The 67,247-nt window shown below is 56.6% G+C and overlaps 3 protein-coding genes across 9 annotated transcripts; 1 reads left to right on the top strand and 2 right to left on the bottom strand.

Annotated features, from left to right (window-relative positions):
* Window positions 1-7,584: 7,584 nt before the first annotated feature.
* On the bottom strand, window positions 7,585-22,261 carry SHC2 (SHC adaptor protein 2). 5 transcript variants are annotated; one of them, XM_090027436.1, is made up of 14 exons: window positions 22,189-22,261; window positions 16,341-16,517; window positions 13,920-13,990; window positions 12,808-12,868; window positions 12,271-12,390; window positions 11,959-12,012; window positions 11,396-11,447; window positions 11,111-11,237; window positions 10,777-10,918; window positions 10,150-10,216; window positions 9,599-9,763; window positions 9,120-9,424; window positions 8,893-9,028; window positions 7,585-8,702 (listed from the first exon to the last, which is right to left on the bottom strand). In XM_090027436.1, the coding sequence occupies exons 2-13, from the start codon at window positions 16,512-16,514 to the stop codon at window positions 8,900-8,902; spliced, it is 1,467 nt and encodes a 488-aa protein (XP_089883562.1). In that variant the 5' UTR covers window positions 16,515-16,517; window positions 22,189-22,261; the 3' UTR covers window positions 7,585-8,702; window positions 8,893-8,899. The 5 variants fall into 5 exon arrangements, with proteins under 5 accessions (XP_089883562.1, XP_089883561.1, XP_089883560.1 ...); XM_090027435.1 differs by lacking the exon at window positions 22,189-22,261 and adding an exon at window positions 21,991-22,177; XM_090027434.1 differs by lacking the exon at window positions 22,189-22,261 and having other exon boundaries at window positions 8,893-8,968; window positions 16,341-21,956.
* Window positions 22,262-24,047: 1,786 nt separating this feature from the next.
* Window positions 24,048-27,049, bottom strand: CIMAP1D (CIMAP1 family member D). Its single transcript, XM_090027911.1, has 4 exons — window positions 27,001-27,049; window positions 26,098-26,208; window positions 24,797-24,910; window positions 24,048-24,529 (listed from the first exon to the last, which is right to left on the bottom strand). Exons 1-4 carry the CDS (start codon window positions 27,047-27,049, stop codon window positions 24,048-24,050), a joined length of 756 nt encoding a protein of 251 aa, XP_089884037.1.
* A 6,521-nt stretch (window positions 27,050-33,570) lies between these two features.
* Window positions 33,571-50,535, top strand: LOC149853183 (solute carrier family 71 member 1-like). Of its 3 annotated transcripts, XM_090027352.1 has the most exons (13): window positions 33,724-33,862; window positions 36,269-36,429; window positions 37,936-38,031; window positions 39,264-39,326; window positions 40,498-40,625; window positions 40,985-41,099; window positions 41,633-41,851; window positions 42,996-43,109; window positions 43,660-43,731; window positions 44,586-44,698; window positions 44,918-45,015; window positions 45,742-45,908; window positions 45,992-50,535. In XM_090027352.1, exons 2-13 carry the CDS (start codon window positions 36,406-36,408, stop codon window positions 46,199-46,201), a joined length of 1,419 nt encoding a protein of 472 aa, XP_089883478.1. In that variant the 5' UTR covers window positions 33,724-33,862; window positions 36,269-36,405; the 3' UTR covers window positions 46,202-50,535. The 3 variants fall into 3 exon arrangements, with proteins under 3 accessions (XP_089883480.1, XP_089883478.1, XP_089883479.1); XM_090027354.1 differs by lacking the exon at window positions 36,269-36,429 and having other exon boundaries at window positions 33,571-33,862; XM_090027353.1 differs by lacking the exons at window positions 33,724-33,862; window positions 36,269-36,429 and adding an exon at window positions 40,374-40,415 and having other exon boundaries at window positions 37,974-38,031.
* The last annotated feature ends 16,712 nt before the right edge of the window (window positions 50,536-67,247 follow it).

The raw sequence follows: 67,247 nt of genomic DNA, 5'->3' as shown, positions 1-67,247 counted from the left end.
TCCCAAGAGCTGCTCGTGCCGGACGTGATCTTGCCCTGACGTCCCCTGGACGGCACAAAGTGACCAGCCCGTCTGCACCGAGATGACTTGGCCTCGAGCAGGGGCTGGGGAAGGCTTGACCCTCCCTGGCCCTTCTCCGTACAGAGAGCCGGGTAAGCCCAGCGGCTGCCAAGAGAGCGGTGCGCAGGACCCAGGCCGAGGCACCACAGATGCCACGGGGCTATTCCGGGTCCCAGCCCCATCCCTTCCCCTGCACGGCGCGGGGACGGCGAGTCTCGCGTTCGCAGCCGGCCTGTGCATAGATGCGTGGCTCGTCTTCCCGGCAGTGAGATGGGCTCTCCCAGGCCTAACCCCTCCCGCTGCAGCCCCGAGCCCGGTGCGAAGGTGCGCCGGCACGGCCGCCACGTGCGCGATCCAGGCACTCCAGCTCATCAAAGCACCTAATGAAGCCGACGGCTCTCAGCTGCCTGGCAGCCAAGCTCAAGGACCCGCCGAGTGGATTAAGTGCTTTAATACTGTCCAGGGGCGAGCGGGGAGAGAGAAAAGGCAGCGAGACACGCGGGGGTGGAGGCTGGGAGCGACTCTGCCGCTTTGCTGCCACGGCAGGACCCGGGCGGGGGGTCTTAGGTCAAGTGAGCGGGGGTCCCGGCCTCCAGCCCTGTCCGCCTGGGGTAGGCGCAGCCCCCGGGGCCCATCCCGAGGGGGGCTGAGGCCTCGCAAACTTGCTTCGCGCCAGCCACCCCCGTTGAACCCACGGGAGGTCTTTAAGCGAGAGGAAGGGCTCCGTGAGCGGCCGCGGGACCCGCTGGGGTTCAGGCGGGCTCCAGCTGGGGTGGCCCAGGCCGGGCTGCACAGCCAGACGGGGCCGAGACCGTGCCTCCCTTTAAAAGATCCTCCCGCACCCGGCAGGGCACCTTCTCAGGGCGTCTGGCCCCGGGGCCTTTACGAGCGAGAAGAGCCATGGCTCGATCCCCTCCCTGGGAGGAGCAGTGGAGACCTGGGCTCGGCCTCCTCCAGTCCATGAGTCCTTCAAATCCCCGACACAGGGATCGCTTCGGTCCTTGGAGCAGCCACGCTGGGGCCACGGGAGGGCTGCTCGGTCCCCGGCAGAGATGGCCGACCCACGCCATCGTGTCAGCGACCAGGGGCCGGGCCCCCCGCGCCCCCGCGCGGTGTGAGCACCGCCCGCCCTCCCTCCCAGGACTCATGAGCCCTGAATTAACCGCTGCCCTTTTATGCCTCGCTTGGTTATTCAAATCCGCGGACACCCCGCTCCTTCCAGCGTGAGCTGTTTGCTCTGTGCAGAACAATCGCGTGATTTATGAGGTGTCTCGGCACATGGCGCAGCCTGACGGGAACGGGCCGCGGCCGCGCTCTCCCTCCCGCGAGCTCTGACGCTCTGGCCGGCCTGCGACAGAGGCGCCCGCGGGGACGGCGGGCTGCGGCGGGTGCCCGGGCAGCGTCATGGAGCAAAACCGGGACCTTCCACGCCGGCGCTTTGCCGGCTCCCGCCTTCGCCAGAGCCCTGCCTGGAGTCCCTCCGGCCCCGGCGTTTCAAACCGGGGAGCAAAGTCCTGTTCCTGGGAGGCTTTAGGGGGTCAAATCAAGGCAGCGTCTTGAAGGCAGTAAGGAAGGGTCTCCCAAACTACGGCCGGCTTGCAGCAAAGGCAGTGAATGGCCCCAAGGCCTGGAAAGACGAAGCGGTTAAGGGTGAAGGAAGACTTGCGCCGTCTAGCCAGCCTCTCGGCCATCAGGGCATCTCTTCCTGGGCGGTGATCGAGGAACCTGAGCACAGATCCGACAGAGAACGGGACAAAAGGCAGGAGACGGATGCAGGCAGGGGTTACACCGGGGGCTGTTCGAGATGTGGTGCCTCTCCAAAGGGGTCTGTTTTCTGTGGATGTCTGGATTCGGGGCCCCGGGCGCTTACCCCTCCTGGCAGCCTATGCATAGGGGGCTGGGGGTTACGCAGCGGGGGGTGGAAGAAGCGCCCCTCGACATTACCATCACGGGGCCTCCGTCTCCTTGCTCAGCTGGTTTCTACCCGTTTGAGACAGTCCTTGCTCCAACCCCAGCCGATCCTGCCTCGGGTCCTCCCTTCCCACCGGCAGGGAGGAGGGCAAACTCAGCCAGGGGGTCAAGGGGCAGAGCTTGTGTCCAGAGTGCCGGGGCTTTTCCATCCAGCCGCTGAGGCTTCGGTGATTCAGGAACAAAGCTGGGCTTGGGTTTGATGCCAAAGTAAAAGCAGATTCAGGCCTTTCCTGGCTTCCCAGGCTGCAACTTCAGCTCAGATTGGAGGGGTTGGGCTAGCACAGCGGGGATGCTGGCACGGGCTTATTCCCCGGTACCCTACTCGTGGAAGCAGCCAGGGGGCTGGGCCCATCTCCCATGCGCATCCCGACAAGCAACCCCGGGCTGGTTGCTCACATGCCGGGTGCTGATTGAAGGTCCTTCCCCCTGCCCCGTGCCCCCTACCAGGCATCGCGCCTGGTGGGGGACCAGGCGCAGCCAGGGGCAGGATGGCGAGGTGGGTGGGGTGGGGAGATGCTTCGTGTGTCCAAGCAGCTGCAGAGCAAGAGGCCTGGGACTGCCTATTGCAGGCAGTACGGTAGCGCAGGGCCGGAGGGGAGGGAGGCAGAGGGTGGATCCCATCGGGGAGGCCAGGAGAGCACTTAACAAAGGGCTGGTGTTTGCCTGCTCCTGCCTGGTGGGAGGAAGGTAAATAGAGCAGAGCAGTGGTTGAGTTCCCAGGAGAGCAACAAAGAGCCTGGCTGGGAGCCAGCCCCACCTGCCTCCCCACGGTCCAGGGGACGAGCCCCGGGCAGGCGGGCTAGGGGCAGGAGCCACGTGCACCGCAACGTGCCCGTCCTCAGCCCGGTGCGGGGTGCTGGGGAGGGGGGGTGAGGCGGTGCTCCAGGCACCCAGCGCGCCAGGTCTGTCCCTCCAAAGGCCTGCCCCGTGTCCTGGTCCCCGGCTCTGCTGCATCTGCTTGCTCCCCCGCGGAGAGCGCGGGAGCTATTTCCATGCCCGGGAACTCGCACCTTCAACAGGGTGAGAGAACAAAATCGCAGGGTAAGCAGAAGCTGGCAGATGGATTAGGAGAGCTCACCCTTCCCAGCTGGGGACTGGGCACATTGGCCCGATCGACCCCGGGGGATGTTCCCACCTCGACAACAGGCCTGGGCGTCCCAGGGCCCAGCTGATGCGGCCCCAGTACAGACCAGTCCAGCAGCCTCCCCCATCCCAGCTGGGCGAGCAGCTCTCCATGGATGATCGGGCCGGGCCGTTCAGGGTGCTCCATCAGCACCCACGCGGGGGAGCACGGGTCCCCTGCTCCCTGCATTTCCCGGTGAGACACCCCCTCCCCCCCCTCCTGTTGACTGCCGTGGACAGAGCTCAGGGTGCCCTGACTCCAACAAGCAGCGCGCAGTTTGCGGGCTCTGCTGTAGAGGCCCCCGCTGAACCTTTGCACGGACCCCAGAAGACAAACCTGTCGCTGGGTGGAGGAGTCCCGCTGAGGTCTCTGCAACTCAGGGCCCAGGGCTGGGGCATCAGGGACACTATCCAGCTCTTCCAGCCCCCATTTCAGGGCACCGAGCATGGCCTAATGCACACGGCAGAGGCTCCGATGGAGGAGCCTGCCGCCGGAGCGGGGTCTCGGAGAGGCTCCCAAAAACAGCCATTGTGTGGTGCAGGCAACCCCGAGATCCAGCTAGGAACGGCCTGGAAATAGGATGCCAGCAGTGGCCCTGAGCACAGATGCCTGGGGTGGGGTGTGAGGTTAGGGGAGGCAGAGAGCTGGGAGTTATCCAGCAAAATACTGGGGGAACTGGAAGGTGCCAGGGCTCAGCGCTGCTGGGTCGGGCTGGGCCACGTGCAGCATTAGGGCACCACCTGCTGGAAGCAGAGACAAAGAGATCTGTGTCCCTGACCTGGCTTCCCGAAGACCCCCGGCCTCCCCAAGACCCCCAGCTACAGAAGCCCCCTCCACCATCCCATTTCCCTCCATGCAGGCCTGCGGGAAACCTGCTGATGCAAAAGGGAGAAGGGCAGGGAGAGGCCGGGGCTGGTCTGACATCCTGTTGACCCCAGCCCTATACCCCCCCCCTTTATTTGTGGGCAGACAGCCCTGGGGGCAGCGTGGCCTGAGTGCCCAGCACCAGAGGAGGATGCCTTGATAAGCGGTGAGCACCTTTGGTGAGGACATAGCTGCTGCATCGCCAGCCCCCAGGGTTTCTCCAGGAGCCTTGCAAGGCGTGGTGCTTTCTGTAAAGTCTCAGGTCCCAGAGTCATGGGATGAATGAAGAGAGGAAGTCAGCTTTGAGGTCAGAGGCAAGTCCAAGTCCAGCCCCTGGCAGGGGGAGCTGACCCCTGGGCTACCCCCCTGGAGAGCTGGGGTGGGGACACGGGCCTTGTTGCTTTTTTAAGCCAACCTCATGATGTTTGGAGGCTTGGGGAGGGAGACGCCGCTCAGCTCAGACCCCTGAGCATTTTTGGTTCGTGTGCGATATCAGCCCGGGTCACGCGTGGATTGTCCCCATGCTCCATCCACCCAGGGCTGGGTGTGCGCCGCGTGCCCGAGGTCATGGCATTGGCCACGGGGCATGGTCCCTACTCCACAGTGGCTCCACGGTCTTCAGGCAGTCAAGCAGGCGAAAAGTTTGCCACTGTGCACGGGCCCAGCTGAGCCTGCCACCAGCCGGGAGGTTTAGCCCCACTGCCGTTAACTCTGAAGCCTACAGAGCCAGTCCTCCCACAATCAGCCACTTCCCTGCTAAGAAGTGCAGCAGTAGCACGCGAGTAAAGTACTTAGCTCACCAGCGCCCTAAGGGCTTCCCTGGGGGCCCGAGTCTGCAGGTCCTCGGCGGCCCAGCCTCCAGACTCCCCCTTCTCCTCCACGTGCCGCTGCTTCTGCCCACGCTAGGGACCGTCAGGCTCTGCAAACCGAACCAGCGCAATTCCCAGGCCCGGTCCCTGGCCTGCTCCTGGGGCTGTTGTGCTAATTGCATTATTCATGTTCACACCTAACTCAATAAAAGCCTCATACATTTTTCATTTGAAGAAAGCGGCTGCGGCCTTTCCCACCTGCCTGGTGCTGCAGGAAAGCGGCTGACAGACTGAGACGGCTCTGAGCCTCCCTCTGCCCTCTGATCTCTATAACCCAGGGGCCAAGCCTGGGTTTCCTTCTGGGAAGGCTGCTATGGACTCATGAGGCCCTACAGAAGAAACCCCCGTTCGATGCCCGCCGCGGCATGCATACAAGATCATACAGCCCTGCCTCGTATCCGATCCCCTCAACCGTCTTTCTTCGTGCGCCGGGAGGTCGGATTCTCCTCCCTGCCCTTCTCAGGACCTGACGGTCCTTTCGGGGTGGGGGCACCAGATCTGCAGGTGCGTGCCATCCTCCCTCGTGCCCCGGGTGTCTGTGGACTCCCAGCCCACGGCCACACGGGACTGGAGGGGGGAAGAGAGCCCCGGAGCCTGCGCGTCCGTACAGTACAGAGCCCAGCCTGGAAAGGGCCCTTCTCCGGGCGAAGAAGGACACGCGCTGGGCTTTCCCTGCTCCGCGCTTCCCAAGGACGGGGCGTGAGCGGGGGGTGTCACCGGATCACGATTCTGGGCCGTCAGTCACGTCATCCCAAATAGGCCGTGGGGACCAGCGCGTGCATCAGACAGTCGGAGCTAACGGAGACGAGACCTGGGCTGCGGCACGCGAGAGGCCCCCCTCCCGGGACTCGGAGCCGGGCTTTTCAGAGCCGAAAAGCTGAGCCGAGTCCTCCTCGAACCCATCTCGCTGCCTTTCCCGGCTCCTCCTTCCCCAGCAGATTTGGTGGCGGGGCCGGCATGAGCCCAGCCGACGCCAGCGTGTTCGGAAGCAATTAAAACCCTCAACTCAAGCATCAGCTCTCAGCGGCCCCCGAAGCCGACAGGCCTGAGCTGCGCCGGTAATTGGTAGAAGGTGCCGGCTCCGTCTCAGGTGGTGACAGAAGAAGAAAGCACGGCTCCAGCAGCCTCGCCGTGCCTCTGCTCGAGAGGGACGACGCAATTATCTTGCAAGCCCGTTACGAGACGAGACGGCAAAAAATAGCAGCGCTGCGTCCCTGGAGGTGTCTCCGGGAAAGCGATGCATTCGTTACCGGGCCGTACGTCACTCGGGGTTGGAGTCATCCGCATTGAGAGCCAGGCACCTCCCACCCAAAGGGGCAGCCGGGGCTGGCCCACCCCGGGGCGGGCCAGGCCTTGCCTTCACTGGGGACAAGCAACCCAGCCCGACGTTTGGAGAAGCAGCCTGGCACGGGACCAGCATCGCTTGTACAACAGGGCACCGAGCAGGCTCGGCTGGGATCAGGGCCCTAGTGTGCCAGGTGCTGCACATTTATGTAGGGGGAACCAGTCCTCACATCAGGGCCCGGCTGCATAGAGAGAGAGCAGAGAGATGAGGAGACAGGTAATTATCCGTGGGGAGATGTGACCCTGCTGCAGTCCCTGGGAGCTGGCGATGGAGCTCCTGGTTCTCCCCTCATTAGCCAGGCCTTAAGGCTGCCGGAGATTTGCAAGCAACTGCCCCACCCCCGCCCAGAAAACTGGGGGCTGAGATGCTGCCTTTGAAAATCCAGGGGTCGAAACCGCAAGGAAGAAGCCGCAATAGCTGGGGCGGAGTCCATGGGGGTTTGCTGCCCCCCCCCGCCGCCCGCAGCTAAGCAGACGAGGCAGCATCTGCGGTGCCAAGATGCCCCCGTCTCTGTGCAGGTCGCTGTTCTTGGCACGGCCCAGCCGGCTCCTTGCTCCCCTTTGAACCGAGCTGTTCATTAACCAGTGATGAATGGCAGCTGGGAGTGGGAGCTACATGCCTGGCTGCGCCAGCGCCAGGCACAGCCCAGCAAGAGACGGGCACTGCTCAGGGGCACCCCAGCCCCGGGCACCCCAGGTCCCTGTCGACCCCCACATCCAAGGGGCAGCTGGAAGGATGGCAAAGGAGACCCCGCCTGCAGAGAGCTCGGCTACTGGAGGATGGTCCCTAAGGCAGGAGCCATGTACTGCAGGGAGTCTGTGGCAGGAGAGGCGCTGGCCTGACTGGGGCTGGCGGGAGCTGGGAGCACGGGCCCAGGAGCACTGATGTGTGTCAGAGTCAACGCACCTGCTGGGCACGGCTCTGCTTCTCCAGGGCTGGCACCAGCCCTTCCTGCTGGCATCGCTGCCCGTCGCTGGGGCACAGCGGGCACGGCGCACAGGCAGGGCAGGGCGGGGCGGTGCTGTCCCCGGTCCACATCAGCTCCATCTCTCCGCAGCACAGCCGGGCTCTGAGGTCTGCACCCCACCTGCACTGATGCACACGCTCCAGGGAGGGTCCCGAACCGAAGCCCTGGGGGTATGTGGTCCCTGCCCAAGCTTGGCCCCAGTTCAGGACCAGCCCCCCCGTGCTCCCCTAACACCGCCTTAGCAGGGTCTCTGGGGCACAAAGGGCCTTCCCAACCCCCCCAGGGCATCACCTCCACCCGCTGGAGGGACACAACCCTGCCCCCAAATGGGGGCAGATCCCACTGCAGAGGGTCTGTCAAGGCAGAGGCAAGAAGAGGCCGGGGGGTCATTTCTGGGTTTAATTAGAAACATATTCCAAACGAGGAGGCTCTCAGGACAGCGGGTGTCCACACAGGTCTGTCCTGCCCCGTGCCGCGGCGTGGGGGTCCGTGCCCACGGGCGGGCGCTCAGCCCTGCGGGCACCGCGTGAGCCCCGTGCGAAGCGGCGCAGAGCGCGAGCCTGGTGCTGCCGGGTGGGACGTGTGCGTGGGCCCCTGCGGGATGCCGGCGGCGGGGCGAGCGGGGACAACGATCCGGACCCACAGGGGCCAGCCCTTGTGAGACGGGGAGCCCGTTACCCCCCAGCCCACCGTGCACGGTGCCAGGAGGCAGGGACCAGAGATGCTCCAAGCAGTGCCAACCTGAGCCGAGCTGCAGGGCAGCAAATTGCCGCCTCCCCTCCCCGCCCCAGCCCCCTGCCCGGAGGGTGACTGGGAAAGCAGGAGGGTGGGGAAGAGACGGAGCCCTCTCCTAGGCAGGACTGCAAGGTGATGGCACGGCCTCGGGCTGGCGGGGGGCATGCGGGGGGGTGCAGATCCATCCACCGCGCCCCCAGCAGCTCTGCTCTTCCCTCTTCCAAGGCCTTTGAACCCCCTGGTGCAATGAGCCTCGTGCTGGAAGCAGGTCTGCATGGCAGGCACATCCTCCCCCCCCGCTGAGGCCTCCCCTCCGCTCCGGGGGTCCTTAGCAGCTGACCTTGGAGCCCAGCAGCCCCCCCTATAATGACCCTACCTCCACCGCTCTGCCTGCGAGGTAGCTCAGGCGATTTCCTCCTCCCCCATTTTACAGAGGGGGGAAACTGAGGCACAGAGCGGCGACACCACTTGCCCACACCTTCTCCCTCCCTGCACTTCTCCCCACTGCCCCCAACGAAGTCAGCAGTAGAGCAAGGAGGAAGGAGCCCAGGCGTCCTGGCTGCTGCGCTCTGCTCTCGGGCGTCTCGAGGGACCAAGGACGGTTGGGGGGGCCGGGGGGGCCCGTTCCTGGTCCGTCAGTGCTGGGCTCCTTGGCAGGGCGGGGAGGGGGAAGGGGAGCATTGCTCTCACGCAGGTGGGGTAAATAGCTTTGCCCCGTCCCAGGCGGGGGCTGCTGGTCGCAGGGGTGGGATGGAGCGCGGCGACCACCTGCGGGAGACAGAGAGGGGGGTGGGACGTGGCCGCAGTCCACAGCAATCCCCATCGGACCCCCCTGCCTGACCTCCCCAGAGGAGGGGCAGCACTCGAGGGCCCCTGTGGCTGGGCTGATCGAGGCACCCCCTAAGCCCGGGCAGGGGAGAATCGGGGTCCCCGCCCGGGGCGGGCGCCAGCTACGCACCCAGCGGTCACTGCTTCCTGGTCACCACCTGCCGCAGGTGCAGCTCGCTCTCGGCCGCCACGATGGGCTGCTGGTTCTGCAGGTGGAAGTTGATGAGGTGGCTGATGCTCTCGAACAGCACGTCCTTGGTCCTCACCTGGGGACAGGGAGCGCAGGGGCTGGGGGGCAGGACCCACGGGGCACCGCCCGGGGGACGGGGCAGGGGGAAGGGAGCACGCCAGCCTTACCACGCCTTCCGGATCCACCAGCAAGAGGTGCTTGGGCTGCCCGCCGTGCATGCCCGTGAGGACATACTGCCCCGGGTTGGTGATGCTGTCCCGCACCAAGAAGTCCCCGTCCACCTGCAGCAGCTTCTCGGCATCCCGCCGGCTCATCTTCCCGTGGTACCAGGGCTCCCGCTTCAGCTGCTCTTCCGTGGGGGCGATGGGGGCCTTGCGGGTGGGGGGGCTGGGCCACCGGTCCTCCAGCGGCGGGCTGGCGCTGCCCGCTGCCACCGTGCACTCGTGCAGCTTCAGGGCGTCTTCGAAAGGCCCTGGGAGAGGGGCGCAGAGGGGACGGGGGCAGCTCGCAAGGCTCTGGCATGGGCAGCCACTCAAGCCAGGATCTGCGGCCCAGACCACCCCTCTGAGTCCCCAGGGCGAGGCAGGGAACCCCCCTCCCCACCCCCAGCTCCCTGGCCGCGATCACCCCCCAGTGCTGCTCTTACTCATATCAAAGAGGTCCTTTTTGGGGCTCTCTTCCGGCGCCCCGTGGCCCCCGGGCTCTGGCTCCCAGCCATCCAGGCTCTGCGTGTTCACGTACATGTGGTCCTCGTAGTCGCGGGGTCCCAGGGGCTGCCCATCAGCCTGCAGGTAGCCGTCGCAGGGCTGGCCTGGACGATACAGCCGTGCCCGCCGGTCAGCTCCAGCAGAGCCCCGGAGAGAGAGGCCACAGCCCCCCCGTCACGGTGGGCTCCCCATCCACCCGCCAGGACCCACCCGCCTCCCCCTGGTGCCCATCACTCCAGCCTTTAGGCTGCTTCTTATGCCCGGGGCAGAGGCCTTTGTTTCCAGACCTCTGCGTCACCTCCCATGGGTCCAACCCTGCCCCAAGTAAAGGAGCAGCAGCTCCCCCAGAGCGGGTGAGACCAGGATGGGACCCGGTGACACCCACCCCACTCCCCTGCCACTGCCCGCCGGGCTTCCTTGGAGCCGAGTCCTTGGCCCCCCACCCTGCACCTATGAATTAGTGCCTGTTAAAGGATCTCTCTGCACTGACCGTGGGCATCAACATCCCAGGGGGGGCCTGGGTGGCTGCTCGGGTCCCTCCGCAGCGGGAATCCAGCCTGCGAAGCACAATGAGCCCCTGGTCAGCACTTAGGAGCCGCAGGGATGTGGCAGGGGCTGGGCACTGGCATGGGATGCTGGTGAGGGACCACTGGGATACTGTGGCCTGGCACACGCGTGCTAACTACCCCATGGCCTGCCCTGCTATGGGAGCCAGCCTGAGCCTGGCTCACAGCCTGCAGTGCCCTGGCACCTGGAAGGCTGCTGCCCTCGCCCCGCTACCCCCACCCCAGCGCTGGTGCAAAGCGTCCAAGAGCCCCCAGAGATTTGAATCCAGGACCTATCCGGGATTTGCCCCCAGCCCAGACCAGGCCCTTCCTCTGGACAAGGGGAAGCTGCAGCATCAGCCTGGGGTGGGGGTCACGTGGGTCAGGAAATCTGGGCATCTCCTAAAGTCCTGCAGAGCTTCCTAGGCTGGAATGGGGAGAACCCCCCACCTCCCCTATGACGTAGAGGCAAGCCCTGCACTGCCAGCAACCAGCCCCCACCTCTCCCTGGGGACGAGGTCGGGGTCAGGGCAGGGTGCTGAGGCCCCAGGGGCAGGGGGCCGGGTGCTCACGTGGCCCAGCGGTGGCCCGTGCCGGAGCCGGGAGTCAACGAGCCCCCCCAGGGGTGGCTCCTTGCCGGGGATGCTGTTGTAGTAGTCGTGCTCGCCCGCGTCCTCCTCGTCGCCCCACGCCGGCTCCTCGGGGCCCAGCGCTCTGCAGGGACAGCAATTAGAGGCCACGGCTGGAACAGCCCAGGACCCAGAGTCGGGGCATCTAGAGCCGTTGCAGCATCCCTGGACACAGCCGCGGCAGCCCGAGCATCCTAGCCCCCAGGGACCCAGCGCCCCAGGGCAGGGTGCCCCCCCCAGCCCCCCAGCAGTGCTACCCCAGCGCCTGCGCCCCTACCTATCGGGCGGCACCACCGCCTTCGGGGGGCTGTGCAGGTACTGCTTGAAGCGCAGCTCGAAGGCTTGCCCCACCGTGCTGATGACGCTCTGGGCCAGCCCGTCGCAGCACTCCAGGATGTGGCAGGCTGCAGACAGGCCGGCCGACAGACGGACAGACAGGCGGGTCAGGAAGGGGCGGGTGCCTTGCACCCTCCTTGTCGTTCCACCTACCAGCCCCCTCCCCAGGGCCCCCCGTTTAGCCTCCCCATCACCCGTCCTCCCGTGTCTGCCCCCTCCTCCTCACCTCTTTGGTTGATGGGGTCCTTGGCCACGTATGCCACATAGTCCATCGTGTCCTGGAGGCAGAGGCAGGGTCTGTTACAAGGGCCCAGGGGGCGGCCTGGCAGGAGCCCTGCGTGTTAATATACCCAGCCCCGCACTGGGAGACCCCCGCTCCTTCCAGGAAGAGCCTGTCCCTCTGGAGGGCTGCCTCTGCTGATCCCATCCCTTCAGGACCGTCATGGGGCCGGTAAACCCCCTGGACCCCGGTCCCATCCGGAGGACGCTGGTCCCCCTAGTACCCACGTGGGAGGTAATGGACACACTACTCCTGGCAGCTCATGCAGGAGGGAGCGCCGTGCAGCCCCCCAGGGATGGAGATGCAGGGTCCTCAGCCCCTTTGACAGTGAGGAGGGGAGGCCAGGTAGGGGTGTCTCCCACCTGCCCACCCTCGGGGGTCCCGTGGCAGAGACAGGAGCCAGCAGCCAGAGCTGAACCTGCCCCCGAGCCTGCAAGGCACCCGGGACTGCATATTGCCCACATGCAGGGGCAGCACAGGGGGTGGCAAGGGGGGAAAGGGGCTCTTACCGTGTCCCCCCCGGAGGCGAAGGAGATGGACTGCATGTGGTGGTTGGCGATGATCTGCAGGCACAGAGGGGCAGAGGCAGGGACGGTCAAGCACCTGCCCCCCTCCTACCCAGGACCCCAGCCCCCCCACCAGGACCCGCAGTCCCCCACCCCTGTGCCTCTGGTTTCCTGGAAGGGGGTAGTTCCTCCAAGGCTTGCAGGAGAAAGCCTGGCTTAGCAGGCAGAGCACCGGGCTGTGGGGCTGGCCGAAGCTGGGACCCTTGAGAGCGGGCACAGCCAGGGCAGCTGTACCCCCGCCGTGCCCCCGCTCACCTGCCGCGTGGTGGGGACCATGAGGTTCAGCCCGTCGATGGAGATGTTGATGGCGATGCTCATCCCGGCAAAGCGGAGGTTGCTCTTGCCCAGGATGGAGAAGAGAGCTTTGTTGGGGGCCTGCCCGGAGAGACGCGGCCGTGGGGGGTTACCGGGGGGGTTTCAGGTGCTGATTTGGGGGAGCAGGCAGAACAGGCTGCAGGCTGGCTTTCAGAGGGGCTGCAGCCCCCACCAATGCCCATTAGCGCAGAGGGTGCCTGGGCAAACTACCCAGCTGGGTGGGGTGTGCAGGAGAGCAGAGCAGGAGACCCTGGGGAGCGAGTGTGGGCAGGATCTGGCCCTCCAGCCACCCCACTCCCCTCTCCAAAGCCTGTCTGGCTCCCAGACGGAGCCACGCGCCCACATCCCCACGCCCTGGCCAGCCTGCCCTTGTCCCTCCACCAGCCAGCGACATGTGGCTCCGGGCACCAGCCCTCCTGCCTGTTCTAACCACTGCTCCCTGCTGCCCAGACCCAGAGCGCCCGGGGCGCAACCCACCTTCTTCTTCCAGGCCCCCTTGATGCCAGGCACAGCCTCGTACAGACGGTTGATTGCCTCCCTGCAAGCAAAGAGTTGCCTGGGCATGGAGTCAGCCCCATGGCCCCTGCACCCAGACTCCTGGGTCCACCAGTCCCCACCATCCCACCCCGCTGCGCTCCCTGGAGCTAAGGCGCTGCCTCCAGCCTGGGGGGAGCACGGCCCTCTGGTCTGCACCGCACCCCCGGGGGCAGGGACGGGAAATGGTCCCAGGGGCCCTGCCATGACGTCCAGCTGTTCTTGCCAGGCAGAGAGCTTTAATAATTCAGCACCAGGCACTTTGTGCTCCTGCCTCTAAGTGGCAATCAGGGCCTTGGGGCTCCCCAGGGACCGCGCTCCTGGCTGGAGCCTGCCACCAGCTCCAGCAGCCTGGGGAGAGGGGGTGGAGAAAGGGGGGGAAACCGTCCCGGCAATGGATCCGCAGGGACCGCTGCTTGGAGGGGCCGAGGGCAGGCCGGAGGGTCCCATGCAGGTGCTGAGGTGCCCCAGCGGGAGAGGGAAGCCGGCACAGGGCGAAGATCGCTCCGTCGGCATCCAGCTCCACGTGCCCTGGGCAGCCTGGCACAGCCGCTGCTAGGGGAGGGGGCACCCAGGCCAGCCCCCCCCAAAAAGCCTGTGTGGCTTGCACCCGCCTGGCGGAGGGGTGGCCAGCACTGCCAAGTCGGTCCCTGGTACCCAGCCATCCCCTGCGAGCCTGGCCCCAGACCTGAGTCCTGGGCAGGGGGCCTTGTTCAGGGTCTCTGCCCTCGATGGAGGCTGAGCCCCCAGGCACCCTCTCCCCACACTTGTACCAGGGGGAGGGGCAGCAAGCCATCGATACTCCCTGGCTCCGATCCACGGCCCCACTCCCGCCCCGCCATCGATCGGCTGCGTCAGCAGGCAGCAGAGCCCGCGATCCTGCCCCCCTCCCCGAGCCCCAGCTCCCTCTCTCCGTCCGCCTGGGCTCCCCCCACCCCGTGGCGGGGGATCCAAGACAGCTCCCAACCAGCGATCAGAGCTGGTCCTTCTGCCCCACGCAGGGCCTGGACTTGCCCAGCCGGCGGGGGCGTTCGCAAGGACGCGACGGGTCTTACCGGGTCACCTGGGTCCGTGTGTTAAAGTCCAGAGACCGCATGGAGCGCAGCACTTCGATGCAGCCCATGTACTGCAGGAGAGGGGGCAGGGGGGCATCAACCAGGCTGAGCTGCCCCGGGCCTGGCCCCGCTCCCACACACAGTGCCCAGGGCAGGCGGGGAGGGGGTAGTTGCAGGGCACCCAGCGGGCGGCGGGGATGGGCAGTCTGCGCCCCACAGCCACAGCTATGAGCCAGGGATCCCACGCCAGCTCTGCCCAGGGCACCCATGCTGCTACCCCCCTGTGCCATCCAGTCCCCTTCCCAGCTCTAGTGACTTCCTCGCTGGGTGCTGAGGCCTTTGTAGAGGTGGGGCTCGCCCCTGGGTGACACCTCCCAGCCCCCAAGCCTCATGCCGCCCAGACAAGGAAACCTCCCGGTGTCCCCACACCTATCCCCAAGGAGCAGAGGAGGGAAACTGAGGCACAGCAGTGGTGGCAGCGAGTGTGGTGCTAGGTGAAGGTCTCCAGCCTGGGGAGTGTCAGCCTGGATTAGCACAATGTGTCCCCCCACGAACGGAGCTGCTGAGCCCCTGCCCGGTGCTGACCCCAGGGCCCCAAAGGCATTCTCCCACCCCAGCAGTGGCTGCATTTCTGCAGTGGGTAGTGAGTTCGTCCAGCTGCCAGCACCCATGGATAACAAAGTTGTGGTGGGCACGAGGCCTTGGTGCCCCGTGCTACAAACTGTGGCTGGCTGTGGCTGGCCTGGAAGGAGTCCAGTGGGTGCCAGAGGAGCAGACAGGCCCCGGGCGTCCTGGCTGCCAGTCCCTTGACACTGCTCTCATCCCCAGCTGGGCCTGGACCTCAGGAGTCCTCACTCCATGAACTAGGCTTAACCCACTAGACAACACTCCCCTCTTCCAGCTTGTGCGGCGCCTTCCCCGTGCCCCTGCCTCTGCCATCTCTGGCATTGCCTGTGCAGTGCTCCTGGTGGGCAGCGCCATCCCCCAGGGCTCAGCACCTCCAGCCATGTCTCCACGGCCCCTTCGTCCCCAGCAGCTCCGTCACTGCAGCCACACAGGCTAGTTAGCACTGCCAAGTGCCAGGGCCAAAGAGCCAGGTCCCGAGCTGATCAGCCTGCCCGCCGTGCCCCAGCCGGGCACAGGGCGTTTGCTGGGGAGACGTGGCTGGATGAAGGTGCTGGGGGTGTGAATCATGCTGGCTGCAGGGTGATGCGTGGGGGCGCTTGTCTCTGCCAGCGAGGACTCCAGGCAGGGACCCCTCACAGCACCCCGGGCTGCCCCGGCTCCCAGCCGGCTGGCTCAGACACCTCCCCAAGCCAAAGCCCCCATCCTGGCCCGTGTGGGGAGGTAGCTCTGGTGCCTCCCGCCCCAACAGCCAGGCTCTCCCTGCCCCCGGGCTGGGGTCGCTGACCGCACCTGGGACTTTGCACAGATGTCCCTGCAGGGCCTCATGGCCTGATGGCACTTGGCAGCTGCCTCTGGAGGCAGGGAAGGGACTGGGGATGGGGGAGGTGGACTCGGAGCTGCGGGCCCAGCCAGGCTCTCTGGGGCAGGGCTGCTGTGGGAAGGGCAATGGCCCCGCTCCCCCCAAGCGAAGCTGTGCAGAGCGGGGCTCTCTGCGGCGTCCACACCGCGGCTCCGTCCCCAGGCGAGCAGGGGCGCTAATCCCCCATAAACCAGCCCTTCCTCTTGGCCCCTTCCCCACAGTGTCTGGGCTGTGCCCCACATCCAGAACCAGCCTGAGGGACCAAGGCAAACGCCCCCCATTTTACAGATGGGCAAGTGAGGCACAGAGGCAAAGTGATGTGGCCAAGCGATGTGGGGGGGAGGGGGCAGTGAAAGAGCAGGGATGGAGCCTGCTGCCGGTGTCGGTCAGGAGGGCCCCACCTCCCTCCAAGCCAGTTACCCCAGGGCCAAACAAGAACGGAAGGGGCAGCGTGTCTCTTGGGTGGCGAGGAGGGGCTGGGAGCCAGGAAAGTGGGTCCTGCCCCCCGGGTATGCTCTGCCATGCTCTGTGCATCGGTGATGCCCTTGGGGAGGTTGCGGCGGGTGCGGGGGAGGAGAGGCAGACGTGCTCCCCCCCACCCTAAGTGGGATGCTGGGCTCCATGCACCTGCCCAGGATGGGACCCCTTGGGCAGCGGCCTCATCTGAGACTGAGCATCTCAGCCACGGCCTGGCCTCCCCAAGGGCCTGGTTCCACCTCCCCAGACATCCCCCGGTGCAAGCGCTCCCACCCTCTGCGATGCAGCCCAGCGGGGTGGGAAGACCTTGGAGAATCCCAGCCCCAAATCCAGGGCCCCGTCCCCTTTCCCCCGCCAGCTCCTAGCCCAGGAGAGCAGAGAGCTGGGGCCAGGGCGGGGGGATGCTTGCCTGCCTGCCTGGGTGGTGGAGGGAGGAAGGAGCAGAGAAAAGCGCTTACCCGGACGATGTAGGAGACGCCTGGACCCAGGACCCTCTCGTCGGGGTGCAGCCAGCCCTGCGCCGGCTTGTTGATGAAGCTGCCCTTGCGGTTCCACTCCTCGCCGGCCGGCTGTGCCCCCTCGCCCCGGGGGGCCTTGCGGGAGCCCCCCGCCCCGCCGCGCAGCCGGCTCATGACCTGCAGGGAACACGGCGTGGAGCAGACGGGCTCGCAGGCGCCCAGCACGGCCGCCAGGCCCGAGGGGGCCCCCCCAGCCTCCCCCGGCCCCCCGGCCTTGGCCGGGGACGACAGGTCCTTGCTGGCGCTGGAGGGGCTGCGGCTGAGGAAGCCCGAGGGGGCCGAAAACTTCCACTGGGGCATCTTGGGGATGAGCGTGCAGAAGGTGGTCACGGCCTCCTGCTCCTCGCCCAGCGCGGGGCAGGGGGGCGCCGGGGCGGACGCCGGGGGGGCCGCGGCCACCTTGCCACTCATGGCTGGGGCTGGCAGTGGGTCCTCAGCCGGTGTCACGGAGGCGTTGTGGAAGCGCCCATACTTGGGCTCGGCCAGCATGCCCTACGAGCTCGGCGTCCTCGCCCGGCTCTGCGCTGCACGCCCGCCTGCCCGCCTGCCCGCCTGCCCCGCGCTCCCCCGGGGAGGCTCAGCTCACACGATGATGTCATGGTGCGATTGCTCATCGCCGGCAGACCGGCGGCTGCAGGCCAGGCCGCCGCGCCGCGCCGCCCCCCCCGCTGTCAGCGCTGGAGGGAGCAGAGGGAGGAGGCTGCGGCGGCTGGAGGGGGGTCAGGCACCCTGCAGCCAGGGTGCAGAGGGGCAGTGTCCTAAGGGCTGGGCTCTGCCAGCTGGTGGGAAGAGCGTGCAGGTTTCCCTGCCTGGCATCTTCCAGCAGGCCTCTGAAGGGTCCAGCTTGCTTTCCTATGTCTCGCCCCTCCACGCTGCCTGATGGTGCTGGGTGACGGCCCCCCAAGATCTGGGGGAGTGGGGCGGAGGGGCCCACGACCGAGCTTCGTGGAGGATTGTGCTTAGCCTGGGAGCGGGGGCATCCTGCCCGTGCTGGTACCGCCAGGGCGGTGGAGATGCCTCTCCTTCCCCCTCCCCAGCAGGAGCAGAGCCCCCTACCCCTCTTCCTGCAGCTCAAGCCTCACCTGCCGTTTGCTCCCTAGCTTTTGGGGCTCCTCCCTGAGCCTGGGTCGGGAGTTTTCCCCCCAATCCTGCCGTGGCTTTGGCGGTGTCGCTAAGCATGTTGGCCCTGTGCTTCTCCCTTTAAACCTCCATGTGAGGTGTTCAAAGCACAGCCCTAAGGGATCCAGAGGGACCAAGGCCCCCCCCCTCAGAGCTGGGTCCAGTGTGCTTTCCTCCAGCTGCTGTGGGGTTTATGGGCCGCTGGAGATGAAGCAGAGCTTGAAGGAGCTCCCTTCTTCCTAGGCGGGGGATCATAAAAAATGATGCCAGGTCCCCTCCACCCCCCTGCTTAGTCATTAGCCTGAGTGGGGACGGGGTAGCTTCTGGAAGCAGCTGGCAGCACCGGGCTCCTTGGCTGCCTGGGCTGCTTCTCTCTGTTTACATCAAAGCCGCAGGGCTGGGCGAGGCGGGTGATGCTCTGCTGCTGGGTTTCCTTTGCTTCTTGCTGGCTCTGCTTTCTGATGCCTCCAAAACAGCCTGCAAGCTGGTTTGGGGGCGTGGAGGGTGCCGCAGAGAGCCCTCTCCACTGCAAGTGGAGGCACCTTGCTCAGATCTCCCAGGTCTGGGCAGCTCTTCCCAACTTGCAGCCGGGGATGGGAAGCCCGAGGTCCCATCACAGCCCCCCAGGGGCAACCGGCTTCTGCAAAGCAGCGCCTAAGGTGGCCCAAGCCGTGGCAGCTTGCCATCCTTGGGCTTGCTGCCCTGCTCAGACCCCACCCGGTTTCCCTCCACAGGCTCTGCCCCATCTCCCATGCCCCGGTGAGGGGAAGTCTTGTCCCCATGAGGGTACCAGAGCTGGCCTGTGCCTGGTGTCATCCTGCTCCCCAAGGCTCCCGGAGGCGAAAGGGGCTGGTCAGTCCCCCCCCAGCCTGGTCAGGGCTGCGCCTGCTCCCTTCTCCCCCAACCCAGCACTGCGGCCTTGTGCAAAGAAAGGGGGGCGGGGGGGGGCAAGGCCCACTTGCACCCTCCAGCCCCCTCCTCTGAGCAATGGAAACCTAATTCCCGCTGGGATCCCACAGCAGAGGCGGAGCAGGCCGCTCCCAGTCCCCAAGCAAGGACCCACCGAAGGTGGGGGGAGAGCGGGCTCACGCAAATGATCTCTCCTAACAGAGCCCAAATTAAAAAATCAAAGCTTTCCTCTGAGGCCCTTGTTTCCAAATGGTGGGAGGCATGTGCGGCCGCCTCTTTGTTTTCTCCTTCTCCTTGCTGTCTCTCTCGCTCTCTTCCACTGGCAGGTGATGGGGTGAAAGCCAGTAATTGCTCAGAGTGCAATCAATAAATCACAGTAATAGAATTACATTTGCTGTTGCCATATTAAGAACTGCTCTTCTCTCTCTCTCTCTCTCTCTCTCTCTCTCTCCTCCAGTTGTTTGCTTTCTAAACAGTCTGAAAACACTGGAAAAGGGAGAGGAGACTAATATTCTCAGTTGCTGCCCCCGCCTCCATCCAGGCCCTAGGTTCAAAGGCTGGTTGAAGGAGCAATAGCTCTGGGACTGGGATTGGAGCCTTGCTAGGTAGAGTGTCGGCTCTGTGGAGCGATGGGCTGTTATTATGCTATCTGCAGCCATCTGCTCGGGGGTTTCAGTAGCTCCCATTAGCTTAGTAAGAGGGGGGCCGGTCACAGCTTGGATGGGAGGCCTGGGAGGGCAATTAGGTGGCACTTGAGCTGTTTGAGCTTGGTCTCATGTGCGATTCCTGCCGGGAGCTGTCCGAGGGCTGCTGGTCCCACCCCAGAGGCAGCTGCATTGCAGCGCTAGATGAAGCAATTCCAGGCGGTTGGAGGAATGTGCTCGGCTGGTCTCGAGGTGCAAAGTGACTGATGGTCAAGTGATCTGCGCTTGGGGCAGGGAGGCTAGAGAGCCAGGCCTCGGTGCCTGGAGGGGCCCTGGTGCTGTGAGTACTGTGTGATGACCCCATTGCTCAGAGGGTGGATGCATGATCTGGATGCCCCCCAGCCCCTCCCCAGCCTGTACCCCTGCTCTTTGCCTTCCCTGCACCCTGTCCGTCTGGGCCCAGAATAGAAGCTCCTTCTCCTCCGAGACACCGGCTGCGGCTGCTTTCCTCCCCGCACAGCTCCCAAGAGGCTGAGGGATTGCTTTCATCTCCTCCACCTCAGCCGCCCACTCTTGGGAGCTCACTCACGCCTGGGGCTTTCCCAGCCCCTGCTGCAGCCTCGGCTTCTTTTAATCATTGCTTAAAGCTTGAAGCTTCAGAGCGGAGCTGGTCTCTGCCTCACCGCTGCAGAGCAGAGTCACCCAGCCGTACCCCAGCCACCGCCGGGCAGTGCCCAGCTCAGCAGGATCAGGACCCCACCCTGTGGCATGATGATCAATGTGATGCTTCAGGGGTGGGGGATTACAAATAGAAGAGCACTGGGTTAGTGCAAGGGAAGCACAAGCCAGACTTGCTCCGGGCCTGGGCACACAGCACTATGTACCCAGGTAGTCTGCCTCCCTGCTGTGCCTGCCAAGGCAGCTGGCAGGAGGCTGCTATTGCTGCCTCTCGATGCTCAGTGGCAGGAGAGGCTGTTTTGCCCTGGAGACCACCTATTCTGGGGAAAGCTGCACACACACCAGCTTTGCATCCATGTGGTTTTACCCCAGGTTCCTTCAGGGGCTGGTGCGGTCTGTCTGCTCCTTGCTTGAACTGCACTAAAGCCCCATGGGAGCAAGCCTGCCACGCGCAACTGTGTACGCACCAGAACTGCACACGCAGCAAGCACACACTGCCTGCCTGCGAGGGCATGTCTTGCCAACATGTACATCACTTGCAGGGATGAACATGGCACCTATACGCGCCTGTCTGCACTCGCATGCCCACATACACGCACACAATTTGCATGCGCATGCAAAAACTAGTTACCTATAAGTTCCTATGCATATACATCATCTGTGTATACCTGTCTGAATGAATCCACCCTCCTCCACATACACATGCACACACACATCACCCATTCACCCCCGCCTGAATATACACACCCACGCTTCTCACCCATTCACCCCTTCCATGAGCACTGCGAGCATGTCCGCTGTTCCCCTTGGCACCATGGCAGGGGCAGGCAGGAGGGCTCCACCGCCCACTTCGCGGCTCCCAGACGGCACCGATTTGCATGGCTTTGCTGCCGTGCACCTAATTAATCTCCTTAAACCTTTGGCTCTGCTTTTGTGAAGCCCAAAGCAAGTGCTGTCAAATCCATGAAGGATTCATTAGGAGAGGGGGTCATTAGAAGAGGTGGGGGATGTGTGTGTGTGTGTGTGTGCGCGTGTGTGCATACACAGACACAGGGCAGAGTTGAATGGAGCCTCCCGACTTTATTCCCAGCTGGTGACTTCTGAAGTTCAAGACTGTGGGGTGAAGCCTCAGGCCCTCACCAGTTACATGGAGGGGGATCAAGTCTCTCCCCTTCCCTCTGTCCCTCCCTGCTCTCTGCTCCTTGCAACCAATCCTGTACCTACTCCAGACACCATCTGCCAGACCTGCAGGCAGGAAGGGGACCCGCTTACTGGGCATCAGGCCTTCTCTGCGATCCAACTCACAGGGATCAAGGAGGTACTTAATGCTGCCTTCCTGAAAGCTTCTCCCCACGATGTGTCCCTCTGCAGGCCCCAGAGCACAGGATCTCAGGGAGGGTTGGGTACTGGTTTCCCCATCTGGAAAATGGACCCAAGCCCCCAATCTCCTCAGTAAGGCACTTGGACTTGCCAATGGCAAGCACCGAATCATGGCTAAGGCTCATAGTGGGGATGGCTAGTGCAGTGTCAGCACATCCGCCCCGTGAGACATGTTAGTGTAAACAGGCATGGCGGAGGGGGAGGCCGTGGGTGCTGTGTGCACGAGAAGGGCTCAGGAACCCGGGTAGAAGAGGCCAGGACAAAGCACCTTTCTGGGGCATCAGCATGGCCTTCCACCTCTTTAAAGCCCTAGGGCTTCATCCCCTCCCAAGTTCGGCCACCTCTGGGGTGGAACGTAGCAGCTTTTTGCCAGCCCAGCTGGCTGCAGCATGTCCTAGCTCATCTACACTATATTTAGAGAGCCAGCCTGTGGGTTACAACCCAGGGGAAGGTTTAGGGCAAGAAAGGAACAGAAGTGGCCTCTGTAATTCTCAACCTGCTGCTATGCCTCTCTGCCCCACATCCTGCCTGCGGAAGTGCCCAGGCAGGGGCAGCTGCTCCAGCCAGGGCTCAAGTCCCACCTCCCACATAGGGCAGGAAAGCCTCATCTGCACGGGCAAGACCCCTTCCTCCACTGGGCTGGTCCTTAATCAAGGTCTCCCACCCAAGGGGCAACCATGCCCACCCCTGCTTAGCATAAGGCAAAGCTTCTTTCCCCAGGGTACTGGGCTGAGCAGGTTTGGGCTAGTCTCTCACACCCACACACTCACACTTACACACATACTCTGACCAAGAAACCAGTGAGCTCCTAGTGCATCTCCGTGCACCTTGCCCAAGGCAGGGGGTCCCACAGGCCCTACCTGTTCCCAAGGCCGGCGGCTGCTGCTGCTTCCTTCCCTGTTACACCATCCCCGCGCTGCCCGGGCCAGGGCTGGCTGGAGCAGGTGCCCGCGGCTCCCGCCAACCCCTCGCTAGCCTGCAGCCCCGTTCAGCTGCGCATCACGTCTGCTGCTCTCACCACTTCCTCTGGGCGCACAGCTCCGAGCGCGCTGCCTTACCTGCTCACTGCTCCCCTCCGCGGGCCAGCAAGGGGTGGGAGGTTGGTGTCTATCAGCCGGGGGGAAAATAACCCTGCCCCAGACTGGGTAGGTGGTTATCTATTTATTTTGGGCCAGCCAGAGATAAAGAGCAGCCCCTGCCGCCCGCCCCCTGCCTTCCAAGAAGTTCTCAGAAAATCGAATGTAACTGATTAAAAAGGAATCAGCAAATGATTAATTTGCCGTGAGCGGCAGGAAAGTCCACGGCTCCATGCAGGACTCCTGTCACCCCCCCGGGGAAAAATGGGGAGGGAAGCATAGCCGCCCCCGAGACCGATGCTGGAGAGGTGACCCCTGTCTTTCCTCCTCCAGGGGGTGGCTTTCCCACCCTGTGCCCAAACTTGCCCCTTCCTGGGTCTGGCTTTAGTAACTCGGGTATCAAGATGGAGCAGGAACTGTTGGTCAGGTGGTCTGCCTGGGCACAGCCGCTCCTGCCTCTGCACTGCACGCGCGTGACCCTCTCGGCCACCTCGGGGTATCCGGGGTGGTGTGTGGGGGGCACTTAACTCCCTAAATAGGCAGGACTCCTATGGGTTGTAATGGGAGGAGAGACAGAGGTGACACTGAGTAGCTGTCGGCTAAATAGGCAATGAGGTCCCTGCTCCACAGTTCCAGATTTCAGGGCCGTCTGATCCCCGCAACCTGGAGGGGAAATAAAAAAGACCCTTCCTCCTGCGGGGCTTTGCCTAGGAGACCTCCCGGGTGGCTCTGACGGCAGCCTTCCTCCATCTCGGCCCTGCCAGCCAGGCAGCTCTGGTGCCTGGGGCTGGACACTTTGCAGCTCCCCGTTCACGTCCCATCCCACCACCCTTCCCTCATCGTCAGCCCAGTTTGCCGTACAGCCACCTGCGTCAGCGGGAGCTCGGTACGGAGGACCTCAAAAGGGAGGAGCAGGAAAGGAGCTGGCGCTGAAGCACCCAGGCCGGGGCTGCTGACACCCCCGGGGCTGCATGGGGGCTTGCGAGGAGGTGTGGGTGGTTTTGCAAAAGTCAAGAGGGCAGAGGCAGGGAGCCATGATGCAGAAAGTCAGTGTTTTGCCGCTCCCTGGTGAGCTGGCAAGGTCTGAACCCAGCGCCCTTCGCCGCCCTTTGAGTGCTTGGCTTGTGCCTTGTTCAGTGCTGGGGAAGGGGTCAGGGCCTGGCTCCGGCAGATCGTGGTAGAAAGGACAGGACTGGAGGGGGGCGCAGGTTGAAAACCTGCAGTGGCACAAAGAGCTGAGCAGGTTGGGGGCTGGGGAGAGGGGGGGCAACTGGAAATACCCCCTGCCTCGCACAAACCCCACTGCACCCAAGGGAAACTGAGTCATCAGGAAGTGAAAATGACCCGCGTTTGGGGCGGCAGAGAGACAGGAAGCAGCAGCAGAAGCCAGCGGCGCTCGCTGGGCCCGGAGGAACGCCGGGCGAGGGGGCTGCGGGGCGGCACATCCTTCCTTCTCCCACTCCCCCGTGCTCGCCTCCCCAGGAAATGTCAAACGCCAGCTCCGAAATTCACTGCTGGCCTGTTTAATAAAGCAACGCTGGGCGCCGAAGGGGAAATTAGACCTCAAGATGGTGGAGGCGGCCTCCCGAGCCACGGGGGAAAGCAGCCGTGAGCAGGGGGGCTCCCTTGTGCCCCCCAGGTGGGGAGTCTCCGGTGCTGAGCGATATCCCAGGCTACCTGTAGTGACGTGGGGATGGGCAGCTCGGAAGAGCCATATGGGTGCAGCAATGGGCACCGGGCATGGGGAACAGCTCCCAGCGGGCTCCGGGCACTCAGAGCCAAGGAGGGTCCTTCCAGGAAGGTGCATCAAAGCCTCCAGCTGAGCCTGCTCCACTGCTGCATCACTGGGAAATATCCACGATGAGAGGGGTGAGGAAATCAGAGTGCCGGACACCCAGGGAATAGGCTGGGGCCCGGGTCCTGTGAGCAGTCGCCTTCTCGGGGCTGTGCGTGCCCGGACCCGGCGTCTGGAAAGCCGGCTTGGGGGCAGCGCGTCGGCCCAGCATGGAGAAGGCAGGCGGCCGGCGCAGGTAGGTGCTGGGATCCGTGCTGTTGTACCGGCCTGGCCCGGGCGTCTGTGCCAGGTCTTCGGAGTAGCTGCCTTTTTGGTGCCGCCCGGAGATGGTGAAGCTGGGGCTGGAGGGCTTGGCGGGGACCCGCGCGCCCAGCAGGGAGGGCAGGGCGTAGCGGTTGGGCGCGGGGACAGGGTCCGTCACACGGCACGGGGTGCGCGCGCCCATAGTGAAGGATGGTGCCTGGCGCCGGGTGGTTAGCGGGGCTTTCTCTGGGCTGTACGCGCCTGGCCCGGGGGTCTGCAGGTGCCCTGTGGGAGACACCGCAGCCCGAGCTAGCGCGAGCAGGGAGAGGCTGCCATGGAGCTAAGAGCAGGCAGCCGCTGCACGCCCTGGCCCAGACCGAAGAACCAGGGGGGACGAGCTGCCCTCTCCTTAGGACTGTGGCACAGCGGTGCGGGAAAGAGCTTCCCCTTGGCACAAAGCGTATCAGGCTGATCCAGCCCCTTCGCAGGCAGCTCAGCGCTCCCCACAACGCCCCCCGCCCCAGATGCAGAGCCCCCCCATGCACTGCTCACCTCGGGGCTTGGCCCGCGCCCGCATGGAGTAAGCCGGACCCCTGGCCCTGCCAAAGCGGGTGAGCTGCGGCTCCACGTAATAGCAGGGACCCGGGCTGGCGTCTTTCAGGTACGCTGCCGACAAAGGGGGAAAGCATCAGGGCTGGGTTAGCACATCTCCCTGCCTGGCATCACCACCGTTGCATTGCACCTGGGGAGAATTTGGCCCTCCGTGGGGATCACCCCAGTTTGCCTGTGCATCGGCTCAGGGCCCCGTGCTGATCCGACTGGGGTGCATGGAGTCTCTCCAGCCAAATGCTGGCACGACCCCCTCTTAGGCAGGGTTACATCAGGACCGTGGAATTGCACCAGTGTAAAAGCCGGCGCGAGCAGGATCAGATCTCGACCCTGGCTTCATCTGAGAGATGGACGGGGCTGTGGTGAGCTGGGAAGACCTGGCCCCTGGGGTGCTCACTTCCTACAGGGTCTTAGATGAGTTCATTCCCCACTGGGTAAAAGGGGACTGCAGTTCCCCCTGGCCATTTGAAACCACGCTGAGATCACCGCCTGCCGAGTACCTCCTCCCCAAAGAGTGGCTAGGATTCCCTTGGTGACAGAGCGGGTGGCCCCAGTGATCACACCAGTTTGAAGGATTTTATTAGCTTCAGGGATGGATGCTGGGGTACACTGGTTCACTTGCACCCCTTTCATTCCTGCTCGACCCAAAATTTAAAACCACCTGCCTGGCCATGGCAGCAGCGTTTCCAGGCAGGCAGGGCCGAGGGAGCCCCATTACAGTCTACCTGATTCCTTCTAACCTCTTCACTCCACAGGTGTTAACAAATGACCCTCTCTTCTTTTTAATGAGTTTGACGTTCCACCAATCAAGCTAGCCTTTATTCTGCTGTTCTGCTGCCTGCTACCTGCTCCGGATAAGGAAGTTCCCATTTCACAGCCAGGCAGGTTGTTTTTTAAACTCATTCCAGCGCATCTTAGTTTTGGCTTCAGTCTTAAACTGAATAGCACAGCCCAGGCCCCTAACCTATTTGTAAAGCTTCTAGCTTGATTTTAGCTGGAGAAAAATGCATGTTGTGATCTACACAATGATGCAGCTCGCTGTCTGCAGCCCCCTTTTCAGAAGTCTAGGTCTGCCCATGGTTAGCTGCGTGTTTTAACGGGGTCAGGACAGTGGTGGAGGTGGACGCGGGGCTCCGAACAGCCGGAGAGCTGGCGTTGGGGACGGCGACAGCCTTGGAGTGCGAGCACCGAGAGGATGGGGAAAGCAGAGGGTCTGCTCCAGAGAGCGGCTGGAAGAGACTTACCGCTGTCATCAAACCGCCTGTGGAGGGAGTAAGCCGGGCTGGTTAACCGGGTGTAGTCATGGTTGACAAACCCAATGGTAGGAGGCAGGCTGTACCGTCCTGGGCCGGGGCCTGGCACCAAGCAGCAAAACACACGTGTGACACATCAGGGAATAGAGCTCGCATCTATAACAGCAGCATTGCCCAGTGGTTGGAGCACACAAGAGGAACAGGCAGGACTCCTGGCTGCCGCTCCTGGCTCTGGGAGGGAGCGCTGCCGCGTGGCCTGAAGGCTGGATGCGGAAGAGGCTTTCAAAGCCTGCTCATCCCAGCACCGGCAGGGGCTGCTTCCCTCCAGGAAGGTCCGAGCACCGACACACCTCGAACCATTACAGCGCTGGGACCCACCTCCCACCCTGACTCCCAGTGTGACCCAGCGCTTCACAGACCCCGGCAGCTTCCCCAACCGGACGTTGCGGCCGTACCACACCCCTTGTGTCCCTGATGCAAGGCAGGTCCTTTTCACCATTCCCCTGGTGCAAATGGGGAAACTGAGGCTCAAAGGGCAGCAGCCTGGAGGCAGGGCTAGAACGCAGGGGGGGTCACAGAAATCAGGTTTTCAGCATCCAAAGGGGCAAAACTCCTCTTTGGTCCCAGTCTGATCCCAGAAAGGAGTGGCTGAGAGCCAGACCTGGGCTATCATTGTATTGTGCCCGGAGCTGTACAAAAATGCAAGCAATGTCAGCCTGGAAATGATTCATTCTTCCCCAGGAATTTGTCCTCAGTAGGATCTGTTCCCCACAGGATCAGGGCCATGCTGTGCTAGGCCCCGTACCCCTGCATCACATGGAGCCGGTCCCTGCTTCCAATCCATTTCTATCTCCCCCCGCCCCAGAGGAACCTGGGACCCCAAGATGAGCATACCGGTCTCCCGGGCAGCGATCATGGGTGCCTTGTGCTCTGCCTCTTGCATCCTGGCCGCAGCGTGGAAGCCCAAGTGGAGGCGATGCTTTGAGAGCCTTGCTCGGGACATGCTCCCGGCCCCGCACCCCCGTGCCCTCCGATGTGCGCACGGGTGGGACAAGGACATCTGGTATGACAGCAAAGAGGAGCCCCCTGGGTGCCTGCTGCAGTGAAACCTAAGTCTCTTTGCGCCGCTGACACTCAGGTGCTGATCCTTTGACACGAAGCAGGTTCCCTGGAAACAGATACGGCGCGGGGGGGGGGGGGGGAGCTTTCTGTGCCACTGAAAGTTTATCCACAGCTCCCCCCCACACTCACCCACACGCAGCCTGCCAGCCCCCCTGCCCCGCCCCGCAAGCACCACTAACGCTGGGCGAGCAGGACGACGGCAGACAGCTGCGGTGCCCAGCGCACCGGAGCGTGGTGCCTCCGCGGGGGGCTGCACCAGAGTCGGTTTCCAAGCAGGCGTCGGTGCAAGATGAGGCAGAGCTGTCTGGCGTTTAGAGGCTGCGGCGGTGTTACGTTTCTGCCCATCTGCCGGATGTTTCCTGGCCCAGCAGCCGGCCCGGGTGATTAAGGTGCAGAGAGAGCAGTCTGTGTCCTTCATAGGACCGGGGTGAGCACAACTCCTGGGGCAGGCCTGGGACCCAGCAGCAATAAGGGTGCATCGCTCCTAGGAGTGCAGTGGTACTTTGTGATGCCACCTGCAGCAACAATAAGGACCCCCAGGGAATAGGAAGAGGGCGCTGAGCCAGCCTCCGGCTTCCCGGGCTTTCCCACCCCATCCTTAGCTCTAACTCTACTCCAAACTGTCCTGTCAGAGGCCGGGCTGCCCAAGGGAAGTGCCAGAAGCTGGCAGGGCTGGAGCAGATTAATATAGCTCCTCTAGGCTGCCCAGGTCCCTGCTTTCCCTGCCCCTGGTTAGTAAATGCCGCCTGCCCCCCCCAAACCGGTCCCTTCTCTCTCCTTCTCGCAGGGAATGGGCCTGATCTAGGGGCAAAAGCATAGGGCTGGCACTCGGGAGATACTCACTCTATTCCCAGCACAGCAACCACCCTAGTTTGTTTTTCGGTGCCTCACTTTCCCCCCCTACCTGTCTGGGGAACAAGGACACTGCAGGGTGTGCGTAGCCATCTCTGCATGGGGTATGCAGCCATCTCCAGGGGGGCTGGGACAGCTCAGCCCCGTACGACCAGCCCTGTCCTGGTAGTGGAGTGTGGTCTGCAGTGGAGGCTCAGGAAGCACTGCAGGAAGAGCAGAGCAATGGTTAGAGCCCTCGATTCAAATCCCTGCTATGCCACAGATTCCCTCTGTGGCCCTGGGCTTGTCACCTAGCCTCTCCAGGCCCCATATCCATGGCAGGAGTGGGGAGCCAAGAGGTGGCATGAGGCTGGACACAGTAATGGTGTCCATGGGCTACAGCCATGGGTAGATCCTTGCACTGGGACCCCCCGAGGGCCCTCCATGTGTGTCAGGATGATGTCCCGGGCAGCTGTGGCAGCAGCACACATGTTGCGGGCTGTGAGAGCCTTGGGGGAAGCTTGGGATTTTTATAGACCCAATAAATATTTTTATATTTCTCTATACCCGGACCACAGAACAGCATCATATAACCATAGCAACACAGCCCTGCATCCCTCAGGCCCCCCAGCAGGGCCCATCCCAGCTCCCACCCCCACCAAAGGGGCTCCTCATTCAGGACGTGTCACCAGCAGCTGGAGCTCTGCCCTGGCTGTGCCCTTAGCAAGCACCAGCCACCCCCGGGCCAGGGGGCAGGAGGACGAGGCGCAGGTACGGTGCCACTGTCATCCTGCCTGACTCACTGCTTGGAGCTGCTCCCCGGTGGAAGCTTAATTGCCAGTTGCTAATTTTAATCCAACACGTTTAGTCATTGCAGGCAGGGAGCTGGTGGGGAGCCCGGCTCAGAGGCTGCCGTGACCCCGCTGCCCCTTCCCCACAAATAGAGCCCTGCCAAGCCACAGCCAAAAAGAAACCCAAGCCAACCTCCCTGGGTTCACACATGGAGAGTCAGCTGCAGCTCAGGCCAGCACTGCTCTTCTGTGGGGAATCAGGGCTTGCTATCGAAGCAAGCCGCAGGAGCGCTGGCCCCTGCAGAGCTGTTCTCCGTGCCCCTGGTGCCTGGTACCATCCCAGCTGGGAGCCAAGGTACCAGCTCCTGGACCTTGGATTATGAGCCTGCTTCTGGCAGCGGGGCCTCGTGGCATAGGGAAGGGGACCCTTGGCAGGTGGGGAAGTCTATCTCCTTTCCCCAGACGGTGCTAGTCCGTGGGCTGTGTCACAGACACCTCCCCACAGTGACAGCGAGCTAATAAATCGTCCCTTAAGCACAATCATTCCAAGCCAGAAGCACTGTTTTCCTGTGAGCCAGCCTCTGCGTTCCCTCTGGATTGCCCTGTTTGGTTTGCAGTCTTCCTCTTGCTGAATCCACGCAAGGGAGAGACGGGGCCCTGATCTCAGCTGGGCCTTCTAGTAGCACGAATGATGATGCTGACGGTGATGATGGTCCCACCTTTCCCACCCCAGCCTGTGCCAACGAACAGCTCGGATCTCTGCGAGGACCGGATCGGGAATCTGAGCAGCAATTTTCCTCCTGGAAGGGCAGGGATATCCTGAAAAGTGACCCCACTGTCTCCCAATGCAAGGAGCCATCACTGGTGACCCTAGTGACAAAACGACTTTGCTGCACACAGCGGTGGCTTCACACTAAACAGGCCCCTGCCTGAGCAGGAAGGGACTGGACGACACAGGGAAACTGAAGTTGCAGGTCCCGAGTCCTCCTCGGATGCTCGAACCCCACGCCTGCCTTGCCCGTCTCAGGCATTCATACCCTTTATTAGAAGGCAGCCTGCACCCTCCGTAGCATCACCTGTGATACCAGCTGCAAGGGCTACTCTTTCTGCCTGTGGGATAGGCTGGGCTTGGTGATATAAGCCCAGACCCTTCATTTGGATATTAACATCTCACGCCCTGCAGCAGCGATGCCCTGCTCCTGCTTTGGGCCCTTGTACTTTGCTCTTGCCTTGCCCCTTGTTTCCACTTCCCTGCTGCGTGGTCTGGACTCCCCAGCTCCTGACCGCTGACATGGGCTCGACATGAATATCACCGTGCACTAGGAACGTGACTCAGTCTCCCTGGTTATGACCCCTTTATGCGGCCTTGGCCCCTGCTCTGGATGTCCTGCAGGCTCAGGTACTTGTTTAACCCCATGTTCCTCAAGGCATCTTTACAGCTCCTGGCTTGGAGATCATAACCCCCTCACCAAACCTCTCTTGGTCCTAGCAGCTAGCATTGGGGTGGATGTGGATCTCTCTCCAGGGTCCTCGTTCTGATTCCCTTTACACAACCCCCTGCATTTGGAGTCTTCGTTGACCTGACACACGTCCCTCTAAAGTCTGCCCGGAGGTGGGGACTTTTTGCACAAAGAGTGAGAACCTTTTAGACCTTTTGCTTTGTGGCTCATTGCAACACAGAGCACCGAGCTCCAAAACCACATCTAAAAACTGCTCTGAACTGTTGTATTTCCTTTTCGAGATCCTGCGCGTTGTGGGGAGAATGTGCGACCTTCCTCCAAATCTGACTGACCCCAGCTGAGCCCTTGGCTCTTGGGGTTTGATTTCTAGCCCAGAAAGCTGTTGCGACTGGACGTGGTGGCTCTCACCATGGCCCGGGCATACATTCATTCATTATTGGAGCAAAGCAGTCGGATGCAATCAGCAAGGCAGCAAGCAGCATGAGGCTCAGAAGTTGACTGTACTGTTGGAGCTGACTTCTGTGGGAAGCAGTAACTGCACATCTCCATTTGTTAGGCAGAATTGAGCTGCGTGGACACGGTTGCCTTTTGATGCCCATTGTCTTGCTATAAGGCGCAAATCTACCCTGCCTTCTCCAGATCTTCTACCAGGGGAAGGGAGGAAAGCATCTGAGGATAGGAGCCTTCCATGTTCATCTTCAAATGTTATTAATCATTCAGCATCTTAAATGATTGATAATGACCTCTCTTCTTGGGCTCATGCCTTTTGCCAGCCCGTTTTAAAGTGCCTCTAGCTTGGATGGAAGCTGTACCCATGGGGGAGAGTGGGTGAGGCAGGCAAAATGCTGGCTCATGCATGAGTTGTTCCTTATCAGGACATCCCATGAAGGTGCACGGCGGAGGAAACCGGTGGTTGATACCGATTGGAGGAAGAGAGGGCTCGGCGCTCAGCTTTAACCACTGTCCCCACCCATGAATCTCACTTTACTCTCCACCAGCTCCAGCTTGCTCATGGCCCTGGTGACAAGTGCTTCTCTGTCTGGCATGGGGGTCACACGGGCTGTTTGCTCAGGGTCACGGGGCAGGCTGGTTTGTGCTGCTGGCAGAAAGGAAGTGCTCTCTCTTGTCCATTGTGATCACTGATGCAGCCATGCCAGCCTGCACGCTGCTCGCAGCAGCCTCTCCGGGACAGCGTGTCTTTGTCCCCACTTCAGCTGGTGCTCAGAAGAGGAGAAGAGCCAGCTCCAGCCTGCCAGCTAATGGAGCATTAGCTCAAGTGTACGCTGTTCAAGGCATGTCTACATTATAGAGCCTCTGCCAGAGTAGTTAGGCTGGCGTAGCTCTGCCAGCAGCATGTCCCGGTGGAAAGGTAATATGCCCAGGGAAGGTTTTTTGCTGGCAAAACCCCCTCCACGCCACTTGGCATGACATAACTGAGGCAGAGCTTGATGGCAGAACTCTTCCTCTGGCAGAATCACATACATGTACAGCAGGGGGGTTCAACACCTGGCTATTAAGTCAGCGGAGGGGTGTGAATTTTGCACCCTCCCAACTGACTGTAGCAACATCAGCAGTATTTTGCAGGCAGACCTCTGAACTCAGCATCTAATTAGATGCCAGCGAGCACCCAGCGCTGCTTCCAGCACATGGGGCGGGAGCTGGGATGTGCCCACCTGGCACGATGCAGCAGCTGGAACCGCTGGCGCCCTGCGGGCCAGATCCTATGCTTGCAGCCACCAACCTGCGGGCTGGATACAATCAGTTGGCCGGCCGAATCCAGCCTGCGGGCCGTATTTTGCCTGCCCCAATCTAAGGGAAACAAAACAAAGCGAGGGGGGCCTTGATGGCCAGGCCAACTCTGAGACAATCTGGAGAAGGCAGGTTAGATTTGCACCTTAGCTAATGGTAGATTATTATTTTAATAATAGAGAGATTTGGAGAGCTTGGAAGAAGGGATCAGACTATGACACTGGTACAATGGGGCTGAAGCTAGCCAAGGGGGTTCAGGCAGTGCAGCCCCCTGCAGCTACCGGTCCGAGCCCCTCTTGGCTTGGAGCCGTCTCATGGGGAAAGGGACTTTGCAGTGACAAGAGCCCTGGCTGCGAGCAGAGAGGAGGATGCTGCAGCCCAAGCCAGGAGGGATGAGGCGATCAGGAGGAGGAGGTAGCCACCTGGAGGAGGTTATAAATAACCCCTTCTGGCGCCGGAGCCGGAGGAGCCCTAGCAACACGGCTTCCTTTCTCTTCTTGCCACGAGCAAAGCCAGCGCTCAGGAGACACTGCAGCAGCCCCCCGCCCCAAGACTGGTTACTGGGTGCCCAGCGTGTCCTGCTCTGCCCTCTGCACGTGGGCCCAGCCTGGGCAGGGGAGCTCCCAGCATGCACTGCTCCAGTCAGCCTCTGTCATTTAGGGGGGACCATGGCATCCCAGCATGCACTGCTCCACTGCTGATCCAAGTCCTCTACTGGGGACCATGGCTTCCTAGCATGCATTGCTCCACTGCCAGCCCCTGTCATTTATGGGGGACCCTGCCTTCCCAGCATGCATTGCTCCACTGCCAGCCCCTATACTGTATGGGTGGGAGAAAACCATGGCTTCCCAGCATGCACTGCTCCATAGCCATCCCCTGTAATTTATGGGGGGGGGGGGGGGGGACTGGTTTCCCGGCATGCACTGCTCCATAGCCATCTCCTGTACTCTATGGGGAACTGAGTTCGCGGCATGCACTGCTCCATGGCTATCCCCCGGGGCAGCTGCCCTAGATCAGTGGTACAACCCGTCCTTCCCCCCCCGCAGCAGGTTAATGGTACAGCCCTTCCCACTAGGGACGATAGCACCGACCCCTTCAATTCCCGCCCCCCCCACATTGGACTAGTGGAACAGTCCACGGAAACGGTTTATTCCGAGAAGTGACAGTTTCTGACAGCCACCCAATACCAACCCTCCTCGGCCCACACCCCCACAATCTCGTCCAATCAGATGGAGGCATGACGGTGGCGGGGCGGGGCAGAGGAGCGGCTCCACCAATCCCGAGCGGGGAAGGGGCGAGGCTGCGCGGAAAGGAGATTGCACCTGCTGCGCGGGAAGAGGGAGGGGGGTGGAAATTGCCCGCCCGAATGGGGGCGGGGTCAGCGAGGTGGCGGGGAGCTCCGCGATAGGGTGCGAGGAATGAGTGACAGCGACTTCACCCAATAGGCTGTTGAGGTGGCGGGGGTGGATGCATCGTCAGCCGTGGGCGGGACAGACCTGCGCTGCGCGCGCAGCAGCCGGAAGCGGTGGTTCTGACAGGCGGGGCGGTGGCAGGAGGGCGGCCGCGGCCCGAGGTGATGGCGACACCTCCTTCTCCTCTCGCGTGAGGCGGCCCCGGTGGCCCCGAGTCTTCCCCGCCCCCCCGGGCTTGGTGCGGCCCGGCCCGGCCCGGCCCGGCCCGCGGGGGGACGATGGGGCAGCGGCGGGGCCCGGCCTCACCATGACCGGCGAGAAGAAGAAGAAGAAGCGGCTCAACCGCAGCGTCCTGCTGGCCAAGAAGATCATCATCCGCGACGGGGCCAGCGTGAGCGCCGGGAGGCGGGGAGGATGACCTGGGGGGCTGGGGTGGTATTGTCAGGGGGTAGGATGAGGTGGAAGGTGAGGTAGGATGGTCTAGGGGGCTAGGATAGCCCTGGGGGGCTGGAGTAGGGTGGCTTGGGTGGGGTAGGATGATATGGGGGACTGGACTAGGGTGGTTTGTGGGGGTAGGATGAGGTGAGGGGTGGGGTAGGGTGGCTTGGGGGGGTATGATGGCTGTGGGGGGCTGGGGTAGGGTGGGGGGGTAGGAGAAGATGGTAGGGTTGGGATGGGATTGTTGAGGTGGGGTAGGACAGCCCCAGGGGTGGGGTAGGACAGGACAGGGCCAGGGGGACGTTCACCCTCTGCCGTTCATTGCCCGTGGCCTGTGCCAGCTGTGTTGTCGTTGACGTCGTTCCCCCCACCCCCGGTCTCTGTGCAGCAGCAGGCAGCCTTCAGCCCAGCTCTGAGGCTTGTGCCCCAGGGAAGCCAGGCCCCAGCTTGCAGCTGTGTCACCAAATCCATGCGCAAGTTCCAGGCAGCAGGCGCGCGCCTGGCGCCTGGTTTCCGTGAAACAGACCAAACCGCAGCAAAACACAGCCATGATCTGGGCTGGAGCTGAGCGGCACGGATCAGAGGCTTGGTTGCTGTGCAGGGGGTTCTGCAGAACAGCCCCAGGGGACCCGCCTGGCTGGTGGAGCAGCACGTCTGCCTGAAGCTGGCACGTTGCCCTCGAGTATCTCTGGGGCTGGCTGGCCACCTGCAAATCCCACCCAGAATAGTTGCACTCTGCTGCAAGGTTTTGAGGGGAGGGAAAGACTATTGGCAGTCACCAGCTGCTTCCAGTCTGTACCTGTAGCGCAGGTGGTAGCTTAATTTCTGAGACACTCGCGCATTAGAACATGCTGGAGCCATTGAGAATAGCAAGCTATCACTGCCTTTCTTGGGGCAAATTGCCATATCCATAAGGTAGATTCTTGTCCCAGGGGATCATGTGTGCAGCTCGGGGGCCGCTTGCAGCCAAGCCCTCGTGGATGCTCCTCTTGGGCGCAGCTGAGTTTCTACATTGGCTGTCTATCTCCCTGCTCCATCAGACCCACCAAATGAGTGATTCCTCGCCAGGGCCCCTGGAGATCCTTTCAAGGGTGCCGTTGGGGGGGTCACGCAACATTAGCACTGTCAAGTGGGCAGATGTGAGTGACAAGATAAGCCCAGAGATTTCAGATAGGAATCCATAGTGCTAGGAAGACCACACCATGCAGGATGTTTCTGAGTCCTTTGCAACAGAAGAGTTGCTCTGGTATTTCCCGGTAGTCAGGAAAAAAAAAAGAGTGAAAACTAAAAGCTGGCATTTCAGAGTGGGGGGACTCAAGCCTGAAAAGACTGAGAACCACTTCACTAAATTGATCCTGACATCCAAGTCTTACTTAGGTTGGAGGTAACTCCTGCTGGGATCATACCTGTGGTGTTTCTTGTAAAGTAAGAATCACTGTCAATTAGTTTGACTTACGATGCTTAACTCTGAAACAGGCCTGGGGCTATGGGTCTCTAAGGCCTCCAGATCAATAGGTTATTGTACAATCCCTGCCATTAACAGAATAAATATAAAATGTTCAAATGTGTTTTTTATTAGCAGAGCGTTCTCTGGGCAAACTTCAGTGGGAACAGAGTGTTTGCCATAAACAAAGACTAAACATATAGAAGAAGATCCCAGAGCAGCTGAGCCATTTTAGAAGCTAGCAAAACATTAATTCACTGGGCTATTTCCCCGTGTGACCACAAACAGAAGAGGGGGTGAGGATCATTCAGCACAGTAAAATCTGCCTCTGTAAGAGGGCGGCAGCTCTAGAGTTTCATCTGGTCTGGTGACTGACGCTGCTGTAACGCTTCCGGAGAGTCTCATGAGCTTGGGGTAGGATTAAATAGTGAATTCTAACGGGGCGAGATGCCAGAAGTTGTGGAAGTGGATAGAGAGGTCTTCTCTGTTCCTGATTTAAGACCTAATAAAAAGGGAATTACAACTATGATGTTCCGACTCTATCCCACATGCCAGCGAGTTGGTGCGGAGTTGCTCACCCTTCCTCCCAGTGTACTGTTTGTGTGAGGTGCTCTTTGTGAATGGCTTTGTAGCAACATTTGATGTGTTCTGAATGCCTGGCATAGCTCTAAAATGCTTTTGTCCAGGCTTAGCACAGTTGCAAACCATGTTTGTGAGCCATATTTAACCAAGGAGCTGGTTAAATGCTGTTGTCAGATGAACATAATAGACTAACTCAGCGGTGTCCAAATGTATCGGCTGATATGCCACAAATTAGCCCTGTATGCTCCCCAAATGTCGCTTCAGTCCCCTTCCCTTACCCAATCTGCTGCTCTCTTCCTGCCCTACCTAATGATGTGCTGCCTGTCCCCTCAGTCTGCTGCGTGCCCCACAGAGGCTGCCCGTGCCAAGAAACATGATTGTGCAGCCTAGTGACCGGCCTCAGTGACGCTGACAACCTTCTGCTTCGAGCTAATGAACGTGCTGTTTTGCTTCAGCCGTTTGAAGCTCGCATGCTTGGTACTGAAAGCCCCAAGGTCAGTGTCCCTGGAGAGCTTGTGGTGTGTTTGGTCACGCTTTGCTACATTAGCGTGTTTCTAAGACACGGTCTCTATCCGAGCTAGCCAGGAAAACACAGCGTGTAACAACAACCTTGTGAGAAATGGTTGATTCTGTCCATTTTCCCTGCCCTGCTAATGGTTTGCAGGGTTCAGGCTGAGCTATGGACAGGTCTTGACAGGAGATCTTACTTCTGATTTTGTTGTGATCCAGGCTGCATGAATCCTTTACGCTGTCAGAAGGGTTTTGCCGGTTGCTCAAGATTGATAAGCTGTGCTTGCGTGGCTAGGTAGCACTTTTTTTTTTCTAGTAGGACTTGGCAAAATAGAGGTATTTTGTTATACAAGCGATGGAATATGCGAAGTGTAGAGCAGTGGTTGAAAGGATGTCACAGGAGATGTGATGGGAAGGACTGGATTACTCTGTGTACCACCCCCTCCTCCTATCAGGACAAGTTAGTGAGGAAAAGATAATGAAACTTGTCTTTTTTTTTTTTTTTTTTTTTTTGTCTTGAATCTCTGGCTTAGCACTACCTTCATATTTTTTATAGGAACAGAGAGGATTTGTCCTGTTTGCATGGAATAAAAATAGCTTCATTTAATGACAGTATTTCCCTTGGGGTGCCTCCCATTTTAAAGCTGTTGACTTGTCTTTAAATCAGACTTGCAGGCTTTTTTTAAGGGAAGCATCTCAGTAGAAACTGTGAAGGCAGCTGAGGTTTCAGAATGGACTGTCTTTTCTTGCCTTATCTTACTTTATTTCTGGCGAAACCGTAGCTTCCCCAGAACTAGACTTCTCTCACGCTGCACCTTATGGCAGGCTGTTGAAATCCATTGTGCCTTGCGTACTGCAGCCTGAGTAAATTAAAAGGAAAGTAGTCCCTCTGTCTAGTTAAGAGAGCCTATGTACACAGGCTGAAGTTTGTGCAGCTGATTTAGAAGACCTGATTTTTGGTTTCCATGCAAATCAGTGGAATTTCTGTCTCCATCTCTTGAGACACAGATATTTTGGGAGATGTGCTTTACGATGCATCAGAGCTCTCTGCTGTTTCTGCCCATCCACTTGCCCACTTGCACTCAGAGTTTCTCCATTGGTGAAAAATGTGCTGTTCTCTGGGTGTTTGATCAGTGCAATTCCCTGACGCAGGTGAGTTCCAACTTGTGTGCTTTTCTGTGTTCTCTTGTGACCGACGTTCTCCACCATCATGTGACCTTGCAGGTACATTCTGCACAGCAAAGAAACCCTCACGGGCCAATAGGTGAGGGCTAGCGCTTTGAGGAAATATCTCTTCTGACTAAGCTGTGTCCGAGTTGTGTGTTGGTATCATTTGCTTTCTCAGCTTGCAGTGGACTTCAGTGTTACCCCTCTTCGAAGCCCCCCCAGAAACTAATGGGAAGGTTTTCAAAAGCCCTTGAGTATCTCCCCCTACAGTGGGACAAATCTGTGTCTTGGAGCAGTGTTTCAGTCTAACATTTCTTCCTCAGCGCCAGGGGATTGGAGAGCCCAGCGTCTACCATGCAGTTGTGGTGATTTTCCTTGAGTTCTTTGCCTGGGGGTTGCTGACCACTCCTATGTTAACGGTGAGTAACTGCTTGTGGCAACTGTCTCTTGCCCATCGGTGTGGCACCTTACTTCCTTGTGCAGCGGCTAGACCTTGTCTTGCAACGCTGAGGTTGAGGGCTTTGGGTGGATGCCACTTTGCTTTGAAACACAGGAGTCAAAGTCTGGGATGCTGTAACCTATCTGTAGAGCATCTCGTTCTGAAGAGCGCTGTACATGTGAGAGTTGCCACATACAGTTCTTGGATGTTTAAAAATCCAGAGGGGAGCCACTTGCTTGCTTTGTTTGAAATGGCTTGGCTGGATTTAGGGAAGCCGAAACCTATCTCAGACTGGAAGGGTCACAACATCTTGTGTAACCCCCCTGTTCTGGAGACAATGTGCTGTAACAGCTAGATAATGAATGAAAATAAACACGGCCTGTGTTTTACAACTACCTAGACCCTGCACCATTTGAGTTATGCCTGGGTGCAGGTTTAGCACTGAGACTTACCTCCCACTAAAATCCCACTTCCATGGCGTCAGGAGGATCCAGCTTTGCTGATGTAATGAGATTTTGCCAACAATTAATTTGGAAGTGACAGACTGCTCTGACTAAGACCAGCAGGAAAGGCTGCTCCACAGCAAAACAGAAAACAAAGGGGTAGCTTTATCAAAAGAACTAGAAATCTTATCTCTGATAGTTGTCTCAAATGAGTGCTAAGTGACTGGAAACTTCCAAGTTGGCAGCTTCAAGAGGAATTCTCAGCTTTTGGAGCTTGTTGGTAGGAATTGTTATGCCAGTTCACATTGGAGTTTAACGTACCATAGATATCTCTGAGCTGATCTCTGATATCTAGGTAACTGCCTTACAAAGCAAGGTTTGTTGTTCACACAAAGGCCCTTATGTTCATTTAATACTGTCAAATGTAAGGCAATTACATGAGGGACACCGAAGGGGGAAGACGAGCAGAGAACACTGATTAGGCCAAGCAAAAGAGAACTGAAGGATGGAAAAAGTTTGTACAGAACAACCTTAAAGTGTCAGACAAAATATGCCCCTAACCCCTCCCACAGCTCTCACAAAGTCCTGCCCGTGACACTGGCGTGGAAGTAATGGGACCCCTTGTAACTGGTGATCCGTACAGTGTTTATGGCAGGAGTGTGGGGTGTCACTGCTGCGTGGGACCATGAACTGCAGCTGTGTCTCCTGCAGTCCTGCTGTCCTCTTGTTAACAGCAGGGTCTGGAAAAGCTGTTGCTTTGTCTACCTAGGTGTTGCACCAGACTTTTCCTCAACACACGTTCTTGATGAATGGCTTGATCCATGGAGTCAAGGTAAGGAATTTTCCACCCATATTAAGGAATCAGTGAAATGACTGGCCTGTCATCTGGGCTTCATTCCAGACAGAACAGGGTCAATCATAAATAGAGTCAGCATGTATTTGGTTGTTCAGCCCAATATATGGACCCAATATTTGGTTCAGCCCAATATAAGGTAGCTGAGCTACCTTATTGGCAAGCTGAGCAAAAAAGTGCAGAAATGAAAGGATATGAACACTGAATTGCATGCTTTCCCACTTGGGTGGCCTTGTTCCCTCTAGCCTGGAAATCTGGTGAGGTAGCACAGGCCTCAAGACTTTCTGAGCTAAGCTAAAAACACAGCAGACCAGTTTGAGAGCAGCCTAGTGATCTGGTCCTGGAATGTTAGAAACCTCGACTGCTGAAGTAATGCCATTTAAAAACAACCATGATTTAGAAATTGTACCTTACAACATAAAATAGGGATTGCAGAGCAGTGTAGCAACTGGAGAAGTGATTTTAAGTTCAGTATTGGGAGGGGAGTGGCAGATTCCAGTAAGCAATGAAACAAACTTTCTGATTTGCTTGGTAATGTGACAGAATAGCATAGTGACTTATGCCTTGGATTTGACAGGGGGACTGCAGTAAGGAGAACGGAAGAGAGCTATCATGGGGAAAGTGCTTTTGCTATCCTGAAATGGAGCAGTTCAGATAATCCCTTGTATAGCTGAGCGAGTCTGTTCTGGCCTTCTGTTGTGAGTCTGTAAGACCCAGGCCGGAGAACTCATAGGGGCTGAATGACCTGGACCTCTGTTCAGAAGCATCAGGTCTCTGTCTAGAAAAGTCAGAACTTTCCCCAAACTTCTGCAGACACTGATGTTGTGGAGATGTGCCGGTATCTTCAGGCATTGTGGCAGTGACAACTCCCTGGTGCCCAAATGCTTGTGGGAAGGCTACAGCTGCAAGCTGTGCACTTGCAGGGAAAGGGGAGAGAATTTCTGAGCATTGAGCAGTGCCAAGTTGATTGCTTTTCCAATATAAAGGCTTAAGCTGCCTAATGAACTGTTATGGTTTGCCTTCTAGAAAACAGACTGAATGGATTGCAGCCTTCTGGCATCTGTACTGGTGATGTTTAACTCTTACTTTCCTCCTGACTGCTGGAGGGTTTGGGATTTCAGTCGGTGTGAATCTGTCTGTCTTCTCCTAGGGTCTGCTGTCTTTTCTAAGTGCCCCACTGATCGGTGCACTCTCTGATGTCTGGGGCAGGAAGTCCTTTCTTCTCCTCACTGTCTTCTTCACGTGTGCACCAATCCCTCTCATGAAGATCAGTCCCTGGTGAGTCTGTTCTTTTCCTAATGAACAGCGCTCATACAGAGCTGAGTGCCAGAAGAGGGCACTGGAGATGGCAGCGGGAGGAGTCTTTTCTTAATCCAGAGGTTTCTCACTACTCTGCTTCACCACTGGATTCATTACTAGTCAGAAGGAGAAGTGCCTTCTAGAGTCTTGCTCCCCTAATGAGAACTGGCTCATTATTGAGCAGTAGTCCCCATCTTGTGGTCTTTCAAGCCATGAAGTGTTGCAGGGCACAAAACTAAAGCCCAGCAGCCTTAGAATAGTGTGTGTGTGTGTGTGTGTGTGTGTGTGTGTGTGTTGTGTGGCATTCTTTAATTCTGTCCTGGGACCATCTCTTCCAGGTGGTATTTTGCTGTCATTTCCATGTCTGGAGTCTTTGCTGTCACCTTCTCTGTGATTTTTGCCTATGTTGCTGATATCACTCAGGAGCATGAACGCAGCACAGCTTATGGTTTGGTGAGGACTTGCGTTATTGGCTTCCCCTGTGAAGAGGGATGTTAAAGAATTGCTGAGAAGCTAAGGAGTTGGGGGGTGTCTTCTGGCTTTTCTATGGGTATTTTCCCCAGAACTTATGCATCTCTCACAAAGCAGTTTGTTGCCTCTTCCATTACTGCCTCAGAAATCAACCCCGGCATTTGTTGCTGTGAAATACAAAGACCAGCTGCATTGTCTCTTGGTCTTTTATTCCAGCCTGTGCTATAAGTAGCACAGTGTAGGAAGCTCATTGGCTTGTTTCTTTGCAGCCAGAAGTGCCGGCTTCTCTGCTTCTGTGGGTTTTACAGGGGTAGTGCAAATGTCTTAAAGGCACTGGCAAAGATGCCTTTTGTTCCCCATTGCCTAGAACCATACCAAGAGGGCAAGCTATATACAGAAGCCTGTGTCCTTATGGATTATCACTTCCAGAGTAGATGGAGGTGCTGCCCATGGGCTGTACTGGGGAAGAGGTTTGGGCCAGAGGAGGCAACAATAACTTTTGTGTCATGCTTCAGGTTTCAGCCACTTTTGCCGCCAGCCTGGTCACAAGTCCAGCAATTGGTGCATATCTGTCCCGTGCCTACAGTGACACGCTGGTGGTGGTGCTGGCTTCAGGTGTTGCTTTGCTGGATATCGGTTTCATTCTGCTGGCTGTCCCAGAGTCGCTGCCCGAAGAAATGCGCCCTGTATCCTGGGGAGCCCCTATCTCTTGGGAACAGGCCGATCCATTTGCCGTAAGTACTTTCACTGCTGCTTATCTTTTCCTGCAGCTCCACATCTATATTCACCCAAGTCCCAGGTTTCCTCTTCTGACAGGCAAGTGAGGATGAAAGTATGTTTTATGAGATGAGGGATGTGAAGTCAGCCCCTCTCAGGGGAGCAGTGCCTGGATGTTGATGACTGGCAGCTTTCCAGAGCTGGCTTCTGAGTTTACACAGCTACAATGTCTTAAAAACCACTCCAATCTGCCTGAAGCAAGTTTCTCGTGGTAGAAACATATTGTGTGAATTCAAAGCCTGTTGCTTCATGATTGCACTGTCTTACACAAGAGACATGTCAGGTTAGTGCTGCTCTTTCCAGGGGGGAGACCTCTTTAGGTCCCAGAAGAGGTGTGGATCCTGGCTCGGTTGCATCTCAAGGGAGCATTTTATTTGCTAACGCTTCTGATGGCACTGACTGAGATGTCAGAGGGTAACAAGTCCCCTACTTCAAGGTGGGAGCTGCCTATCTGCGATGGTCCAGGCCTTTCTCACCCACCTCATCCATGTGCAATATACTGCAGGCATCCGGCCCATTATGGCAGTCTTCACACCTTCCTCTGAACCATCAGGTGTCATCTGCTGCCTTGTAATTAACAGACACTGTGGAGAGGTGCTAGGATCTGGCAAGCTGTGTTTCTCTGAGCCTGGCAGCCACTGTATTTTCTTTAAGAAAAACCAGTTCTACCAAACACCGGTGAAGTAAGAGGCCATGAAGGGGGCTTAATTCAGAGTGACTTGGGAATGATTTCTCAGTATTAATCAGGGATAGAGAAGGCACCATTGTATGCAGTCAGGGAGGGGTTAACTTCAATGATCTGCTCTCTTTATGTTCTGAGGAGAGCCAGAGTTGCAGATATCCAGCTGGATTTTCTGATGGTTTGTTAACTGGATAAAGCTCCCACACTTGCAGGGTGTGAGGGGTGTGAAGCAGGAGCTGTTTGCTGGGCTGACTGACTGTCACAGACCTATCTAATATCTTGAAATTGTTTCAGAATGAGCCCTGCAGGGTGCTCCACGTAACAGATAATAAATGCTGTCTGCTTTTTCCTTGCTGGAGATGCATTTGGGCTTGGATCAGAGAGGGCTAATATGCTGTTTGCTTTGTTCCTTTCTCTAGTCACTCCGCAAAGTGGGCCAAGACTCCACGGTGCTTCTCATATGCATCACCGTTTTCCTCTCTTACCTTCCTGAAGCTGGCCAGTACTCCAGCTTCTTCCTGTACCTGCGACAGGTCAGTCATCAGGGTTAGACTGTTGAAACATACAGGGCCTGAAGGCTGAGCCTCACAATTTATAGTCTCGTGCATGTCCTTATTTCCTTCCTGTCTGTGCTCTCTGGGGCAGCTTCTTCCCCACAACCTCCAGTTTATTGGAGGCACTTTCACCTTGACTGCACACCAGCAGTTCTGGTTTGAGGAGGTGCTGTGCGGCGGTAGCACCAACAATGGTACAAGAGAAAGAAGCAGTGACCTGCTCCCTCTCCTAGAAACCTAACACTTACATGGGTCCTGCATTATCTGTGCAACCTTCCCTGGATGGCCACTAGCTGCCTTCTCTGTCCTGTTACCTTCAGGCATTTTAGGATATTCCATGTACTTGGTTATCTGTAGTCAATAGGAATATCTTCCATTTTATTGTTGTAATGGTCACTTCGCCACAAGGTTTGTGGACGGTGTGGTTGTTTGATGTCCACTTTACGTGATACGTAGTCAATAAACACTTACACTGGCTTTATGCAAAGTCCTGTGCCTGGAATAGCATTCCTTTCTGATGCCTTTGCAGGTCATTGGATTTTCCTCCGAGACTGTAGCAGCCTTCATCGGGGTAGTGGGAATTCTCTCTATATTGGCTCAGGTGAGAACCAGTATTCTGTAGTCTTTGGGAAACTACGCTCACAAACATCCTGGTTATGAAATGAATCCCAGTGGCCGCGCGCGCACACACCTTTAGTTATGTGCACAGATCCGTAATGTATTGCTATCTTCTGTGATGGATGAGGTAGAAAGTACTAGTTATTTGAGCTCATCTCTAAAGAGCTGTCATTCATTCAGCTTTGCCTTTGAGTAGCTGTGGAGTGCTCTGGAAGACTCCGTAACCTCTCTCTGGCAACTTGGGAGTGTCCATTTTATTCATATTAATGCTAACTGGAGTGGCAGTCCTGCCTTTCAAGCCTTCAGTTGAGATAGAAAGACCAAGCAGAGTAGCAGTAGTGCCCCCTCTGAAGAGGGATGAACTTTCAAGTGATACAAGGCTTGTAACTGAAAGTAATGGGGTGAATTAAAGAGAAGCTTTTCAGCAGTCAGATGTATTGCCTTTAAAAACACTTGCCAGAGGAAGAAGTGGAAGCCTTGCTTCTGAGAACACTTACATTTAGGTTAGACCCGGAAAGAGAGAGTAGCCTATAGAGAATGCCTACACTTGCTACGGGCAGAGGGACTGCATTAGATGGGCCTCTTCAGGTGTCTCCATCTAATGATGATAATCCCTGCATCGTATGAAACCTAGCCAGAAGTAAAGGAGGAGTTTTTCTGCCAGCCACACGTCTTAGCCTTGTGATCCCTTATACAAGCACACTTTGCAGGCTGTAGAACAGCTCAAGGGCCTGACAGCAGAGCCTGAAGTGCAGATAGTCTCTTTGTTTTCTATCCCATTCACTTCCAAGTATGTTAAACCAAGGAAGATGATAGCGTTTCATTTTCTCTCTTCAGACAGTTGTGTTGGGAATTCTCATGCGGTCAATAGGAAACAAGAATACCATCCTCTTGGGCTTAGGCTTCCAGATCCTGCAGCTTGCCTGGTACGGCTTTGGATCGCAGCCTTGGTAAGAGTTGATCAACACTGTCTGACAAACTGCATGTTGCTATGCTTCTGGTCCCTCCCCTCCCAAGGCAGTTCTGTGCCCTGTGCAGTTCTGTGAGGTGCTCTCCCTTTAGCCGCTGGGGGGAGATGTGTGCCTGCTCCTTTTGCCTTGGCTCATATTGTTCTGTGTACGGAGGCCTTCCTCCTCTCTAGTTGATCTTCTGACCGTTCTTCCCTCTAGGATGATGTGGGCTGCAGGAGCGGTGGCTGCAATGTCCAGTATCACATTTCCAGCCATTAGTGCCATGGTGTCCAGAAACGCAGATCCTGACCAGCAGGGTGAGTGGCCCGTTGAACTTGTCTAAGGGTTCAGACCACCTGTCCCACAGCTGTCCAAACAAACCTCCCAGTTCTACACCTTGTGTGGGGCAGAAATGCTGTTGCCACTCCAAGTGGTATAAATCTGTCTTTAACCCTTTAAACTGTGGTGATCATCTTCCCGTGCCTTGTCATGGCTGTGTGGCTTCAAGGCCGCATGACAGCCATCATCCCTGTTAATCCTTTAGCATGTGGAATGCAAGTCCTCTAAACAGGCACTTATACAACCAAGAGAACATGGGACTTGATAGACTGATGGTATGAGCTAATACAGTTATCCTGCCTGTATCGTGCTTGTAGCAATATCTGCTGGTTGAGGAAGGCAGTCTTAGCAAAACTTTCATAAACCACATGAGCAATCGTTTGAGGTCAGAGGGGAAGGATCTTCTGGATCATTTCCCTATCTCAGGCTTGCCCCTTGAATCCTGAAGTCTGACGACGTTAAATGTCTTGCATGTCTTTGTACAGTTTACCAGTATTCATCACATTCTGGAAAGCAGCAAGTTTCCTATTGATGAGTTTGTAGACGGGTGTAGCCAAGTAGGAGCTTGGATGCGTCTTGAGACACTTGTTGGCTTATGTGTTTTACCAGTCTTCCAAGTGTTAGGGAACCTCTTATGTGCCTGGTGAAGCCCTTCAGAAAGGTGGATGGCTGATGTCTTCCCTGTCCCCACCTTGTTTTCCCAGGTGTGGTCCAGGGGATGATTACCGGAATTCGGGGCCTCTGTAACGGGCTGGGGCCAGCGCTCTATGGCTTTGTCTTCTACCTGTTCCACGTGGAGTTGAACGAAATGGCTGAGGTGGAGACCTTGGGGAAAGCCACGAAGCCCAATATGGCCAACCCCACTGATGAGGTACCTGCCCAACGTCATCCCAGGTTTTGCATCTTTTTTTCCACATGTCTCAACATTAATCATTCCTCTGCTTTGCCTTACAGAGTAGCATCATCCCAGGGCCCCCTTTCCTTTTTGGAGCCTGCTCTGTCCTGCTGTCGCTCCTAGTGGCCTTGTTCATCCCGGAACACAACCTTGCGTTGAGATCAGGCAGCCACAAGAAACACAGCAACGGGGCCCAGACCCACACCCACAGCCCGCAGGCTGGAGGATCAGATGGCAAGGAGCCCCTCCTAGAGGACAGTAGCGTATGAGGGTGGGAGGGAAGAACTTGATTCACTCACATTTCAACTCCAAACCAAGGGTGGACTGTACCAGTTGGAGAGTGGAGGGGAAGGAGGTAACAGACTGTGTACCACTAGCAGCGACTGAAAGGGGAGACTGGCGTCCCTCCCAAGCCAGATGCATCCAGCTGGTGCAACAACAAAAAAAAGGAATTGTACCATCTGGTGCTGATGAAGGAGGGAGAAGTTGGACTGCGCCATGCAAAGGGATAGTTCTTCAAGCGCCAGCCTATGTGAATAGTGAACTTCATGGTGTAACCTGCCAAATATTCAACTTGCCAGTGGAATAAGTGAGGAGCTAGAATTCTACCCTGCTCTTTAATATAAACTAAATGATCCAACCGCCAGAGTAAAACCAACGCCTCTGTTACGTGCCCCGTTCCCTTTTGTATAATCAGAAGTAGCTACTGGCCCCATCACGGCTTGATCAGCTAAACCACTTCAGGCTCAGGGTGGGAGGAGGGTAGGAAGCCTAATCCAATGCTGTACACTCGCCTCATGCTGAGGATACAGAGTGGTCTAATACACTAAATAGAGAGCAGTGTGTGCGTGTGTGTCGAATAGGCCACGCGGCCTCCGGTCGAGGCAGATCTGATAAATTGGCCCATTCCAGCTTATGAGAAACAGACTGAAAAAGGAATATTTTAGTAATGTCCTGAAGGAAGGGACAAAAGATGGAAATAGTTGCAGGTGACACTGCCTGTAGGTCAAATAGGACGGGCTGAGAGATGAACGGGCAGTTGTGTGAGTTAAAAGGGGATAGATGGTCAAGCAGCTTGATTTTTTTACAGCTGGACTGTTGCACAGTAGAGGCTTGTTGTGTGTGATACCCTCTTCTCGAGGGGGATTGAGGCAGCTCAAAAAAAGAAAAAAACCCCACCTCACATGGAACTGGCAATTTAGAAAATGTTTCCCTCGAGGAAGTGAGAGCCATGACCAAATCCTTGTTAAGCACTTTTATTAAAGCAGTTGATTCCCCTCAAACTGCTGCCATTGCAACTGGTGGGCTCTCCATAAGGTACTGGTCAGATGGCGTGCAGCCATTCTGGTCAGCATTATATCATGGGTCAACCTGAAGGGTCCCAGCATGAATCTCGCAATATGTTGGGAATGCAGTAGTTTGAAATCCAGTGGCATTTCTAGACTTTTAGCAGAGAGCGCCACTTGGTGACGCATGACAGCTGAGCTTGGGTCATGCAGCAGCAGAATGAAGCAAAGGTGCAGGAACGTATGCACACGCAATAAGGAACCTGTGTTTCGCATGTGAGGAATGCTTGTTATTTCCTAGTGTATAGAAGGGCATTAAAGAGGGCAGGAATTGATTCTCATCAGTCAGTGAGGTTGGAATCAAATGAAAGAGAAGGCATAGGGTAAAGTTTAAAACCAAGGACATTTAAACAGGAAACTAGTTGTTAAAGGAGTTGTGGATTCATTCATTCATAAGAATCCTTCAGACTACAACAGGTCTGATGCTGTAGAGCTCTCTGGAGAGGAGAGAAGTCCACAATCCAGTCATTCTGGTTGGGGCCAGTCGGCTCTTAGCACAGGTTAGTAGTAAGCATTGAATGGAAAGAAAGGTCAAGGGCAATGGATGCTACAGGTAGGGCATACCACTTAGCTTCTGGGGTCACTGGGAGCAGGGACAGGAAGTCTGGGCTGAGCTGAGTAGGGAGGCACAGCTCCATGGATCAGCCCTGGGCACTGATGCAATGTCTGTATGTCAGGACTCAAAACACCCATTTATTTTGGTGAGTTTAGAGCTAGGGAAAGGTGCCAGTGGTTTGCCTTGGAGACTGAAATCCTCTTGCCACACTGTGGGCCCAAGGATGGGGACCTGTGCTGCATGCTCCCCGTCTCTGCCCTGCCAATATACCTCAACCCCATCCTGGAGGGAGTGCTGCTAGGGATGTTTTGGGGGGTGGGGGGTTCATTTTCTGGGGGTTATTTGGGGGGACCAGTTAATGTCAAATTTTTGTCATGTCAACAGCTGTTTTCTAGAAGACGGACTGAAGTCCACAAAGTGAGTCTTATAGGTCATGTCAAAGCACTCTGCTAGTAACAGCTTTGAGTTGCTGTGTAGCTAGATTGGGCTTGAACTAGTGACCTGGTATCCATTTACCAGTGCCCCCGAGCCAGCCAGTTGCTCATCCAGACCTGTACACGTACCCCATGTGCCCGAGCATAGGCCAGCTGGCTCCAGTGGTGGAAGGGTTTGCCCACATGGCTGCAATGTGGGACAGGATACAAAAGTGGCAGAGAACTCCACTTGGGGCCCGCAAACACAGTCAGGAAGAGCTTGCTGGATAGTACGGCGTTCCCGTTTGTAGAGGAAATCAAAGCGCTTAAAGCTGTTCCTTATCCAGAAATCCTTACTTGGTAGATCCAGGGTAAGTTCAGTTGCAAAGAAGCCATTCTGTGAGCACAACAAAGCAAGGCTGCCCACCCTGATTGTCCATTCTGTGTTACAGTTAGGACAGCTGTTTTCCCTCCCTTCACGCATAGAAATTAAACCTTACCTCGCAGACATTGAGGTTCTCAGAGGTACCAGATAAAGTAACCAAAATGCCACAGAATGAACAAACCTAATTATTATTTTTTTTAAAAACCTGTCCCTTTATTTAATTACGTTACCTTAAATTTCCAAATCCCGTTTCCCTTCACCGTTGCTGCTGATTGTGGATTTTTCTTATTCCTTCACTCCATGTGGACGGTGAAAGGGGTCTGGCTCATTTGTTTCACCGTTTGTTCCTCTTTTAACACAATGAGATGTTTGAGTTTCAGGGTTTGTCAAACTCCTGCAATAGTGTGCTTTGAAACTAACTCGAAAACCCAATGCTGCTTCTTAATTTTTGTAGCATGACTCAAATCCATCCATTTTGGGCCCAAAAGACAGTATCCCCATAGATAAAACAAGCTATTGGCTTGAGGTGCTCTCCTTTACAAACAAGTTCTGCACAGAAACGAATTTCTGTGGCTCGGTCTTGACTCGGAGGTCTTTACAGCATAATTTCTATGGTAAAGGACCTGATTTCTTTTTTTTTTTTTTTTTTTTTAAGGTAAATAGTTATGCATTAAAAATCCTAGTGTGGATGTAGTTAAACTGGTGTAAGAAAGGTGACATTGGTACAGTTATGCCCTTTAACGGGGGGGTGGAAACTATCAATGGAAAGAATCTTTTTACCACTAAAACGGCATCCATGCTTTGGAGGTTGTATTGCTCCAACTGTACCAGTTGGGTTCAAATGGTACAGTTTTTAGCGCAGATCTGGCCTCAGTGACAATGCTGCTGAACAGCTTTGGAAACTTGAATGCAATGTAGCGACAGGGATATTTGCATAACCTAGGAGATCCCACTGACCCTCGAGTAGTGAAGCAGATGGGAAATTGTTTCCAAGTCTTTGAAATTGGATCTACCTTTCCACTCACCTGGGGAGGCTGCCCCAACCTCGTCCCCTGACTCCTGCCTTCATGGGTAGGGATACAACTCGCCGTTTTCTCTCAACAGAACACGAAGGATTTGGGGCCAAGCTGTAGAGGAGCCAAAATTACTGGACCTGAATGAAGAATGCCCTTATTCTGAAAGGCCGGTAATTCCCTGTATCACTTCTCGTGGAGACTAGAATCTGTACAGAACATTTAGACTAGTTTTGCCAATTTTTGTTACTTTCTATGGAAAAGCTAACTATTTTTAAAATAGCCTTTTTTTAACCCCACCCCCTTGACCTGCAGCGTGATACCTAACGCTGGCTGGCTGTCCCGTACTGACATCTCCAATAGATCAACGCCGTCATAGTGCAGGTGGGCAAGCAGTGGCAAACTCCACTGTGGCTGGAGCATTTTCATTCTGGTGCCCCCTGTGATATGAAGCAAAGATCATTTATTTGGCCTTTCTCTGCAGTTCCAGTGTTCATTGCAGGCAGTTCAAGTGAGTTTGAAAACTGATCTTGTTGGATTAAAAAAAAAAAAAGGCAGTCGAACCAGTCTGTTCTCACTTGCCTTTTAGTTTTGCAAAAGCATAAATTTTCATTTAACCGTTCTTGGGTTTGTTCTGTTCTCTGCACTACTAGCATTCCTGGTGATGGTTGGAAGGTCTTGTATAGGGGAAGGCCCATGTATCTTGATGAAGAATTCTTAAATTAACCAAGGTTACTATTGCACTTGTTCTTTTGTGTTTCTTTTTCTTTTTTTTTCTGTTCAGCTAAGGACAAAATGTATTTAGTTTCTTTTAGATTGTGTTTAGAACTGGCTAATCTCTCCCATCTGTGGGATATTTATTAAACTGCTCCTTTCCTGTTGCAGTGAAATTCTCTGTTATCGCTTTGGTGACGTGCTGTTTGGGAGACGCACTTTTTTTTCTTTAAAAAAACTCAAACCTGGGGACTGTGATGTTCAAAGTGACTTTTTGTGGGTGCTCTTTGCTCCTTTTTTTTAACCGTGGGGTGAGCTGTGGTTGAGAAACACATGATGATTCTGGAGTTGTCCCCTCCTCTACTGAAGGAGAGAGCTATATCCAAATTGTGCCTTTTTAATGATGCCAGCTTCCTAAAAAAAAGTCTAAATTATTTTGACACACGTATTAGTGCAATGACTCTTGATCCAAAAAAGGGCCTGAATTTGATTTTTTTTGAAAAGCTAGTAACAACCTTTGGTCCCGAAACAAGTTTCCAGATAGCAGCAAGTAGGAATAACTATAGCACCTGTGAATTCACTCCTGCTGTTCACTGGGTTGCTTTAGTCAGGGATGATCCTGTCTTGAGCAGGAGGCTGGACTAGGTGACTCCTTCCAGTCCTATTTTCCTGTGATCCTATTACTTTGGGGCTTGTTTTCAGACTTGCCCTCAACCACTGCCCTTTAGAACTCCTTGCACCTCAGCGTCTTTACACCAGTGGTTTTCGACCTGTGGTCCATGGAGCCCCGGGGATCCTCAGACTGTCTAGGGGATCCACGGAAGATGACTATGACCAATCGAGAGTATGTGAATACAATACAAAGGGGTCCCCACCTCCATTCAACACTTCCAAAGGGATCCGCAAATGAAAGAAGGTTGAAAAACCGCTGCTCTGCTCCTTTCTTGTGTATCTGGGGAGCACACGGGGACTTGGATAAGTTGAAAAGTGCTTGTCAGATCCCTGAACGGCAGGTGCTATATTAGAAATACTTCTGGGTATCAAATAATCTGTTCACACCACAATGCTCAATATAACCCATTCAAGGTGTTACGGCAGGCATCCAGGTGCTGTTTGAAGTGGGGGGGGGTACAGCAGGGCAATCACCATCAAATGTCTTCTGATTTGTGGTTTGCCCCGTCTTAGTTTAAACAAGGATACTTCGGGACTCGGACTAGCAGCAAAATCGAGTCTGTGCATTAGCAGCAGTGGTCTGGTGTCTGTACCAGCCGGGATATACCCACCCAGATGGTTTGGTTTTGTTTATGTGACTGGGCATGGAGGCGCAAAGTTATCAGCTTCTCTGCTTTTTTTTCTATTGTATTCATTTCCTGGTCAGGCTTAATTTAGATCTTATCACTTTTTCAAGAGTCTTTCCGAACATTTGCTCCTGCTAATATACACAATGGCCATTGTTAGAAACCACGTAGAAAGGCTCTTGGATGTAATTCCCAATCTGTGCCTGGCATCTCCTTTACTGGGAAAAAAAAAAAGGCCCACATCTTGCAAAGATGCTGTTTTTCATAGTTTCATAGTTTGTAGGGTTGGGAGGGACCTGAGCAGATCATGGAGTCCGACCCCCTGCCATGGCAGGAAAGAGTACTGGGGTCGAATGACCCCGGCAAGGTGTTCATCCAGCCTCCTCTTAAAGACCCCCAGGGTAGGAGCCTGCACCACTTCTCTTGGAAGTTGGTTCCAGACCCTAGCTGCCCTGACAGTGAAGTAGCACCTCCTGGTGTCTAATCTGAATCTACCCTCTGCCAGCTTGTGACCGTTATTCCTGGTCACTCCTGGCGGTGCTCGGGGGAACAGGGACTCCCCCAATGCCCGCTGGTCCCCTCTGACTAGTTTGCAACAGGCCACTAGATTCCCCCCCCCTCAGCCTTCTCAGGACAGGTTCAGGTCCTGTCGCCTCTCCTCGTAGGGCCTGCCCTGCTGCCCCCTGACCATGCGAGTGGCCTCCTCTGGACCCTCTCCATGCTGTCCACATCCCTCCTGAAGCGCGGCGCCCAGAGCTGGACGCAGTACTCCCGCTGCGGCCTGACCAGTGCCGCGTAGAGGGGGAGGGTCACCTCCCTGGACCTGCTCGAGATGCATCTGTGGATGCAGGACAAGGTACGGTTGGCCTTCCTGACCGCGTCCCCACACTGCCTGCCCGTGTTAATCTTGGCATCAATGATGACTCCAAGATCCTTGAAAGGTTGCAACGGTGGGCGGATGAGAATAGGATGGGGTTTAACACTGATAAGTGCAAGGTGTTGCACATGGGGAGGAAGAACCGGCACCACACTTACACCACACTTACAGGTTGGGGAACTCTCCTCTTGCCAGCACGGAGACGGAAAAGGATCTTGGAGTCGTCATTGACTCCACGATGAACATGGGCCGGCAGTGTGGGGAGGCAGTCAAGAAGGCCAATCGTACCCTGTCATGCATCCACAGATGCATCTCGAGCAGGTCCAGGGAGGTGATCCTCCCCCTCTATGCGGCACTGGTCAGGCCGCAGCTGGAGTACTGCGTCCAGTTCTGGGCGCCGCACTTCAAGAGGGACGTGGACGATATGGAAAGAGTTCAGAGGAGGGCCACTCGTATGATCAGGGGTCAGCAGGGCAGGCCTTATGAGGAGAGGCTACGGGACCTGAACCTGTTTAGCCTCCACAAGAGAAGGTTAAGGGGGGACCTTGTGGCCTGCTACAAACTGGTCAGGGGGGGATCAGCAGGTATTGGGGGAGTCCCTGTTCCCCCGTGCGCTGCCAGGAGTGACCAGGAATAACGGTCACAAACTGGCGGAGGGTAAGTTTAGATTAGATATTAGGAGGCGCTACTTCACAGTCAGGGCGGCTAGGGCCTGGAACCGGCTTCCAGGGGAAGTGGTGCAGGCTCCTAGCCTGGGGATTTTTAAAAGGAAGTTAGATGAGCACCTTGCCGGGGTCATCTGACCCCGGTGCTCTTTCCTGCTAAGGCAGGGGGTCGGACTAGATGATCTACCTAGGTCCCTTCCGACTCTAGCTACTATGAAACTATGAAACTATCCTTTTCTGCCTCTTGTTTTTGGCTGTGTTCTTTTTGGTGCAATTTTCCCACCATTTCTGTTTTTTCCTGTAATGTGACATTTCCCTTCTCTGGAATGAGTGGAAATATTTGAGGCATTGGGCTGGTTGGAAGGAGGTTGTAATATTTTCCACAAAAAAAAAATAATAAAAAATGGCACAGGAGAGTTCAGACTATGGGGTTTTCAAAGGATCTAAAGGCTTTTAATCCACCAGATCCCTTAAACTCTCTGAACATTTGGCATTTCAGTTCCTTTGATTCCTGGGAAAATTCCAGCTTCACGTGAAGGGCCTCTGCCCTCCCCAACCACTGGCTGTGGAAATGGCTCGCAGGCACCCCTATGGAGCAGGCTGCTGTTTCCTTGACTCGGCGTCTTTTCAGAGTGGCTTGGGGATGGGCTGACGTGCTGCCCTGTAGCACCCTTGCTTGCTTGCTCTACGCTGCCGCATGTTTCTATCTGGGATTGGCTTGTCTCTGCCCCTCTCAATTGGAGTTAGAGCTCTGCCTTGAGGAGTTGTTACTGGACATGTTCTTACCTAGACATGCTGCAAAACGGCGCTCGGCGTGCATTACCCCATAACCCGTGAAGGTAGGGATCTAATTCAGAGTCGTTAGCTTTGTTTTGGCAGAGGTGACCTGGTGGCAGGGGTAGGGACTGATTCAGCCTCTCCTTTGGCTGACTGAAGTGCTGTAGGGATGGATGCTGGAGATGGGGAAAGTTGAAAGGGCAAAGCTTAAGGCCGAATCCTAACCACTTAAGCTTGGGAAGGATGCACTTTTATTTCCCGGGGAGGAAAAGTCCTTCCACCTCCAAACCAACTGCAGGAAAAACTTCTTTACTGTCTGAGCCCCCAAGGTTTGGAATTGACTGACTGCCGCCGGAGGTGGTTCAAGAACCTACCTTGAACGCCTTCAAGAGACATTTGGATATTCATCTTGCTGGGATCCTATGATCCCTGCTGACTTCCTGCCCCTGGGGCAGGGGGCTGGACTTGATGATCTTCCAAGGTCCCTTCTAGCCTGAATGTCTATGAATCTAGGTGGCTCTACATTCAGGGCAGCATTTTTTCTCACCCACAGTGGTTGACTTTTCCACACTCCTCCACTCCAGCTTCCTCATCTCTCTTCCTCCACAGGATTCATGCAGATCACATCTTCCGAACTTTGCAGCCTCTGCTGTCCCTTAGCCATGTAGAATTAAACCAAATTCTGGACAGTCGCCTCTCTGGGGTTGCTGAACCCCAGGTGTCTTCCTGCCTGGAAAAGGGGGCTGGGGGGGCGCACGACCCAATAATTTGCAAGGTCCCTTCCAGCCCCTAACGATCTGAATCAAATAGACTTCCAACTGCATTGTGCTTATCCCTAAACTGTAGCATCCCAACGCACCTGGAAACGGCTGATGGCAGAATAGCGAGGGCATCTGGTGAGCTGTGTGCTATCTGGAACGGACCGGGTTGCGTCATGGCAGGACCAGGCACGTTCTACCCTAGCAGAGATGCAGAGGGCTTGCAGCCTGAGTCCATCACAAGAAACTTCAACATCAAATGGCACCAAAGTAGGGTCAGACTGAAATCCTAGGACCCTCTCCCCTGCTCAGAGCTGTGCCAGAAGTTTCCAGAGCAGCCTCAAACCACGTGCACTGGTTTGGGCGTCTGACCCAGGTTGGTTATCCTTTTGGGATTTCTGCTGTGGGGACTGCACAATAGGTATGAGCCAGCTGGGGCAAGCAGTGGAGTGAGTTGTGTATGAAGGAAGGGTGATGTGATCCTAACAAAGCAAAAGCTGTGTCACGTGGACTCTTACATCCAGGGTCATCTGAGCCTGGTTCGGTATCAGGTTGAAAAAACCTTATGCTTCTGCTTCTCGTGCTCTCTTGTCATCTTGGATCTCACCTATAGCCTCGCTGGGAGGGGAGAACTGCTAGCCCCTTTTTCCGTGCTGCTGCTAAGCTCCCTGTGAATGTATCCTCTTCCATCGCCGTATTGATAAGACACCCGTCGATGCCTCGGTTGTTCTTGCCTTGTTCTTGTTCCAAAGGGATTGTTGGCATCTCAGCGGTGACCTGTGAGTATCCCATACAGGAAGCTAACCCTCTTCTCCATGGGTTTATCTGTCTTCCTCGCTGTGGTGTTTTGGGTTATGTTTCCAGAGAGCCTTTGTGCTCTGGAGGGCCAGGAAGAGAAGCGTTATCAGGTTCCAGGAAAACATTTAGTTTATTTTAATCAACACACTCTTGGTTCTGACCCAAAGGTTTCTTGCTATTTAGAGGTTTCTGGGGCCACTGGCACGTCTCTTGGTCTCTGTGCTCTTCCTGGACTGCTCTTCTGATCCTCTGCCCTTGTGGGAATAGGCCTGGCTAATTTGTCGCCCCTGGCCTACAGACGCTGTTTGCTAAGAGCAGGAGCTTGCTTCTGTGATGCTCAAGAAGGTATGGGCAGTTAGCCGGGACACGTGGCAGTAGCACTTGGACAAGCTCTTCAGACAGGGAAGGTTTGCGAGGTTGCCATCAGGCCCAGCGACGGAGGCGTGCCGACAAAAATGGGATTTCGGTGAAGTCAGCATTGTCTGGGCCAGGCAGCACCATGTCAACTCTCCAAGTGGAAATCCCACCAGCACAGTTCACCTCCTCCCAGCGCTTGCATATGGTAAACGGGAGGAATGGTTGAGGAGCCGACCTTGGGGACAAGTGTCCTGAGGGCTGGGCTCTGTCTCTGTGACCTAGGGCAAGCATTTTTGTCTCTTTGTGCCACTCTTCAGTCTTTCCTCTGGCATTGGTGATTCCAGGAGACTCCTGTGTTCCCAAGGATTCAGGGCCTGGCACTTTGCCTAGCTTCTGGTAGCTCCTTCTGAGTCTCTCTTTGTCCTCTATCAGTGGCCAATGTATGCAAAACACCCAAATAACCTTAATCTCGGCTACACTGCAGACACTGGCTCAAAGGAAAGACGATATTAGGCATTTGAGATTCTGCTGGGTACTTTATTCTCTTCATGAGTCATCCAGCAAAGTGAGATGCCTCCTCCCCTTTGCCTGCTTGATCTTGGTTTGGGTTCAACTCAATGCCTTTGCTGCCTGGAGTTTCTGGGTTGAGGGTCTTGGTGACGGTGGAGGTATAGGGCTCTATGCACAAAAACTGAAACCATCTACATGGGCCAGCTGAGGCATTGAGCTGCATCATTACAGACCATGTTTCTTCTGTTCTCATGCCTTGCATGTGGGTGGGGGGGTGTCTCATAATTTAACTCACAATGCCCTGGCAAGCTGGCCTCTCTTTACCCACTGTCGCTTACTTCCATCCAGGCCTCAACAGGAAGGCACGGCGCATGAGATGAATGGGGAGCCACTCATCCAAGCTACGTGCAGTGGTGCTTCTTACTCTAAGCCTGCTCTCTTGCTTGCACTGAATAAGGTACATTTTATTATCTAGTTTATATTGCCGTAGCAAGCAGGGTCTTTTGCGCAGGGTCCCACAGCGCTAAGTGCCGTACGAACACAGAAAAAGGTGGAGTTGATCCCAGAAAAGCTTGTGATGCTAGAAGACCGACGTTGGAAGGATTCTGGGGCAGGTACCTTTATGAATGGGCTTTCGTTCAGTATCCCTTGGTGTCCTGCTGGTCATCGCTAACTGCCTGGCATCATCTAGGCATTGTAGCAGAAGCAGGATGTTGAGTGGCACGGAGGAGATGGCAGTGACCTCGGCCTTAGTCCAGGGAAGGCGTTCTTCACCCAGATGAAGACCCAGACGCTAGCGAGGAAAACTGGCCAGGTCAAAATGGAGAAGCGGCATCCCATGCTAAAGGAGTGAGAGCAAAGTTATTAAGGGCCTTGAAGATGAGGGTGAGTGTTGGCTTGTGTTGCAGCAGTGGAGACCTTTGTGGGGGACAGGGCTGCTGTGTTGTCCAAGTCACAGGCCTGGACAGGGCTTCAGTGGCTGCACTTGTACAAGCTGCAAGAGAGCAACCTGGGCTAGAGAAGGGTCAACCGGGACTGACATACAAGGCGGAGGGGCTTAGAGCAAATTCTTGCCCTCTGAACAAGCTAAGAACTGGATCTTAGGCCCAATAATGAAGGGAAAACCAGCCCGAATGCTTAGATGTGTTGCGCAAGAGGAAAAACTGAGTCAGAAGTGACCACAAGTTGACCAGCTTCAGTTTCCTATGGGAAAAAAAGAAATTCTAATCTTTTGCCAGAAAAAGAAACTTACCCACTAATTGCGATAATATAGACAGCTTCCTGCGAGCCGGGGAGGAGACATGGACCACCTGTCTCTAGCTTAAGGTATTGGAATCTGTCTGCTTATTTATCCAGAAGCAGTAATGAAAAGTGCAGGAAATAGATCTGCTAACACAAGGTGGAAAGGAACAAAAAAATCCACAGCCATTAATCACTCCAGGCATGGCAGTTCTTATACAAGAGTTGTTTATAGAAGACTTCCCTGGCCTTTACAAGAACTCTAAACATGAAATGATGTATTAATCATCCAGCCTCTGCAAGGGGTAGTGGGGAAGCAGCACGCTTAATTCTGCGGGGTAGAAGCTGTCTGCTGGGAAGTGGCAGGGAGAACGTCCAAGTTTTCTCTGCAAAGCCTCCGTATAAGGGACAAAGCGCCCCCCTCCCCTTCTAGAGAAAGCAGCAGATATCCTCTGGCTTCCCCAGAGCCGTTGAGTAGGGTGGGGATCGAGGCACTGCTCTTGATCAGGCAGAAGCAGCGGCCGAGAGTCTTTAGGAGCCTCGAGAACAAGCACCGACTCTGGATACGTCCCAGGGGCTTGGAGGCATATGTGTGGGGGTGCCAGAAATGAGATGCTCCCTTCTGTTGTAGGCTTTGATGCCCCTGCCTCCACCCTCCACCCGCAGCACATCCCTGACCTTTTGCAGAAACCCTCCTCTGCACCCCTTGCTTGTTCTTGTGCAGCTGCTGTTTCATGCATCCGGTGGTGGGATAGGACACCCTCCCGTCCTGCCTTGAAGATGCAGCTGCGCGGTCCAGCACTTAGAAGGTGCTGCTCTGACCACCTGAGGCTGGATTCGCCTGCACGACCTGAGGCTCCTTCTTAGCACGTGGGATGGGGACTCTTCCTCCAGGCTCCTGGGTTCTGGCTGCTGCTTGGTTCAAGCGCTGTAGGCTATGCGCACATTTGTATATCACAGCTCGGGGACACCAGCACATGAGCTGCTTCACCAAACACCATTCAGTGCTTGGCTTCTCCACCAAAGGCCCAGCCTAACATGGACCACGGCAGGATGCAACCCACCCTCCTTAGTCTCTTGTGCCTACCAGTGAAGTCATCCCTGAGATACGATCACCAGATCTGGCCTTGTTCTTTCTGATCACTGCCAGTAAAAGAGCCCACCTCGCCTGGCATGCACCCACCTGTACTTGGGCCCAGACCCCACCCCACTTTGCCTTTTGCTGTCTGTGCTGTGGACAAGTTCACCTAAAGGATCCCAAGAACAGTCTGTGTTTCTGCTAAAGAAGGGTTAGGAGCTTCTTTCGCACCCTCTTGTCTACCGCAAGAGCGTCCTTTGATCCAGGGCTCTGAAAGATCCCTGAAGTGTTGAAGTAACCAGGAGGTTAGCAGAGCCCTCAGGCCATCCTACAGTGCGCCTGGATGTTTAGCAAGTCACACTTTTAGCCCAGTGCTTGTTCTTGGCTAGTAACTGTTCTGATCGGAGGTTGACAACCTGCTGCTGCCAGAGTTTGCTCCTTGAGACCAGGTCAAGGGACTGGCGGCGCCAACTTGGGTTCAAATCATTGCCGTGGGCTAGGCAGGGGACCCCGTGCTCTTGCTCTGGGCTGCCCAGCATCACGCTGGCATGGCTCCAAGCACTGCGCCAGCTCCTGCACTGCTTGGTGATGAGACGCGTGGTGCCTGCTTCCCCACTGATGGGGTTTAGTGAAACTTTGGGGTCTGCCGGTTGCATTGCAGCAACTGCCTCATTTCAAGGGAAAGCAGCTTCACAAAGCCAAGGCTGGTGCTTTAAGACTGTGGCTGGTGCAGGGGATGAATGATGATCTTGTGGCTAAGACGGGCCTCAGCCAGGAAATCTGGACCCCACCCCTGAATCAGCAGCAGGCTTCCTGCGGGACCCTGGAGCCACTTCTGCCTCCTTTTCCTGCCTAAAAAATTGCCTAGCTCAGCATTGGCCAGTGTCACCCAGCCAGCGGCCACACATCGGCGGGGTAATGGGAGAGCCAGGGGGCCCTGGTGCCTCAACCCCGTAGTAGTGTTCAGTGCCTTTTCTTATTTTAAATGAATTCAGTGTTGCTGAAAGCTGCCGGGGCCAGGGATGGGAGGGTGAGCAGAGAGGAATTTGGACTTGGCAGGCTGCTGACACGGGGAACGGCTGAAGACGAGGGTTGCTTTCTGCTGGGAGAGATGTAGGCTGAGACTGGTATATCTAGTTCCTACTGAGCTAGACTCGCTGCTGCCACAGTTCCCCTCTGCCACATCCCGGGCCAGACCCTAGGCCCCCTTTGCCCCGTGTCCTGTCACGCAGTGGCACAGCAGATGCTGAAAGGAGAGTGAACTGGGCTTGACCAGGGTTTTTCCCACTGTTTCTCTTCCGCTTGCAGCCTCCGGCGTTTAACGTCTAGGCAATTCTGAGTCGGAGGCCACGTCCGTCCCTGCCTCGCCGTGCTCAATAGTGACTGATGCCCCTTTCCTCCAAGTACGTGCCCAATCCCTTTTTAAATCGGGCTTAAACCACACCTTGTGGCAGCAAGTCCCGTGCTCTACACGCTGGGTGAAGACCTTCCTTTTGTTCGTTTTAATGCAGCTTTCTTCCCCTCTTCCTTGTCACCCAGCCTCTCTGAGATGTACCTGGCATTTTTGCCCTCCATCACGCCCTACATACCTGTAGCTGAGCGCTCACGTGAGCAGATGCATGAAGCACACCTATCGGCTAGCCCACACAGCCGCGAGACCGGATCCTTTGGCTGCAGCCCTGATACTACCCTTCGTTTGCTGTTTGAGGGTGGGCCCGACGTTTCTCCTACTGTGCCTCCATTTCTTGGCATAAAGGGGACGGCTACTTCCCTGCTGGGATTTCTGCATGCCTTGCAAGGCAGCAGGGTGCTGTGGATTGTCATATCCAGCTCGGCTTTCTCCCTTGCTTGGTTGAGACTTGCTGAGAAAGTCGGGCTTGATAACCTTAGCATTAGGGAATTTTGGATGGCAATTAAGATTGCGCACCCGTGCTTGCACTTACGCCTCTGCCAGGTCTCCAGGAGCAGGGATTTTCATAGATTTTCATAGATTTCATAGACATCAGGGCTGGAAGGGACCTCGGGAGATCGAGTCCAGCCCCCTGCCCAAAGGGCAGGAAGTCAGCTGGGGTCATAGGATCCCAGCAAGATAAGCATCCAATTTACTCTTGAAGGTGTTCAATGTAGGCGCTTGAACCACCTCCAGTGGCAGGCTGTTCCAGACCTTGGGGGCTCGGACAGTAAAGAAATTCTTCCTTATATCCAGCCTGAAATGGTCTTGCAGGAGTTTGTGACCATTCAACCTCGTCATCCCTTGGGGCGCTCTGGTGAACAGACGTTCCCCCAGATCCTGGTGGCCACCCCTGACAAACTTGTAGGTGGCCATCAGATCACCCCTGAGCCTGCGCTTTTCCAGGCTAAAGATCCCCATGGCTCTCAGCCTGTCATCATAAGGTCTGTTTTCCTGACCTCTGATCATGCGCGTGGCTCTCCTCTGGACTCTCTCAAGCTTCTCCACATCCTTTTTGAATTTGTGGAGCCCAAAACTGGACGCAGTACTCCAGCTGCGGCCTCACCAAGGCCGAGTACAAGGGGAGAATGACGTCCCGGGATTTGCTCGAGAAGCATCTATGGATGCACGCCAGCATTTTGGTCGCTTTACTAGCCGCAGCATTGCACTGCAGGCTCATGTTCATCTTGTGGTCAATGATGACCCCCAAGTCTCTTTCTTCTGTAGTGCTAACCAACGTAGCACTGCCGAGACTATAAGGGTGCTGCAGGTTTTTCCTCCCAAGGTGGAGGACCTTGCATTTTTCGGTGTTAAACACCATCAGGTTCTCGTCTGCCCATTTGCTGAGCTTGTCCAGGTCAGCCTGGATCACCTGCCTATCTTCTGGCGTGGATGCTTTGCCCCAAAGTTTGGTGTCATCGGCAAACTTGGCCACTCCACTCCTGACTCCAATGTCCACATCGTTAATGAATATGTTGAACAGTGTGGGTCCCAGGACAGAGCCTTGAGGGACCCCACTGGTTACAGGGCACCACGATGAGTGACTGCCATCAATCACAACCCTCTGGGTCCGACCACAAAGCCAATTTCCCAGCCAGCGGATCGTGGTGGAGCCAAAGCCACAACTGGGCAGTTTGGCCAAGAGGTGATCATGGGATACCAGATCAAAAGCTTTTTTGAAGTCAAGATATATGACGTCAATCTCTTCTCCCTTGTCCAGGTGATAGGTCACCTGGTCATAGAAGGAAATGAGATTGGTCAAACAAGACCTACCCGCAACCAACCCGTGCTGGCTATCCCTTAGGATGTTAGCCTGGGCCAGTCCCTCAAGGATGGCCTCCTTAATAAACTTTTCTAAGATCTTCCCCAGGATAGAAGTCAGGCTAATGGGCCTGTAGTTAGCCGGATCCACTCTCCTCCCTTTCTTGAAGATCGGCACCACGTTGGCCTTCTTCCGGTCTTCGGGCACTACACCAGAGCGCCAGGAGCTCTCGAAGACCCGTGCCAGGGGCTGGGCTATGACGCTCGCCAGCTCCTTGAGTACCCTGGGGTGCAGGTTGTCAGGGCCGGCTGACTTGAAGGTATCCAGCTTCTCAAGGTGTTCCTTCACGAGGTCAGCATTGATGGAGGGTAGGGGATCCCCCTCACCCAGATTTCCCTGTCCCATAGCAGGCATGGGCATCCCATGGGACTGATGAAAGACTGACGCAAAGTACCTATTTAATAGGTTGGCTTTTTCCTGGGCGTCAGTTGTCAGTTGCCCCATCTGGTTTAGCAGGGGTCCAACATTGCCCTTGCTTTTCCTCCGGCTCCCCACATACCTGAAAAAGGACTTTTTGTTGTCCTTGATGCCTGAAGCTAGTTGGAGTTCAGTTGCAGCCTTGGCTTTCCTGGTTTGCTCCCTGCAGGACCGGACCAGCGCGGAGTAATCCTCCTTGGAGGTGAATCCTGTCCTCCATCCTTTGTAGGCTTTCCTTTTTAGCCACAGTAGGTCCGCTAGGTCTCTGGAGAGCCAGGGGGGCTGCTGTGCCTTCTTGCTGCCTTTCCTCCGTGTTGGAATAGATGTAGCTTGTGCACTGAGGATCGCTTCCTTGAGAAGCAACCACTCTTCTTGAACTCCCATCTCCCTGGGGTCACGGTCCCTGAGGGCCTGACCGACAAGCCTCTTGAGCTTGTCAAAGTCGGCTTTTCTGAAGTCAAGGACTTCTGTGTTGCTGACTGACTTGCCAGCTTTACGGCGGATGGTGAAGGTGATCAGCTCGTGGTCGCTGTCACCCAGCTTCCCATCGACCACTAGGTCGCCGATTAGGTCGTCCCCCGTAGCCAGTACCAGGTCAAGCAGCGCTTTGCCTCTCGTTGGCCCATAGACCTCTTGGGTCAGGTAGAGGTCATCCACGCACGAGAGAAAGCTTTGCGCCCGCTCAGATTTAGCTGAGTGATCTTCCCACGAGATGTCCGGGTAATTGAAGTCCCCCATGACAACCAAGGTCCTGGAGCAAGCGGCCTCAGCCAGTTCCCGGGCGAACTCCTGGTCAAGCTTGGGACTTTGAGTGGGAGGTCTGTAGTAGACTCCCACCGTTGTGTCCCCTGTGCCGAATTCCCCACGAATTTTTACCCAGAGGGTCTCTAGCTGTCCATGCCGGTCGCCAACATCAGCTTGCAGGGACATGTAGCTTTCCTTCACATAGAGAGCTACACCCCCGCCCCTTTTGTCAACACGATCCCTCCTGTACAGGGTACAGCCCTCTATACCCGTGGTCCAGTCATGGGTGGAGTCCCACCAGGTCTCCGTTATCCCAATGACATCATATTTCTTTGCACTGAGCAGGAGGACGAGCTCGTCCTGCTTGTTGCCCAGGCTCCTGGCATTAGTGTACAGGCAGGCAAGTGTGCCCTTGGGGGCTCTTGCCTTGCCCACAGATTGTGCCAGGGCTGGGGCAGGGGTGGGCTCCCTTAAGTGCCCCTTTAAGTGCCTTGGTCCGCTGGCCTTGCAAGGGCCGTTCAGCGGGCCAGCAGTGGCAGTCGTCCCCCCATCCCCCAGCGGGCTTAGTTTAAAGCCCGGTGGAGCAGGTCAGCCAGCCAGCAGGTCGGTCAGACCCTCTGGGATGGGATGTCTGGAGACCGGATCTGGCAATGCAGGTCGGAAAGGAGCAAAGTCTCCAGCACGTGGCTTCCAGGAACCAGCACTTCTATTGTGGCCTGGACTTCAGCACGCTCTGCTGTTCTTTGTTCCCAAACCTCCTTATCGCAAGGGACCTTCCAGAAAGGCTGCGTGGTACCCGCGGTCAAGGACAAAGCTGTGGACTGCCCCACGGCTGGCCGAAAGGGCTCGGGGTGGGGCCTCCGGCCTCCCCTCACCCTTGCCCCCTGACAGTCAGAAATGAGTCTGCCACGAAAACAAAGACAATGATGTGAAGGAGACAATTTCCCTTCTGAGATTCTTTCATTTTGCCTCTTGCGGTAACAGGAGCAGGTTTCCTGCAGAGTGTGAAATGAGGGCAGGAGGCCGGTTATAAGCCGGGGTCATCGCTGGAGCAGGCATGGGGAATGCCAGGCCAGCCCCGAAGGGTGACAGCCTGCCGAGACTTCGTGGGAGCTGGGAAAAGCTCTGAGCCCTGCCAAGGCCACACCAGGGAATGACGCTGCCCTCTGAGCCCCATAGCAGCAATGCCAAGCAACCCCGAATGGGATGCATTTGGTAGCCACGTTGGTCCGGGACCAAAAGAAATGCAAGACTCTACAGCTCTTAACTCGTGATACCTTTCGTTAAACCGACTAAGAAATCGGAAAAAAATTAGCTTTCTTTGCAAACATTTGGGCTCACGCGCCCTTCTTCAGGCCAATGGAAAATTTCAAAGATGGTAAAAGTCCCCAGAGGTAGGCAATAAACTTCATTTTTGGACAGAGGAAGCTGAAGGTGGAAGTCTGTTCCTCTGGGTCCCTGAGAGTTTCTTTGTGCAAGTGGGATGTATTTGGTAGCCATGTTGGCCAGAGATGAGAAGAAATGCAAAAATCCAGAGCTCTCGGTTCACAGAAAATACCTTTTTTTCTATACCAGTTGGGACTAATAATGTTATTAAACCAGTTGGTCTAGTCAAAGATATCATCTGAACCAAGAGTTCTGGATTTTTGCATTTCTTTGTGCGAGTTGCTCTTTGATGTGCTGATAAGGCAGGACTTCTTCCCTGGCGGTGTCAGATGGCGGGGAGGTGTGTAAATATTTCTTTGTTCTTTGGTAATGAAGTTGATCATGCCAAAATCAGCTAAAAATTTGGCATCCTCCATGTTTCAGGGATGGATTTGGTAGCCGTGTTGGTCTGAGACACACAACCCTGAATGTGTTTATCCTCCCACAAGCAGGAGGAACTGAAGCACAGAGAGGAAGCAACTTGCCCATGTTGCAGTAGTGGGGGCTAGAAATGGGTCCTACTTGAAAAAGGGGACCAGTCTGAGCCTGGGCGGTGCTAGAGAGCCCTGCGGGACTGGAGATCTTGTCAAGAGGTCCACACCAGAGCTGGAGGGGGTGTTAAGGACTGGATCCTGCCCCTGGCACGTTGCATGTCTCGCAAGGATCCCTGAGGACGAGGATGCCTCCTACCACGTTCCAACAGCTGTGCAGTGGCTTTCTCCAAGACCTGCCCGTGCTGTCTCCGCAAAGAGATCTCACGCCCCAGACCCTGCCTCTAATGAGCCCCATGGAGTACCAAGGCCGAGTGGGAGCTGTTCTTGATTGATTTTTGGGGAAGCAGGATGAGTCACTATGTGATTGCAGCCCGGCTGTGCCCCGAACTGGGCTGTGCTCCTCTTCTGGCCCTTTTCTTGCCTGCCAGGAGCAGGGGGTCGGACTAGATGGTCCGCCGACATCCCTTCCGACCCTAGAATCTATGAACGATGTTAGGGGCACTTGTGCACGTCATGCGTTGGTCAGGAGCCTGGCTAGGCCCGGAGAAGACCCAAAGGGAGGCCTGCCAGAGACGGAGGCGCTGCAGAAGTGGCGTGTGTCCTGCGAAGGGCACTCGCTCCCTAAAGAAAAGCTGTTTTCAAAGCAAAGCCACAACCGGACAGCAGGGATGGCATGGGAGCTGCAGGCTGTCAAGTTCCTTAGCACCAGGGGGATGGGAGGGAAGGCTACGGATAACTGAAGATTAGGAAGTCTAATGTGTAGGGAAGAAACAGCTGAGATCACTCTCGCATGGACGTATGGTTATTCCTCCCTCCCCTAGGAGCCAGCTGCTTGGAAAGATGCTCTGTAGCCTCTGATGATATCCGTGATTGCGTTACTATCAGTTTGGGTGGCCCAATGTCTGCACTGCGGCCGGTACCTTGGGGGCGATTGCACTATTAGGTGCCTTTCGCTTCTGGCCGTGTTCTCCAGGGTGTCCAAGCACGCTCCCACCTTCCTCCTGTGCAACTTGCTCCACCAAGGACCCCGTCCTTGTGGCTTCGACCAACTGGTTTCCTTCACCATGTGTGCGTGGCTTTCCAAAGCTGGCTGATCTGTTTGTCCTGTCTTTGACCTCCAGCTTCACCGATCTCCTCCATCCATGGATAGCGTGGGAAGGAAAAGGCGAGCGAACCCAAAGCAGGAGAGAGACCGTGAAGCTTCCCACACGTTTTGCCTGGCGGCTGTAGGACCAGCTCTTCAGGGTTTGTCTTGGGAGCAACGATGTGACAGGAACTGCCAGTCATAGATGCTCAAAGCTAACAAGCCAAGAACCCCAAACCCTCAAATTTGCACTGATTTTTTTTTTTTTTTTTTTTTTTTTTAAAGTGGGGAGAGGGAGGAATCAAACTTGGGATCTTATTTACCTTCTGGCTTTTGAAACCTCTGCACGAATCTGGTACGAAAATGTAATCACGAGCAATTGACTCATTTCTGGATGAAAGCTGACATCATCCCCTCGCTCTCATGGACAGCATCTCCCCTAGAGGCAGATATTCACACATGCATGCAGCTTCCTATGGGGACATCTGCTTCCAGGAGGCTTGAAGTCCAAAAGCCCATGACCACAAGACTGGTGCTAAAGCCACGAGAGCTGCCAGCGCTTGCGCTGTAGGTTTGGACGTGACAGCCTGGAAGTGCCTCGCACGTTGGCCGCTCTTGGAACCAACTGCAAAACCTCCAGGGATGCAGCTCCTTCCGTATGCGAGGATCTGCGGCCTGGCATCATGCACGAGGAAGCGCCCTGCCCGTGCGTGCCATGGGTCACACAGATGGGCTCGGCCCCTGGCAGCCGGGGTTGCCCGCGCGGGCATGTGGGCAGCAGCAAGAGCTGGGAACGGAGCCCACGTGGTCTGTTGTCCCTGCTCGCTCCTGCTGGTTTGGGTACCCCCGCTGCCCCATAGGATGGGTCGCTGTCTGATCTGCGCTCGGGGCTGCGGTGACATGCGAGGAGCTAAGAGCAGATTGCCTTGGGATTGCAAGAAAACGCCCAGCACCCATAGCACGCGGGCCAGGGCAGCCTCCTCTGGGGAGCGGGGCGGCACCTTGGAAGGCTGCTCGGAGCATGTTGTTCTGCGTGTCTGGGATTTGCTGGTACCAGCTGTCTCGGGAGCTGCTGGAAAGCAGCTGCGTAATTCC

This window comes from Crocodylus siamensis, chromosome 14, assembly GCF_052110815.1.
Source record: "Crocodylus siamensis isolate JL-2025a chromosome 14, ASM5211081v1, whole genome shotgun sequence".
NCBI lineage: Eukaryota > Metazoa > Chordata > Crocodylia > Crocodylidae > Crocodylus > Crocodylus siamensis.
This window is presented reverse-complemented; position numbering and strand designations above follow the sequence as displayed.

Coding starts and splice junctions, on each gene's coding strand:
- LOC149853183 (XM_090027354.1), top strand. CDS start 33,779: ATGACCGGCGAGAAGAAGAAGAAGAAGCGGCTCAACCGCAGCGTCCTG. Junction 41,852..42,995: donor AACAGGCCGATCCATTTGCC/GTAAGTACTTTC, acceptor TCCTTTCTCTAG/TCACTCCGCAAAGTGGGCCA. Junction 45,909..45,991: donor TGGCCAACCCCACTGATGAG/GTACCTGCCCAA, acceptor TTTGCCTTACAG/AGTAGCATCATCCCAGGGCC.
- CIMAP1D (XM_090027911.1), bottom strand. CDS start 27,049: ATGCAAGAGGCAGAGCACAAGGCACCCATGATCGCTGCCCGGGAGACC. Junction 26,209..27,000: donor GATCGCTGCCCGGGAGACCG/GTATGCTCATCT, acceptor GCTTGGTGCCAG/GCCCCGGCCCAGGACGGTAC. Junction 24,530..24,796: donor GGCGCGGGCCAAGCCCCGAG/GTGAGCAGTGCA, acceptor TGTCTCCCACAG/GGCACCTGCAGACCCCCGGG.
- SHC2 (XM_090027432.1), bottom strand. CDS start 16,889: ATGCTGGCCGAGCCCAAGTATGGGCGCTTCCACAACGCCTCCGTGACA. Junction 13,991..16,340: donor GCGTCTCCTACATCGTCCGG/GTAAGCGCTTTT, acceptor CCTCTCCTGCAG/TACATGGGCTGCATCGAAGT. Junction 11,448..11,958: donor TCGCCTCCGGGGGGGACACG/GTAAGAGCCCCT, acceptor CTCTGCCTCCAG/GACACGATGGACTATGTGGC.